Raw genomic sequence first — 72,089 nt, 5'->3', positions numbered from 1 at the left:
CCGTATGTATTACGTTATATCCAATCATATTTCTTTCTTTTTCTAGCGTTGATCTCTCATTCAGTACAAGGCTAACCAGTGTGCAAACTAAATTCATATCCATGTATTGATCACTGATTGCCTTATATGCCACCAAACAAATAAACCGAAGAGACATTAACCCCATAAATCAATAAACAAAAATATATCAATTATTTTCTGTTGAAAGTATGCTTAAAACAATCCTCCCAAATTCGTTGACTTCGTACCAGCATAGAAGCAATTAAAAAGCGGTAAACCAGTAGGTTACGCCTATATCTCACAAAAAAAAATGCTTCAACAATAAAAAAATTTTATCGAATGAACCTTTCCTTCTTTCGTGAAGTAAAGGCGTTGTCTTTTGATAGCCGAAACCGATTTTGGGCAGCTAGGCGCTGACACAATTGAAAGTTTTTCTTACTCGCCTTTTTCCTTTCTACTTTTTTAATCATAATAGCTTTCTCTTTCTCATGATCATGACGGGCTTTTCTTCGGAAACTTCCGCCACCATGAACTACAAGTGGGAGCTACTTTCTTTTTCACTAGTTTAACAACTTTTGACGTAACAGACGACTCATAATAACTCCCATTAACTCAACTGACGCAACGTGTGTCTGTAGCGAACTCATTTTCGGCCAAGTGCCGCCAAGCAGGCTGAGATCACGCGCGTTTAACTGTAGGATAGTTTTTTTATCCCTTTCTAGTATCCTAAGATGCGAAATAATAAGTATATGTTAATTGTAGAGTTCTAATCATCTGAAAAATTCTGTAAAAGACGCATTGTTTCAATGTTACAACATTTAATTTAAATATTGAGTTACAATGCTTATTGGTAAATTCAAATCTAGCATATTTCACTCCGTAATTAATTAAGCCTTTCACACAAACATCCTTTCGATGATGAAATGATAACTTTTTATGAAATCTATAAATTCCAATTACAAATTATTTAAATTTGGTATTTGTATAACAAGAATGAGATTCCCTAATTCCTCAAAAGAATATGTTTAAACATTCTGAAACAAATATAATTGTTAAATCTATTAATGAGAGAAGCATAAGAACATTTCGTTAAAGTAGATTTTTAGTCTGTTCTAACGAAATGCTTTTATACTTCTCCGATTGGTGCAGAATAGTTGGTGCAGTGGTTGATGGTGCAGAAACGATTATCAGTTCAGAAATTGGTTTTGCATAAAATTTATATAAATTTGTTTTTGTGACGTAAATCGATTTATATGAAGTTTATTTCTTCCTCTATAAGTATAGAAAGATAATTCTAATATTTTAAGATATCAATGGTTAATGTTCTTTTAGTAAAAGGCTGCTTTTCTAGACAACTTTCCAAAATATGCAACTCTTTTGCAAGCAACAAAATTAAATTTTAAAAAATAAGCAGGATTTTTTTCATATTGTTACTTCGGACAAAATTCCATTCGTGAATTTAATTCTTTTTTCAATTTATATTCTTTCAATAAGTGTTAAAAAAATTCCGTGAATTTGGCCATTGTACTGTGTTATTTTGCTTCACTTTTCAAGTTAAACTACAAATGCAATAGCTTTTTTTTTTTGAAATCACAAAATATTTGAATAAGTGATTCATTACAAATTATTCCTTTATTTTTAAGATATTATACACAATTTAAAATTGAAGCTTTTTTAAAAAAATCCAGTTGCTAATTGAGATTTCTAATAATCAATAGGAAGTTCCATTTTTTTTCCCTTAAAACTGCAGACTTTTAAGTTTTACCATCGTAATAGAGATCATAAACTAGCATTTTTAACTAAAACTTTTATCCAAGGAACGTCATGCAGTTCTGTATACAGAAATTCCAGTGAAGGAACTATAAAAATAAGAATTTGTTCTTTTTAAATGCGTACAAATATTAATGGGCAGAAGTTGGATATTAACAGTTCGATTGAAGAAACTTGACATTCGATTTCATCATTAAAATTCTGCTGCATATTCCAGCCTCGTCCACTTTAAATATTTGAGACAAACGCTTCTATTCTAGTGCGAAGAGTTTTTAAGTGAGATGCCCATTGTCATAAAAATTAAAATTCCAAAGCCGTGGATCACTTGCCTTCGTATACGCCAGACATCTATCGAATCCAAAGCAATCAATATATCACTTAAACCAAGATTCGTTTTTCTCGCATTAGCTTAACTATATCATTTTAATGTTAGACTAATCTACTTTAAAATACCGAAATTTGTATGCAAATTTGAACCTTCTAGTTTCGTAGAAACATTTTATGTTAATGATCAGGCTGTTAGGAATTATTTAGTAATTGGAAGGATTATTTAAGATTATTAAGATTTAGTAATTAGAAGATGTGTCCGTCCAGATGGACTGTTGTCCTGTTGACAATATCTTAGATCTGATGGTTGCAGATTAACAAACCAAAATTACAGTAGAAAATTTGCTGTAAATGGGCAGAGTGCTTGAGATATAGAAAAGAAATTATTAATTGCACTACACTTTAAATGTAAGTATATAAAATAAAAATTTTAAGTTTTGCTTCCAAGCAATGGGATCTTCTTTATCCATATTATTCACGAACTCTCAAATCAAAACTAATCACTAAAATTAGATAGAAAAAATGATCCACTAACAGAAAAGAATGATAAATATAAAATAACAATAAATATAAAATAATGAAAGTTCCTCAGCTCATGGAGTTTTGCTATTTATTCATGCTTAGGTTTATTTGTACACCAATAAATCAGCCAAATTAAGCATTAAAAAAACCTGTCTCACTTGCTAGAAGTCAAAACAGAATTTACTATTTCGTATCTGATAATGACGCGTAGCAGAAGAGTGGAATATTTTTAAATCCATCTAGCGTTACAGACGCTGGTGAATAATTATATATATTGATAAATGCAGAATCAAACAGCGACTAAATTGCATTAAAATAAAAATAAAATAAAAAATCAATTAAATTCCAATATATCTGGTAATGTGCTTTCACTTGAACTTAAAGTTAAGATATTTAGAATCTTATATGTTAGTCAGGAAACCATTTATTTTTATTATTAATGTAAAATATACTTATCATTTGAAACTAAATTCCTCAGGAAATATACTTCAAAAACTACTTCAGATCTATGAAAATCATCATTACATTACGTATAGTTTACAATTTTTAAATATATTTTTCAGGTTTATAATTTTCGAAGGGCGACGGTTTACAATTAAAATTTATTTAGCAAGAAGCAGAAAGAATGCCGATATTGTCAAAGATATTTATCACTGAAATATGAATTAAGTCATATTTATATCTTTCAAATTTTATGCTTTACTTTTTCAACTTCAATTTTCTTGGTGCAATGATAGTAAGTAAAAATCATTATTTTGTTTATCATAGTCAAAAAGTAAAAATCATTATTTTGTTTATCATAGAGTCTCAGTTTTCCTCTGTTTTCGTTGTAGACCTTCGAAGTTTTCATATGCTTTTTAATTGGTTTTGCTATGCAACTACAAAGAGTTGTATTACTTTCTACATAGAAATCCATGGATCCTTTCAAAATAACTTAAAATAGCCTTTGAAAAAGTTTCATTCTATTTTAAAATGCATATTCCATTATTATACACAATCCAAGAGTATGAAAGTTCTTGCCCAAGTATAAAATTTATCACCTTCATGCATAATTCAGTATTTCGACAGAATTCCATCTAAAGAAAATGATTTTGAAAATCCCTTGTAATACTTTAAAAGACAAATCTTCAATGAGTCTGATAATGTCATTCGGACTGAAATCTCTTTGGAAGCTTTATAGATAGTCCGACATAAATAATTCATTCCTTATGAGTCTCTCATGACACTGATACAGATTAAGAAGATCTTGAAGTATTCTAAGAAGAAAATGACGCGCAAAGGTCGCTCTTATTTTCCTCTTAGAAGAAATAAATCTTTTCGCCTTCCTTTAAAAATTTAAGAGCTGAAAGTAGGAAATACTCGAGAGGTTCGTTGTAATTAATCTAGGGTTTCATTTTCTTCAGTTTTTGAAAAAGCTAAAAGCGGTTGTTGAAATAGCAAGTTTTCAGAAAACAAAGAGAGGTTACCAGCTATTAGAATTATTTTTGTTAAAACATTTACTTGTTTTATAAGGTCTTGTGAACCGATGTATTATGATATCATATTTTTTTCGCTTTGAAGCTCCTTTCATAATGTTGTCATTTAATCTGCACTATTTAACCTATTAAGTATAAAAGAGCAGAAACGGAAACTATTAACTTTTAATGATTTTTATTTGAACATTTCTGGGTCTTTTTTTAAATTTGTAAATTAACCTTATTTTTCTCAAAAAATATCTGCTTAATAATGCATGAAATAAATTCCGCTTATAAGTAATTCTATTTTTTTTTTTAATTTATTACTTCTCGGTCAATATTGAATCATTTGATACAGTCTGAATAGTCAAAGGAAAATTTATTTAATGCTTTTGAATTTTGATTTCTATGCTATGAAATTTTATTTGCAAATCCCTTCCAAAGCCGTAGCAATTGTTTATTGCAGTTAGCCTCATCAATTAAATTCGAAAATAATTTATGCTTCTTAAGGATTTTGTAGTTACACTGCCTTCAATTCAAAATTACAAACTAATATTTTTTTAATTGAAAATTACTTTCTAAAGATGTAAGAAGGTGGAAAACAGCATAAATATGCGTCGTAATTAATTTTCAATCTCATAATAAGCTTATGTTTTTAAGTTATTACAATAAATAACAAACCAAAATAGTTAGAATATTCAGCATTTTAAGTCTTTTCAAATATTATGCATTTCAAATGAAACTTACTTAATTAAAAACAAGCATCAAAGAATTATTTATTGCTTTTAAAAATATAGTGCATAAAATAATTATTTCATTGTTTGTGTGCGACAAATTGCATTTATGGTTACCATTTTTCTATAAATCTATATCAAGAGCAAACTTTCCTAGTAAAACAATAATTATAAATTGAATTTTATAAGTTTAATTTTTTTAATCTTCATTTCAGCTTGCGAAGTAAAGATGTTGCGAGCTATTGTGTTAGTCTCTGTTGTTGTGCTTCACTTGGCAGCAGGATGGCCCACGGGAGCCCCAAGCAAAGCATGCGAAGCTATGCTTCCCAAACATGGCAGTAACCGACCCCAGCCAGCTCATTCATCTCCTTATTCATTTGTACAATCTACAGACTCTTACAGGCCTGGAGACCAAGTTATTGGTAAGCTTGTTTGCATGTGCAAAAAATGTATTATATCTGAGGGTAATATAGAAAGTTTTATTTCAGACTAAAACTGTGATATCTGCAAAAATGTATGCAATGAGAACACATGATTGTAAACGCCATATATCCTCTTTCAGTTTTAAAAAGGAATTTTGTTTTCACTTTTGATTTTCTCTTTCAAATTTAAAACTTCGCAGTGCATTTTTTTTCAAGTGACATGACCAATGAAGCTAATTCGATCATTTTCCTACTTTTCTCAATCAACATATTTCTACCTAATTTTATTATAATCAAACAAGAAAGACGATAATAAAATGACACAACTTCCCTATTATAAAGAAATTACTTATCTGAAAGGATTCGAATGCAATTAAATATGCATAATAAAAAGCTTTCCAAAATGTTCTCAAATTAAAAAAATTAAAACCATCCCCAAAAACACATGACAGAGTAGAATAAAGATTTTTAAAAAAAGTTATTGAACTCAGAAAGAATAATGGATGCAGGCACTACAGCCTTTTAGTTGCTTTATTTCTTCACAGTTAGGTTAATAAAATTTCTAATGATTCCTATTTTGAGAAAATTCATCGCATATTTTTGAGCAATATTGAAAGTCCTAACAAGTGCAATAATATATTTCCTCAATTTAATAAGTACGCAAAAAAGAAAAGTCAGTTTATGAAATGAAAATAAGCACCACCTCTATGAAAGGCAAGCAAGCGAAGATTTCAACATCCACGGGCAAGCTGGTGGTGACCACATAATAGTGTGAGCTGTTTTTACATGAAGTAAATCGGGCCCGCTGGTCCAAATGAACCGATTATTGACTGGAAATGGTTATATTGAATTACTTGGAGACCATTTACAGCCATTCTAGTACCGAAACAGCGATGGAATTTTTATGGATGGCAATGCGACGTGTCACCAGGCCACAATAATTCCTGACTGGTTTGATGAACATTCTAGACAGTTCCAGCGAATGATTTGGTCACCTAAATCTTCCGTCATAAATCCCATCAAATATTTATAGAACATAATAGAGAGGTCAATTCGTGCACAAAATCCTACACCGGCAACATTTTCGAAATTATGGACGTCAATAGAGGCTGCATGGCTATATATTCCTGCAGAGACAACAATTTGTTGAGTCCATGCCACGTCGAGTTGCTGCATTTCGCTGGGCAAAAGGGGTCCTATATGTTATTAAATGTCCTGCGATTTTTGTCATCTCAGTGTATTCATCTGTATATGCCAGGGGTGGCGAACCTTTATGGATCAGCGTGCCATTTTTTATAAAGAAATGTTTAATGAGGTGTAGACGTGCCGTCAAATAATTTTGACTTATGATTATTGGGAAAATAATAAAACTAAATGATAACAACCTAAAACTTTATTTACTACGAAAAAATACATTTTGTACTGTATAGTAGTAAAGGTTTTAGTTATACGTTTAATTTTAATTAAAGTAAAATTAGTGTGACTTCTTTTGTTGCAGATTAGATGACAAATAACATATATTAAGATTGCAAGATGTTACTTTTGGCAGAATGCATGCTGAATAGGAGTCATCTGTCAAACGATTTCTAAGAGAGTCTTTAATGTTATTCATCTCTGAAAATTATGACTCACAGGCATAGATAGATGAAGCCAACTTCTCCAAACAGTTAAATGTGTCTGGAATTGAATTCGTTACTAGCATTTTTACTTATATTGTTTGTTAATATTTCTGTTTCAATTAATTCCAACTTTTTCCTTGTTTCGTCAAATTTTTGAATCCATATAGAACTAGACTGGAAATCAACCCTTTGCATTTCAAATTCTTCAATTTGCAGCTAATCGAATTGGGACAAGTTCAGTTTATCAAATGAAATCGCATCAGGGTACATAATGAGCGTTTCCGATAATTCTTTTAACTGAGAAAATCTGGCTGAAATTCCTTGAATTACGAATCAATAACTGAAATAAATTCTTCAATAACTTTTTCTTCATCTAGTTTCACATGCACATCTAAGTCTTTGATATATATCTCAAATTTAGGAAGTATTTGCAGTTTTTTTAATAATATCGTTCCTAAAACATGCAATCCAATGTCAAAAGCGTGAATGAGATCAATCATGACGATAATTGTTTCATTTTTGCCTTGAAACTTTACATTCAAGTCATTGAAGTGTTAGCATATTAATAAAACATCAATTTTAAGAGCCACATAACATCCAACAACTGTGGATATTGTTCAATTTCTTCCACATTTTGCAGAAACAGACTGATTTCTTCCAAGCAGTCAACAAATCTTTGAAATACGTTACCGCGGCTCAACTAGCGAATATTATTATTATACATGAGTAAGCCATTATACACCGAGATGACTTCATGCAACAAAACTTCAAACTTTCGCTTATATGAGGGATATGAGACGATATGAGGTTGACTATTTTTATGACTAACGCCATTACATTATCAAGAGATGTTAAACCACTCTTAGCACACAAGGCTTGTTGGTGAATAATGCAGTGGAGTTCAAGAACCGAATGTTGTCTGTCGAACGTCTGTTTGAAATAAACAAATTAAACCTTTTTTTCCCCCACCATATTTGGAGCACCATCAGTTAATGAAACAAATCTTTTCAAATCAATTTCTTTCTCATCAACCGAATTTTTAACAGCTGTACAAATATCTGTGCCCTTTTTGAAATGGAATGGGAACACTCCCGTTTGTTTGTAATACTTCATAGTGAGCTTTGTTATTTTGAACTAAAATGCAAACCGTTTTGATCGGCGATGTGCCCAAAATATTGTGCCCCGTGCCATCAATGGCACACGTGTCAATGTCTCGCCATCCCTGGTATATGCTTACTCTAATATTTAATGGGGGAATTTTTTCAATTCGGATTTTGAAACTTGAGAACTATACTTTTTTGAAAATATCATTAATTATTTTATTATTGATTTCACAGTTTGAAAAACTGACCCCTACTGTATATCAATTATAATAATATGATTGACTACAGTGGGAAAAAAGTGCTTTAAGCCGTTGCGTATTATGCTGTAGAAATTTTATGAAAATCGCAATAACTAAATTGGCTATAGTCAGCAGTTTTGTCGATAATGAACCAGCTGATTTAATTATTCAATTTATTACTATAGCTTTCAAAATAAATGTTCTTTTTTTTTCTTTTACAGTCTATGTCCAAGCCCCAACAGGTACACCATTTAAAGGAATGATGGTACAAGCTTACGATCCCCGAACAAACAATACTATTGGAGAATTTTTGGAAGGAGTAGGCTTGAAAAAAATTCCTGAATGCGCTAGCATGTCTCACAGCGACAACAGAGACAAGAAATCAGCTACTTTAGTGTGGGTAGCTCCTCAAGATTCAGGAAACGTTAGATTCAGGTATGAAATGTCTGAATTTTGTGATATTTCATATGTTGCTTAGTTCTAAATTTTTTGTAAATACATCGTCGCTGTTATATTAAAAAGTTGTATATAAAAAACTACACTTAACAAAATATGCAAAATTTCCATGCAACTATAGGAGCCCATAATTTCAGATTGCATTTCATGACAACATGTCTCATACACTACATACAGTAATTTGAAAGTAAATGTGGTACCTCAATGAAGATGTTTTGCATCAATAAATGTTTTGAAACCATACACCATTTTGATATAACAGTAATGTTGTGAAACAATGAAACAAGACTTATGCAATTCGAAGTGGAAAAAAGTTTTTTCACATGTCTCAGTGTTGCTTTTTCTTAAACTTATTGTAATGGCTTGCATTAAAACCAATCTTCAATTCTTTGATCTTGGATTATATTATATGAATTTATGCTATATATGGAAATTTAAAACCGTTTGGGCTTAACAGATTGGTACGCAATTGGTATTGTCCTCTGAAGCACAAACAGGACAAATAAGGAACACAGTTCGTTAATTTCACTTACTAAAATGTTCTATCGAATCTACTTATAAATCTTTACATTAATTTTAATGCGTTTTTTGAAGTATTAAAATTTTGAATAGTAAAGAAAAGAAATCTAAATTTATGGTAAAAAGGTGTTTTTTTTAAAAAATTTCGAAAAAAAGCATATTATATAAAGTTGATTACGATTCTAGAAATCCAGAAAGAAAATTTACACTTCTTATCTTAAATAGTCAACCTAAGCAAATTTTTTTGAAATTAGTTAACTAAACCATCTTAACTGAACTACAAAATAAGGAATTTTCAATTGTGTATATTTCGCTGACAAATCTATTGGAGTTCGTTTCGTTTTGAAATGATTTATCAGCACATTTTTTTGTTCTGATAATTTTTAAATAAAAATCATTGATTATTTTTTACAAAAAATAATTATGTGACTAAACAGATAACAGCATTAGAGGTTTTCCACCTTAAACCTAAAATAACTAAACCTTGCATGAAACCTAAATTATGCTTAATTAATCTCCTCATTTTATTTCGTGCGAAAGTTTCTATAAATGAAATATCGAAGTTAGAAAGTGACGTTAAGATTCATTGCATCAACATCACTTCAAAAATAAGAATTTAATCATCTTTTAGTTTGTATTAAATTATATGTATGTAATCTATTTTTTGTGTATACTAAATTTTGTATCAAATATATCTTATTTCTTTTTCAGAGGTACAATTGTTCAGCAGTTTAACACTTTCTACCATGGACTTTCAGCTACTGTACAGAAAGTCTGAAAAGGAACGGGATTCGTACTTGTTTTATTGAAGTATAAAACTTAACCAGTATCCACATGAATCCATTGAAAGAATCTAACTATTCGTATTAAAAATACATTCTAAGATAAATGAATTTACTACTTTAATCATTCCAAATGCTCAGCAAAATAGTTGTTAAATTTATCATTGTCTGCTAAATGCCTAAAAAGTAGGTAAAATTAATGGAATGACTCCTTAAATTTTTATAAAAATTTATTGAAAATATTAAGTAACATTAAGCTATAATGTTTTTCAATTAAAAAAGATTCTTTAACATTTTAATATACATCTTTTTGAAAGGAAAATTCCTTCTAATATATTGAATGAATGAAAATTTACTTTTGAAATTGTATAAGAATCTTCATTTGAAATCTGTACTTGTGTATACGATTCGGTTATAAAATTGTTTTTCCCACTTCTGATACGCACTGAAATACGACACAAATCAGATTTCTCAAATAAAATTTTATTGAATCCATTCCAACGGAGTTCCAAACTACATTTTATAAAGTCTGGAAAGAGAAATTCTGGTTTGAACAAAATTGTACAAGAATAATTATTATTGTATCAGTATTTGTAATGTATAGTAGATTGTACAAATTATGTAGCAATATTCTTCAGTTCACTTTATCACCCACCATATAAATACATTGAAGTTTATACTTGTTTACTCTTTTTTTATTGTTGATTTTAGTTACTGTAAAATTGCTTACACATTTGGTTAACTTTTAATAAAAGTTTTTTTTTTTAATTAACTTGTTTCCTCATTCTTTTTTGTTTGATTTATTGAATAATTTATTTGTTCAATAATATATTTGTGAGAGATTCTGGTACTCCTAATTTCATTAGAATTCCTTTTTTTTCGAATTAATTTGTCTTTACTATGATTATACATGAAAGATGATTTTTTATTCCATTTTGTAAGGAAGTACAAAATTAAAGAGAATTTATTCAACAAACTTATGGAAATCAAAATTATTAAACTGCATTGAGCATTGTATCAAACAGACAGTATATAATTCGTTTGAATTGTATATTTTTTCTTTCTCGATAAAAGTATGAAAATATAACTATTGATCAATGTATTTGCCGTAATAAATAATTTTAACTCAAATATTCCTTTTATTAATAAATTAGATTTTATAGTTTTTTCTTGCGTTTCTTTTATTTTTATCATTTATTTAATAGCGTATTAAATATTGAAATCTGAGAGGGAGAGTAATAGCAACTCTACTTTATATCGCTATCGGCATATTCTATGATTTAAAAGAAAGCTCTCTAATGTACGTTTTTCGAGCATCAAACTTTCAACCTCAAACAGATGAGTGCATTTGCTGAGAGAAAGAAAAGTATCAAAAGGAGAGTATATCGCGAAGAAAAAATAAATTTGCAACAAATTCGATTGAGTTGAGATCGGTGCATTTTTTTTAAGTTCTGATTATTGATATGCGCTCAATAGCGTAAATGAAGCAGCGAAAGCGAGTAGATCTAATAAACGTAATAAAAGAATACATATAATATACGTTCTGTCTTCTAACTTATTGAAAGAAATGTCTCGAAATCGGCATCTGTCTTCTAATTTAACAATATAGACTCGCCTTACATTTCGAAATTCTTACGTTATACTCGCGAACTTTATCTTTTTTGTTAAGATCTTTCAATGTACCTCAAATAAGCAAGAATAATTTTTTTAATTATCTTAAATGAAAAAATGTCATTAAAATTTGTTGCATTAAGAAAAGTTTATTGAAGTCCTTTTTATTTGTGATTAATTAATAGTTCTCTGTTTATTTAACTATTTTGGAGTAAAGAAAGAGAGCGAGAGGATGAAAATTCCTAGAACAGAATATTCCAAAATGCAAGTTAAATTAATGATAATTAGACAGAATGAAGAAAACTCTGCGAGGGCTTTTATTACAGCTAATTAGTTCTGAAAATAAGTCTAATATATAAAAATAATAGATATATCTGATATAACTGAAGCCATTTTAATTACCATTGTTATTTAATTTCCATTGATTGAATTCATTTTAAATATCGATAATTTATTATTGCTTTTAAAAAATAATATTAAGAATAATTCATTTTAATTACTTATAACATTAATTATTAAACTGTTTAATTAATAGAAGTTTTTACTATATCTTTTAGTTGCACCTTAAAATGTATTAGGCTTTTAACTTTAATTCACTGGTTATATATTTAATATTTCTCATCTAATATTTCAATACGGCCATAAATAAAAAAAGAATCTGTTTGCTTTAAAAAATGTGAGACTGATCAGACATGAAATTCAAAAAAAAAAAAAAAAAAGTCGAATCTCAAGGACGAAAACTTTATTATCAAAATCCAAAAATCTTACATGCAAACTAGTAGAGACGAAAAATTAACGATATAAGAAAAGAACATTATTATTAACAATTAATTATTTAAGTGAACAATAAACAGAATTTTACAAAGATCTTCAAGTAAATTTCACTTTCAAATGTTTCATTCACGTTATACAATGATTTTTCCTTTTAAATATTCAGCCGGGAATAAGATTTGGGGATATATAACAAAGTATATTCAGTATAAAAACAAAAAGTAGTCATATTACTTGATAATATCAATTCTTTCAGTACAAATGATGTATATTCAAACCATTCTTCATTTACTCCATTTGCTGGGTGGTGTATTTTTATACCACTTGTGAGATTTGTACCTTTGCCACTGAACCCCTTATTCCGAAAAATTAAATCTTGTTTATAAAAAGGTTACTGTATTTAAGAGTTAACCTTTATTACTTATGATGAACTATATTAGTAGCTAATATATCGATATTTTTTACTTAATAAAGAAACATTGTTGAATGCAGAAACTATTAAATATGAATTAAACATGTTTCAGTTCAGTTCATGATACTTTAATAATGAATATAGGCTGCAACGAAGACGGAACATTATAGATATTTTAATCAATCGTCGAGCATAAATTTTTTTGCATTTTATATAGTAGAGACTTTTGCAGTATACAAGTTTTAGCTATAATTAAATTTTGATTGTCCGTATAGATATTTCCAAAGAAAATTAGTCTTAAAATTAAATTAGGAAATTTAGTATATTACTGATGATTTTTTCCAATTCAATCTCAAAAGAATATGATTACTTTTTTACTTTATTTATTATGAGTTCAGTATAATATTTATTTTACGTTAATATTTAAAATGAATGAATTCCTAGCCCTATATGATTCTGAAATAATAGAATATGCCTTTAAAAACATTGGAAGGTTATATGTAAGTTTTTAACTATATGTTTATTAATAAATGGCTCTGAATTTATTCAAGATGTTGTAAAAATTAACTTTTAACAATTTTTTAAACAATTGCTAAATTCAGTCAATATGTAACAAAAATAAGCACAAAATATTGATATTTACCATCAGACTTCTACGTTGAGATAAGTTAAGACTGTCTCTATCTTCTAAACACATATTTATACTAAGTGTTTCCATTAACGTATCGAAATACTTGACAAAATACACCAAGTAAAATTAAATATTTCGAAAACCGAAATGAGACTTTAAATCTGAGACATATATATCATTACAAAAAAATTTCCAAGAATTTCTTGGATATCTATACAAAGTTAATACATGACACACTTATTTTATTAAGAGGAATTTCACACTTAAATTTCTATTTGAACATCAAAAAATCTCACTAGAGTACACTTAAAGAAACTTCTCATGCAAGATCTTGTATTTGTATTATATTAGTTACAATGAACAACACTCAGCACATGAATTAAAATAGTTCACACGCATGAAAGCAAATATATATTTTCAGGGTTTATATCCTTCAAAACGAAAGGATGCGCATTAATTGAAAATATATATAAAATATACAATTGGCAGTCAGTTTTATAAGACACTTCGCCTTCTTCCCCCATTAAAACATCTTTAAATACTTCCTTTAAAATTTCCTTCTTTGTCCCAAAAAAATTAACGTTTAATCGGAAGTATTACAGATTATTGCAGTAAAATTAAAGTAAGAAAATTATTACTTCCAGATTTTAAGTTAAAATCTGGCGAAGTTAATATCTCCTGTTAAGCGTTATAATTTACCTCAGATTTTATTCATTATGTTCATTTTATTTAAAATATTTAATATTTTGCTGAATTCACGGTTAAAATTTATTACAGATATAAAGCATTTATTTCATTAGAATGAATTAAATATTTAAACTTTCTGTAATAAAAAGAATCAAAATAAAACCAAACATTATTCTAATTGTATTATAAAAATGGAAGAAATTGTTATTATTTTTATATTTATTTGAATAGGAATATTGGAAACAAAAATATTTTGAATCGTATTAAAGTAATGATTTCCCTAGTTTAATAAAATAAAATTTTCATTTTATAAATTAGTCAAATAAAGTATTTCTCTAATAAATAAAATTAAATCTTTGTATTATCACTTTTGGATTTTAACTTTATACTAGAGTAATATTCAAGATTCTCTTAAGTTATTTAGCTAATGGGAACTGGGAATATATGTACCTTCAAAAAATTGATTATTCAATTTTAGTCAATTAAAGGAAGGTGCATTTCACTGATTACGGTAATGTATAATTTGTATAGTTTCGAGAAGTCGAAAGCACAAATTGTCTTTTAATAATAAATCTAACAACAGTTTCTTGTCTTTTCTTCGAAACACTTTTTTTTTCAAATTTCGTTAGGCACAGAACACATTTCATATATTACAATTCTGCGAAACCTTATACAATAATATTTAAAAATATTATGCACCTGTCAAACCTATTTTTATTTTTTTCTGCTCAATAGTATTAATCTCTAGATATTATTTATCATGAAAAATATCATATAACTTTTAGATATTCAAGAACGCAGAATTCATTATTCTTTAGAAATTTTTATTATAAGCCTATTTAAATTAAAATATATTAATTGTAATTATTAAAACTATGCTCCTACATTATGCTAATTTTGGAATTATTTTATTTGGAATTGTTTTTTCTGGTCGCACCGATTTATGGCTAAGAACTTGAAAATTATCGTATCACGCCACATATTCGATCTGCCATTAAAAAAAAGTATTTTAAGAAACAAATATTTTCTGCTGTTTTATAATTAAAATAAATCATTCGTTCTGTATGTCCTAAATTTTCTACCAGATATAAAATTACATTATCAATTATATAACCTTAGTAAAGAAAAAAAGTATGGATAAAATCTGAGTTCTCATAAAGCAGCAATTTTTGCGAGAAACATATATTATTTTCATCGATTCACCAAAAATTTACTACAAATCTGCATCCTTCAGTCAATACCTTTTCGCGATAGAAAATAGCCTTCTGGTTCACTTCAAATTTAAAAATATTCATATCTCGTTAACATAGTTCAGAATGATTTACAACATGTTAATATCTTTTTCTCCGTTTCTGTGTGATTTTCTCCGTGTTTATATGTTTACTTAAGAAGTGGGCTCATTTATAAAGACTCCTTTGAAAATGAGAATGGTTTTTTTCCCATATACAGTGGATAGTATTTAATTTGAAAGACATGCCTTACACTACAAAAAATTTTTAATTAAAGGAAGAAATTTTGCAAGCAGAGCATTTAGTAGCTTCAACTAAGAAATCTCGCCTAATAAAAAATAAATATTGAGTTTCAGGAATACTTTAATTAATTTTAAGTAATTTAAAAGTTATTATAAGTGATATTTTATTTGTTGACACTCTTAAGCTTCATTTGTTTATTATGAATGTAGACTTTCAGGGTATAATTTAAAAACACTTAATATAAAATGAATATTGCATCAAGTGGTCATATATTTTCAGTTGGAATAAATTCGACACAAAGCTTGAAGCTTTCTATTGCCGAACAGCTTTTGTCTTAGCTTACATTACGTAGAAAAAAATCTGCTTATGTGTATTCAAATTATTTAGAAAGAAAATTATTTAAATTGTTGTCAAATTATCATGCCTATAGAAGTAATATACTGCTTTTTTAGCAGCTAGTACTCAACAACCTTGCAGACAAGAATAATTTTTGCTCGACAGACCGCACATATAATGGCAAAATACTGAAATATGTTTATATCCATTCTCGTTATTATAAGGATAGCTTTGATATACGTTACCATTTAATATTCATCTCACAGATATCAAACACTATCTGCAAAGTTTCATTTGACAGTTTTAGTTCTACAAGAGATATATCGTAACGTAAAATGCTTTGATGTGAATACATACTTCTTCAGATGATAATTTCGTTCATGAAATAATTTAAATAAAAAGAAACTTTCACTCACTAATGTATACTTTTCAACGATGGTAAACTTTTTACAGAAAAAAAATATGCCTTCAGACAAGTAAGAAAGATATTTATTTATTTATTATCACCTTGTTACTTATTCAAACGAGTGAATTTATAATTAATTAATGCCTACACTTTAAACGTGCTATAAGATAAAACTCGACATTGATCTCTTGATTTAAAAGTTTGAATAGGAACTTTTAATTATAACCCAAAGTTATTTTTTTAATAATTTTTTTATAGTATTTTGACTTGAAGACCATTCTTTGAAGCATTTTTTTTCTACACTGTATATAACTTTTGTATATTTTCATGATTAAACATTGCATGCAAACCACTAAATAAAATGAATTGTAACTATATTTTTATAAGAATTCATCAATCCTTTGCCCACTATTTTTATCTCCAACCCTTGTAATTTTACATTTGCGTTTTTCCCCCGTTATATTTGGGAATAATTTTGTAGATATATATATATATATATATATATATATATATATATATATATATATATATATATATATATATATATATATATATATATATATATATATATGTTCACATTTCTTATAACTCAGTGAAAATAAAATGATTTCTCTATACATTTTACTATTGATCATTTGCTGAAATGGTGATCGATTTTAAACACCAAGTTATCTACTCCTAACAGCAATTCGTTCGTTCAATACACTCAGAGGCAAACAACTGCGGTTTCCCTTTTATACTTCTTCATATGTCTGAAAACATTCCAAAGGATTTATTCGACTTAGAGGGCAACTGATGGTTCAGTATCGCGCCAATAAATAATGACTCTTGCGCCTTGGAAGACTAGAATATTTCATTGTAGCCATTGGCCCCTTTTATGGATCTTCGACATGGTCTTCGAACGACAGAGGCCGAATTTTCATTTCTGAGGATTTCAGAGAATAATCTCCCCTCCATCTTTCCCATATAATTCCCAGAAAATAACCATTTTCAGTCGGATCTGTATGGTAAGGTCCATTCAAGTTAGCTTCGAAGCATCTGCAAAGGAAAATTAAAAAGAAAACAATGAACATAAAATTCATTCAAGTATACTTATAATACAATATTCATTTGTGTCATTAGACATTTTAAAAGAACTGGTAATACATGATTATCTTTGTTAGTTTTATTTAAAAATTTCCCATATTATGAGAAACAAATGTAATATTTACTTTAAGCTCTTAGATGATAATTTGGGTTATAAAATTCATAACCGATCTTAATGAAACCCAGAGTGCATGTTCGACGGCGGAAAGAAATCCTGGTAAGAAACATTTTGCATCGCAGTCTAGCCTTTTATTAGTTGAGAAGGCAGTTTTCATTTGGAAAGTGAAACTAAAGAATTGCTTGATCAGCATTTTAAATAAAGCTCTTAAAATTGGAGAGTTCCAAAAATCAATTAAAGAAAGTTAAAGTTACAGCTCCTAGACTTTGAAAGATGCGAAGAAAAAAATCTCAAAAGGGCGGATAAATCGAATTCATTACATGCAAACATTTATTAATTTTTAAATTTCTCTTTGATTTTATTGAAAGTGTTAGCTATAATATTTTCACTTCATAAAGATCTCCAGAAGTCGAAGCGCATGCAGTTTTTTAAGATAAATAAAAATCTGAAAATTGGAAATATTTAAATAATTCTTAAAATACATAAACAAAATCTTAAAGGTCGATCTATTTCTGAATAAAAACGAATAAAAATATTTAAAAATATTTATTTTTTAAAATAAAATATTACATTATGTGAGAACAATAGTCTTTTGTTGTGAGCAGTCAACATAATAATATGACTGTGACCGGCTAAAAGTGCTTTTTTTTTTAATTCTTATAATTTATTGATCAGACTTTTTCCCCCTATTTCACGATTTTCTTTATTATAATTTCACTTCTCTGACATTAAAGGTTTTTAAATTCTTTTTTAATAGAAAATAAAAGTAAATCTTTAAAATAATACTTGTCATACATTTGGATGAATTTACAACAGAAAATTTCAAAAAAAATTTATGACATTAATCGCCGTAATGTTCATGTAGATTATCATGGACGTTTTTCTCAATTTATGGCATATATGAATTTTCCTTTTGCGAAATAAAATATTTATGAACAGATATGTTAAGTGTAAAGACATCCGTGCGGTTAATAATATTGTTCAGAATGATCATTTTAACAAGGAAAACTATTTTACATTTGAAATTTTTAATTTATGTATCTCATTTCAAATCATCTTCTCTTTCTCAATGAAATTACGCATGCCTATTATATACAATTAAGATTAAAAACACAGCACGGTTCAAAAGCCATTAAACATCAAAAGTAGTTGAGTTGTAAAAACCAAGTCATTTTACAACAGAATATGTTGTGACAAACAAAAAGGCTAGTCGCTTCAGGGGTTCTTTATTAAACCATTAACCAGATAAAAAAATAGATTTAGTATAATTTAAATTCTCAATAGCACAGCCAAAAATATTAAAATGCGAAACGTATATAGCTTTGCATGGTAAGTTCGACGCTTACTCAATCTTAATTAAGCAATCATGCAACTGCTGTTTTGAATAAATTTGCATTCCATTCAACTTGCGCTGTACATTTCATTTAAAATATCATTTGGATTTACTTAGCTTACTGACAAAGAACTCCCTGCAGCTATCGTCCTTTTGTGTTTGTAATCTATTGTAAAAATAACTAATAACCTAAGGACTTTTGAATCACTATGTATATTCGCTGTAAAATAGAATGTTCAAAACTGTAAAAACGGAGATTGTCTTACGAAACAAAGTTTTCCATACTTTGGAGAATCATGGTATGTGAGCATAAAAGTTTTATTTATCATCCAAAACGTGCTAGATAGTTTATCTATATTGCCTTTCAATTTTTAACACAGAATGAATCGTGGACCTAATGTGATAGTTACTTACATATTTTAATTTATTTTTCTTCAACATTGTATAATTTTTATTATGTTTTGTTTTATTTATAACTATTTCAGTTTTACTATAAAACTGAAACAGTTCTTCACTCGCATATAAAACTGTGCGCAACCATTTCAAGTCCAAGTCAAGTGCGAACCATTTCGCAACCATTTCACATAGCGCTATCTTCTCCTGTCGAAGACAAATTCCTCCTCTGATTGTCAGTAAACAAGTGTTCTGACACTCATATTACAGGATAGAAGTTTTACCTTTCATATTAACTACTCAAAGAAAAAGGCACCCTTACACTTTTGTTTATTATTAAAATTTCTTTTTCTTGAGTAGTTATTTTTGATATCAATCTCCAAACGGAACTTCGGCAGACTGAAAAACATTAGCTACAAATGAGCGCTGTGTCTTTACAATGAATAAGAATAAAGCAGTAATTGATGTGTAAATTCTTCATATCAAGATTGCATATATTTATAGGTGCAATATTACAGCTTCAGACCAGAGGATACTTCTTTGTTGCTGCTAATGTATTCGTCTCAACAATGGAATTACTAGTAAGCTCGACCTTGAATAAACGATCGCATAGCGCTATTCTGCCAACGCAGAACCACGAAAAAACAAATGCAAAGATGAAGCGTTGTCTGAAACTTTGTGTTTTCAAATTATTCGTTTAGATATTCAGAAAAGTTGAAATTGTTTTTCTTTTATAATTTCCATGATTGTGTTCGTAATTTTAAAGTTTTACCAGAATTTTACATGAGAATTCCAATAGATAGTCTTTATATGACCTCATCGTGCTATTAGTAAATTGCGTCAAGGCACTTGATTCAAAATAAAAGTTTCTAATATATTCAAAGAAAACAAAATTACTAAAATGATGTGTAAAACGTTTGAACGCCATATTTTGTTCAAAACATTTATTTCTTTTAAATTCTAAATAAAACTCTGATTAATACTATAACCTTTATAAAACTTATGAAGGTTATATTAAGGATATTGAAATTATTGGTTTAACTTTAGAAACCTAGATTTCATTAAATTTTAACTCACTTAAAAGAAAATGATATTTCAGAAATAATCAAAATTGCTCATCATGATCATGTTTAAAATTCCACATATTATATAATGCATGATAATGAACATTAATATATTTTATAATCTTAGGTTTCATTTTTTTACTAGTTTTACAATTTTACGAATCACTATCTTTATTATCTATTTTAGCTTGTTTTATATTCTTCATCGACATTAAAAACTGACACCAGAAATATCATAAATAAGTTGGTATTACTTTTTGAAATATAAAAGTGCAAACAGTTTTGTATTATAAGATGAGTAAAGTTTCAATGCAATTAAAAATCTTTTAATAATTCCCTGTAAATATAACCACAAACACAAACTGGCTACTCCGACCCGCCGGAAGGCACACGGAAAAAGCGGAATGACCGGACCGCTGCAACAGCTACACTGGCAGGAGTTGTGGTTGAGTCCTAAGGGCCATCACCGGCCAAGGTACAACCTTTCCTAAGGAAGCACATCTCGTCATCGATGGGAGGAGCCAGATCCTCACATTTTCTTGTACCCACAAGAGTGGTGAGAACCAATCACTATGCCGGAAGCTTCCCATCCTCAATTACGAAGTGTACCCCATGGCACTTTCCATTAACATAAAAGAAATTAAAAGTAATTCAATATAATTTTAAAGCATTATGTCAACTTACCTACCATCCACCTTTGAACGTGTCTGCACAATTTCAACATGAAGCAACTTCATCATTATCACGATCATGAGTGGAAAACATTTTCCCATCATGAAGACTCAGAGAAACACGGAAGAATCTGAATGACCGGACCGCTGCAACAGCAACACTGGCGGGAGTTGTGGTTGAGTCCTAAGGGCCATCACCGGCCACGGTACAACCTTCCCTAAGGAAGCACATCTCGTCATCGATGGGAGGAGCCAGACCCTCACCTTTTCGTGTACCCACAAGGGTGGTGAGAACCAATCACTATGCCGGAAGCTTCCCATCCTCAATTACGAGGTGTCCCCCATGGGACTTCCCATAAACATAAAAGAAATTAAAAGTAATTCAATGTAATTTTGAAGTATTATGTCAACTTACCTATAATACCACCATCCACCTTTGAACGTGTCTGCACAATTGCAACATGAAGCAACCTCATCATTATCACGATCATGAGTGGAAAACATTTTCCCATCATGAAGGCTCAGAGAATCCGTAGCATTTCCGTGGTAACCTCCCACAGAAAGTCTGTATTGTTTGCTTTCATCTTCCACTTTAAACCTGCAATATTGAATATATTCTTTAAATAAATAATAGCTCTTAATAAAACTTTTTCTTAAACTTTTTCGATTCGCGATCATATTTGAATAAATTCTGGGATCCCAATTTTTTTTAACTTTGTTTCCTGAAAAATAACAAATCAGAAAATCAAATACTGATGATGATAATGAAAAAAAAAAAAATCATAAAATGATTTCGCTAATTTTTTATTTTTAATTGAAAAAGGAAAAATCTATGAAAATGTCATGACCCGAATGGAATTGCCCTCCGCAATTTAAGAAACTAAGATTTATAAAATTTTGAAAACTATACTTATATATCTTATTTTTTACATATGTGAAAGAACAAAAATTTAAAAGTAATAAAAATGGCAATGAAAAATAACTAAAAGTAGTTAGCATGATATACATCCTGTTTCGCCCTCTACTCCAAAAATCAATCATTCTTCATATGAATTTGCAGACCAGTGAATTCAAAGCAATTTATTGACCCACCATCTATTAGTTTTTCTAACACTCCATTCAATGTCTTATTTAAGAACCTAATATTCATTTTTTTTAATATAACCACATGTTCATGCACACGTTTAACAATAATTGCATAAGTAGTAATTCTTCACTTTTATCATCGGTGTCTTTTCTAGTGTTCTCTTCTATATTTAACTTTGGTTAATCACACAGATTTACGATAGAATAAGATTGCTAGTATACTACTCAAGATATATCTAGCATACTTTTAGAAAGCATACACAACATAGTCAACGAGCATGGTAGCACGATAGAGTAGTACCTGTAGGATAATATTCACTAGGTGACCTCTGCATATATGATTTTTTTCACCGTTTTACCTGATTTGCATTATATAATAGCAAAAAAGTTAATTTTTTTAAACTTAAATTTAACTAAACTATTTTACTCTGAAAGTAAGTCACAATCTTAATAAAATACCCAATTTATTGCCTTAATAAATCACTTACATGTAAATACTAGCAATAAAAACACTTTATGAAGAAAAGTAATACAGGCAAATTGATGCCAATTTAAATATTAATTTATGAAAAAGGGTCAAATACAATAGAAATGATCAGAATAAATCATATGGGCAAGTAGAAACAATCAAATCCGTATTGTTAATAGACCATATGGCTTCCTCTATACCCCATTTTGGTTGTCTTACATTTAGTGTTGGTAAATAGAATGCCAAACCGATATATCATTTTGGCCTTAATCTGAGTAAAAAATAATGTATAACATTTATTTACGTTTATGGCAAGTTTAATCTATGAAAATGTATCACAAGGACTAATTATAATAAAATAAAAAATTACAAAGCTACATTAACTTAATGCCTCAAAAAAGCTTATTCTAGATCAGCTAGCTTATCAACTCTTTTTAGAAATACTATCTTATAATTAGAACATAAATAAAAAAAAGTCATCTAAGCTACTAAAAAAAATATCAATGCAAATTTATAATTAGGAAATTAAAAACAAGTTTCTAACAGTTCTTTCGTGCTTCTTGTGCTTTGCAGATACGTGAATTTGTTTTCAGATTTCCCAAACTAATTCAGATTCAAGCCGCAGTATAAACAGATGAAAAAATTTCGAATTTCATTCAGTACAATATTTAAAAGGAACTTGCCGATTTGAACATTTATAAACATTCTAAATTTTGTGTGTGTGTGTATGTGTGTGTGATTTTTTCGGCAAACTTGATTATTCTCAATATTTTACGGTTATGTTTATCCGTTAACTATGAGTCGAAATATATATATATATATATATAGAGAGAGAGAGAGAGAGATTTAAGATTTGTGAAACAGTATAATTATACACAGTATGAGTATAATTATAAAGTCCGCTTTTATTTTGATCTGGTAATTTTACTCCTTTTACATGTAGTAACTGAATTAAAGAAAGTTAATGTACAGTTGAATCTAATAAGATATGTATGTATTGCTGTTCAGTAATATGCGAGAGTTGTTTTCAAAACATTTATAATTCTCGTATGAATCACAAAAGATATTTTAAACTTAATTGAAAAGAAATAAGATACCTAATATCTGTAGTAAATGCATGCAGTTCTACAGGTTTACCTTCAAAGTTCAAAAATGTTTAAATCTTCATTCTCACCTCTCTATTGTGTTTTTGAGGATGATTTCAAACTTTTTGACTAAATACTTGACAGTCTTTTGGAAAAGGTTTCGTTTTTGTAATTCATTTGTTTTACATTAAAATTATTTTAAATACAAATAATTAAGCTCTCTTCATAAAAATAATGAAGTTGCCTATTTTTTTTATTTTTTTTTCAGTTCTAAAAAATTAATAAAAATGTATTGACAAAAATAGGAAAATGACCGAATTATCTTCACTGATCATAATAACTTCAACCAGAGGGGATGATCACCCCGGAACTTTCTGGCTTATTTTCTAATAAATCTGCGTAACCACATTCATTAGTGAACAGTAATTGCGCCGGCGTCCTGGCCTAGGGGCCTATTTTCTTACTTATTTATCTCACATATTTTTCACCTTGAGAAAAGAATGTGAGGTAAGAATAGGAAGGAATATACTAACAAATAACATTTTAAAGTAGCAAATTCTGCGCTAAGAAGGCTGTTGTTACCTTCTGAATTCTGCTAAATTAACCTCACTTTTCTAACTACTACTGACTAACCTCATTAAATGCAAGCATCCACACAACTCATGCATGAATTAGTCTCGTCCTGGTGACAAAGAGTAGCATGATTCACTTCCAAACTGTTTAATCTAAAACGGTTTATTTTCGGGCGAGAAGAGCAGAAATGTTCCGTATCTAAATGGAGTTTCCTAATCGCTGGCATCTAAATAGGAGCTGGATTCAACTGAAATTAGCCATTCCGAATCTCTTTCGATAGCCGAATCAATATGCAAAGGGTATTCATTTGACAATATAGAAAGTATATTAGCTTTTACATAGCTAAAATATGGTAAATTTTATTATTTAAATCCAAATTGGCTTACTCTTTGTTCATTACGTATTAAACTCTCATTGCTTGAATTTATGTCACGCAGGATCCTATGTGACGTATTGAAAGCCACGTGCATATGTAAAGTTTCTCTTTCAATTGATTTTCTTCGACTATTTAAAATTTATTTTATATGTATCAATAATTTCTAATTTATAATAAAAACGATCATTTATCAGTTCTTAAGCTGTATAATTTTCTATTGTATCTAACTAGATGATATTCTTTGTTTTGAAAAGGTGTCGTATTGATTTAGCTTTCAGTTCAATTCATGGAACGCTTGAAATGTATATGGATTTCACCTGATCTGTGCTCGAATTTTAACATATGTAAATGATTTACTTTTAGCTAATTAATTTATGCCTAGTATTCGATGCCAAAAATCACCCTCGTGCCCTATAGTTTTATAGAGTATCTAAGACCCAATATTGCAAAAGAGAAGCGTTCCTCTTATGCTCCATCGCTCGCCACCGGAAGATGAGTCGAGCTATTTTCCTCCTACTTTTCCCCCAGATGAGGAGTTGCGTTTCGATTCTCTTTTGTTATTACTTCATCTCTCAGTTGAAAAGTTTTTGTGCTTTCTTCGAGTTGTATTATTGTATTATTTTAACCTTCCTTTTGAGCTGTAATATGAAGTGAAGTGAATGAAGGAGACAGTGACGTCATATCCGTATTCCAATCTAAATATTTTCATCATTTGTCTAGTAAATTTCAATTTATCTTGATCAAGAGTAAGAAAAGAGGGTAAATAATTATATGTTTTTACAGTAACAAATACAGCCTACAAGTCAATACAATATGCATTTTCTAAATTATACACCATTTCGAACAATTAAGAATTGAAAGAATGATCAAGCTAATTCAAAAGTAAATTTTTGTTTCTCAGAAAAATCCTCAAAAATATTTTAATAATCAGAGTAAAATGTTTTACGGTGAAAATTTAATTACGTAATTTTAACGGATTACATTCTTGTACAAAAGAAAATATAATACTGGAAAATATTTTTTCTTCAGATGAAATTTATCAAAGTAGGTAACCATGACAGACTATTTAGCTGGAAATTAGAAAATGTCTGCCAAAATAGTTGCTTGAATCTGTAAATAATGAAGTGGCAAGAGATATATTATCGAAGAACAATACTTGTATTTTAAAAAAGCTTGAATTTCTACTAGCAATAGAATTTTTGACGAAAATATTAAAGTAAGAAATATCAATTTTTGCTTCGCATTTTATCCACCTAATTATTTTGAATAGATATGAGATAAATCTTGCTCATCGTAAGAATGTATACTCAATGTAAACATTTCTTACAATCAACTATATACTCACGATTTACGAAGTGTGATACAAAAAGTATGATTGCTGCCGTCTATCCTCAGGTCCAGAACACGCTTAGAAAAAAAAATATTCGGTACATATTGGCCTTGAACCCACCGGCACGTGTTGAAACTTTCAAGATTGTAGCTCCCACCATTCCCCACATTTAACAAATGTACGTTTTGTGTTTTAATCACACTTTATATGGGAAACATTTTTAAGCAAAAAACAAGAATTTTGCCAAAGGTTTGGTGATACTTATGGTGGGTCTTATAGAGAAGAGAATATATGGAGAAGATTATATGATCTTTATATGGCATAAGAGTTTGCAAATTGTCCAGACATATCCAAAGTCGCTTTGAAAGTGTCGGAAATTATGACATCTGAAGTATTGCAAATGTCAAAGCATCCAAAATGTGCTGTCATCTGTACATGGAAATCGTTGGACAAATTGAAAGATACCTAAAGAATGTCACATTAATTGTGGTTTAATTCAGTACATTATTCTGGCTGAAGATTTTGGTTTGAAATACACATCTACCAAATTTGTACTTAAATAGGTCTCCGCAGACTAAGGAGACGTGCTTTTAGCTGTATTCAATCTCCTCGAATGCACTAAAAATTATCGTAATATGAGAAAAATATTTGATATATGAAGATGATTCAAGCTCATCGAGAACTCCAAGAATTTCAGCATTCGACTTTATTTTCGCAGTCGTAACAAATGCGACAACATAGTATATAAATTTATTCAATGTTCCGCTAAGCAGAAGTGGTAGGATCATGTAATTTTAGAATCATGTATTGGTTGGTTCAAGGTCAATATATAGCAGGTGTCTTTAATTGACGTGTGTTTTTCTTCAGGGTAGACTACCAGTCTCGATTCTTTTTGCTTCTACCTCCTCTGATGATTGAAAGGCAATTTATTTTTTGCTGATCTCACAGCCTTTAACGAAGAAACAATTAAATAAAAAAAATGAGAATACCTCTACTATAGTTAACCATTGAAGGTGTTTACGCCTTGACTTGCTCATTTACTTCCACAATATAGCGCATTTTGAATTTAGCTTCTGTACATTTTAAAGAAACTAATATGCATTTTGCAAAGTGTCTCTTCCTCTTAACTCGCCTGGTTTAAATTTAGCACTGATTTACAATTCTGTTGTGAAAATAATGCGTTAAAATTCTTGTATCTGGCTTTGCCATTTTTATTTTATCACGTTCATCTACACACAAACAGATATACAATAAAAAACAATAAAACAAAACATACTCGATGGTGGACCGAGACGAAATTTGATTCATATCAACAGTTTTGGTGATAATACCATGTGCCTAATTTCATTGATCTAACTTGCAGTGTTTCGGAGTTATGGAGTTTATATGCTCTCAGATAAAATGATAGACCCGCGTGTTAAATAAAATCTGATAAAGATAGATATTTTCTACAAAATTTCATTTATCTAGCTTGTTCCAATTTTAGTTACCAATCCCACAGACAAACAGACCAGCAAATGTAACTTCAACCCGAAATTTTCTCGTATATTCTATAATAAACATATTTGTGTATTAGTAACTCCATGCATGTCATTAACGAACAATAGTTAGGAAGGAGCCTAACAACATGCGATCTTTGGCAATTAATAGCTAGGATGGATTAAATACACACAAATACCAGAAAACCAAATACGTATTTCAGACTTTTTTTTACCGATTTAAAATTTTTCACGGAACTACAAGCGAAATCACAAGATCGGACGGCAAATTTCATATATATAAAGCATTGAGCTTTTGAGTTATTGAATTTACAGGCTTGTGAAGATCGGACGGCAAATTTCATATATATAAAGCATTGAGCTTTTGAGTTATTGAATTTACAGGCTTGTGCAACTACAAACCAACAGACGATAAACCCATTAGCAATTAACAGATATAGTTCCAAATTTGATATATCTCCATCTTAGATGTTAAATTTGCTTAGCAAATTTCATCCATCTAGCTCTTTTTGTTTTGTAGTTATCGTGTTCACTTGAACAAGAACAATAATACCGACAACTTCCTCGGAATGGATTTTGTTCCAAATTTGATAAAAATCTTCAAATGTGAAGGCCATGTAACAAATTTTTTCTGTCTATCTCAAAGCATTTATGAGTTATTATGTTCACATACTTAGTTATTAAAGACAAACCGGCGGATGTGCAGAGAGGCATAATTCTAAAGATGTGTTTTTCGAGTTCTGTGAGGACCAAAATGTGGAGATTCATTAAAATTTCAAGTCGAATTTTTTAATGATTACAATACTTTATCCATAATTCGTGTATGAAAAGGTGAAACGTCTTTATAGTGATAATGAAATAAATCTTTGTGATCTTAATACCGTTTTTCATATTTAGATCTCTTGATTCAAGTTATTAAAGCTTTTGAAATTTTGAAATGAAAACTGTGCGCCAAAGTTCTTACCTTGAATATTCGGCATAAGCAGTATTGTCATCGAAATCCTGCAATTCTACTCTCAATTTTACATCGTCTTGAGAAGACAATATATGAATTTTTTCGTTTCCAATCCAAAATTCCCGCTGGGGATCGCCAAATCCTCGTTTGTACATTTCCCAGTTTTGAGTGAAATTTTGGCGGAATTCGTCACCGAAATCTCCTCTTCTTTGGAGTACCTGTAAGTATAAAAAAATATTCAAACAATCACATGTTTTGCAGATAAGATTAATCATAATTTACAAGTTAGAGGCTCTTTTTATTTTTTAAGTCTCCTTACGTTTACCAATTGTATAATGATATTATTTTCAGTTCTGGAGTAGATTTTATTATTTCCTTTTCTTCCATAAATTATGTTTATAAATTACAGAAAATCCTCAAAATGTACATACTTCGACCAACTATCACATAAGCAATTAATAACATATACTAAAGTGCCAAAACTCAAAGAAATTTAGAATTTTGTCAGATACCCAAAATACTTGAATTGATGACTGTTATTCTCCGGACGCTACTAATAAAACCCGATCAATGAAATTGGAAGCGGTACTAAGAGTTTCAAATAACATTTAGCTTTTCTTTCAATTGGTGCTCTAAATTCATTGATTGTAGTTGATATTATGCAATAAATATTGTTTCATGCATCGTCACATAAAGAAATCCACCAAACTGGGATCTTATATTCTCGGCGAGTCCAATACTTTTTTCGTCTTAACTATCTGTTTACCAGAAATCCACCAAGAAAAATTTTCACATTGTTGTAGTCTTTTAAGTGCTCCATCTTGCTGGAAGTGTCATGCTTTATTTTGAAGCATTTCTTAATTGGAGGCATAGGACATTCCTTTTGCCAGTTTAGAATTTTCATTCCTGTCGCCATTCGTGGATCTTCAAGAAAGAAAATATCAACTTATCCACATATTAATAAAGCATACAACACAATGCTTGATTAGTTCACATCTTGTTCTATTGTCAAAAGAGAATTGCCATTTATTCCCACAGTGAGACTCAATCAACCGTCGTCATTTAGATGGCAGGTGATTGAATCTTCATGAGTGAAAAAGTAATATCTTGATTGCAATATTTTAACTGTGTAAAATGAAGAAAAACAATGTACTAATTAGTTAGAATCATTATATTTCCTTTTGCAACCAAAATTCCTTTGCATTTATTGATTTCAATTGCGAAATTTTATTATACGATTTGATGAAATTTTAGTTATTAAAGAAAATGTGTATTTATCTTTTATGGTACATTGATGTATGTATTACTAATTTCCTTGCAAAAGCATGTTTTTTTGTGAATGAAAGTAAGTTTATTTGCATTTTGTTTGAAATTCAATCGAATGTATGATTACAGAAATTAGATGGGATAAGCGTCAAAAAAATTTGTTGGGAAGGGGGAAAAAAGCTAAAGGTGTGGGTCTTTGGATAGGAAAGGGTGGTCTGGCGTCATCATCCTTACTATTAGAAATTACTATTATTAAAAACTATCTATTTTCGGACAACTGTTGCTTTAAACAATTATTGAATATAATAAACAAAAGAACTCTATTTTATATAAATATTGCTTTAAAATATGTCATTTAATTAATATTGCTTTATTAATATGTGAACTTTTATCAAAGGATCTTCATTTAGAAAGAAAATATTTTTTTAAAGGTTTATTCTGATGCAATAAAATGTACATTCAAATAATTTGTAGTGATATATTGCGTATAAAAATAAAATTTCAAGGCTATTTCTTAGAGTCAGTTACAGAAAAAATAAATTATCTCAAATTCTAGTCTAATGGCAAAACAGATTTTATATATAACGCTACATCAAGAAATCAAAAAATATTGAACCAAGTGAAATTGATTTATATTTTGACTAGTTTATTTTATAAATGAGACTAAAATGCAAAACTAACATTTAAAATTTCATATTGAAAACGGCGCAAAGAAATGTTAACGTCATTTTTTTCTATTTTGCAAAATAATTTTTCCCCTGAGTATGCATCAAAATCAAATTTCCTTATTTTGAATCACTAGACACAAAATATAATGCATTACGTTACTTGAAAAAAATTAAACGTTCATTAAATTCTCATTTATTTAGTCAGCAAAATTTTAACAAATTTTACGAGGGAAATAGATTAATGGATTCTAAGAACGTAGGCTCAACATATTCTATTTTGAAAATGTTGAAGATGGCATGGTACTTATTTCAACCGGATGAAGTGATCTCCCAGAAACTTTCTCGCACACGCTCTAGTAAAGGTTTTATCTCTCTCCCCGAGCATAAAGTCATGGACTTTGGGTAAGGCATTGCCTTGGATGGCAATAGTGAACAACAATTAAAAAATGTAGACCTTTGGCATGAATCTAATATTTTTACTAAATCTATTGTCGAATATATATATTAACGTGTTTTTACCTATCGAATGAAATCAAAATTTGACAAGGAACTACTGCTGTAGTCACGAGATAACATATCGAATTTAATTGATTTAAGTTATTGCGTTTACATGCAAGTTATAAAAATATATACTGAAAGACGGTCAACTGTTTGACAGATTTAGTGCAAAATTTGATAAGCATTTATATTTTAGATGCTAAACCTGTGTACCAAATATTTTAACTCGCGAGCTCTTTGTGTTTTGTAATTATCGAGCTCAGTTGTACTTGAAGAGTCAAATATACAGAATTCCGATTAATGGAATTCATTCGAAATTTGATAGAAATCTATAAATTTGGCCATATATCAAATTTCATATGTCTAGTTCAAAACGTTCTTGGGTTACCATGCTCACATGCAGACATAATGTCAAAATTGTGTTTATCAAACTCAGGGAGCATGGAAATTCTTCGAAATCTCGTGTTCGAATTTTTTCATGATTAAAGTACATCCTTTTTACTTCATATATGATAAAATAAAAATACTTACAGTTTAACCTCTTAACTGAATCCAGCCTGAATAATGACAGACTATCCTATCATATTTTTTTCGCTTTAATATTAATTTGCTTTGATTTGAGAAATGTAAAACATTGTCATTAATATATCTTAAGAATACGGCATTTTTATATGTATCTTTGTCAGGGCATTTAGATTTGGACAAATAAAAACTTCACTTTTAATACAAAGAATTTATTTGTTATTTCGCACTTATAAAATTCCATTTATTTTATTTTATTTATTTATTTACTTAGGATCTGAATGTCATTTCGCAATTTAATTTGTTGCAAAGATGCGTTTTGACTGGAATAGGGCAAAAAGTTTTTTGCCCTATTCCAAATGAGTAGAATAACTATAAATCCCACAAAAATGACTATGAGACATTATTTGTGGGGTCGGGCGGATTAATTCTGGGGTAGCAAAAATTTTCGCAGGACCAGTTTCTTTTGAGATCGTTAATACTTGCAACAAAAAAAAAAAAAAAAAAAAAAAAAAAATTCTGAAAAATACCCTTACTCAAGTATATTCATAATGTTTTCGTAAATAATCATTTTAAAAACCGAGCTTTCTGTTGAACCTTTTGATAATTAATGTAATATTTTATTATTTGCTTTCGATTTTAAGGTCATGTTACAGCATTATCACTGAAGATTTTATGGATAAATAAATAAGTTGTAGAATATATGCAGAAAATCGTTGAAATTCTCTTTAAAGTGATCTGCTTTTTTAATAAAAAAGAATAAAATTATATTTACTTTATCTTGTTGGCACCGTGAAAATTAAATTATGTTAATAAATTTTTCTGTAGTTTCAATTTACTACTCTGAAAGTTATATTCATTAAATAAATATAAGTTTCATATATAAGTTCATGCTTGGATTCAGGGTGTAAATTGTCCTAAATTAAATATTTTAAAGTCTAAGACTCAGTTTTAGGTTTAATTAGATTACTTAAATGCCTTGTTTTAACACCTAGAATGTTCTGAATAAAACGCTTTGAGGTAAAAAACTGCAATACAAACGGAGGCTTATAAAAAGTTAAGGATCATTTCGGTGAAAGCAGTTCAGAATTTGATTAGGATTAGTTTCCTTTCTCGAAGTGAGCCGGTACGGTCTACGGTTAGTGCTAAATGTGGTCTTATTCTGAGAAGAAATAACTAATTAAGAACGTTGTAAAGGAATAATCTCTGAAAATTATATTTATTGGAATTCCATCAATGGCCTATAGGTTCGTCCATTATCTTTTAAATTTTATTATTTTGAAAAACAGTATTTTCATAAGAAAAAATTATTTCATGAAATTTAAACAGCAAAATAAAAACAGAAAATATTTATAGAGTCCCTTCTTTATGCAATTAAAGTCGATTTTCAATTGAGTCTATATAGGATTTCGAAAAAGCCAGTGCACATAACTGACATCGACAAATATATAGCTGCCTCCATCGGAAACATTATCCATTTTTTGCCATCGTTTTATTAATAAGCCAAAAAAACTCAAAGTGAACAAGCGCTTATTTGGCGGTAAGATAATTAAAATAGTAATTGAAAGTATATTTACAATGAAGTGTGCACTTTAATTTTTAAATTCTTAACAAACAAAAAAAAATGTAACTGCCGTACAAGCTGAAATGAAGTTTTTTTTTTTTTCTTTTTGTACAAACTTACAGGGGGAAATTTTAATAATAAATTAACGGAATGGTTCCAAGATGCAGATGCATTTATGAAGAAATACAAAATGAGTTAAAATTTAATAAAAGAAAGCTTACAAATATTATTTTTGTAGTATTAAGCTTTTCAAAGTCATACTTTTATTTTATTTTAACTTTCGTAGAGTATTTTAGTACTCTACCAATATTTGAAAAGAAGCGAACAACTTTAATAATTGAAGAAGAAAAATATTAACTGATTAACATGTTAAATAATTTCTCTTAAGATAAAAAAAATAATGTCTTTTTGGAATTTTCAATAAGTACTTGAGCGATGAGGAAAATAAATAATTGTTTTTGTGAAATACGGTTTCTTAACTGCCATTTTCAATCAGATTTTATAATCTGGAAAAAAAATATTTTCCATCCAGAGTATTCTAATGGATCTAACATCCCCTTCCGAAACCTTCTATGTACTATAAACATTTATGGCATTTTTTTAAAAGTTAAGTATAATTGTATTGCTCGCCTCCTCATCATTAAACCGTTTAGTTTCAAACTCTTTCTTCATTCTTGACTCCTATAAAAATGCTTTTATGTATCAAAAGTAAAATTCATAATATTGAACTTTCATTTACTCTGCCAGGTGATTTTTAGTCAGAGTACCGAAACAATATCTCTTCTGTAAACCAAGGATATTCAGGACTGTCAGATTATTACAACAGAATGACCAGATTTTTCGTGATATTTAATGTATTTAAAGCAATAAATTCAGAAATTAGCAATTTTTTCAGCGTTTATTGTTATTACCATATTCCTAAATCATATGCAAGAGATTAATTCTAAGAGAATGCTGTAAAAATTCTGCGTTAGTATTAAATATTTTACAAGTCTTTCAGATTTAGCCATCTTCTAGTGCTTATTTCGCATTTAAAAGATAATAAAATTGTGTTTAAAAAGTAAGACTTCACATCATTTTTATTATTGTTTACTTTATCAATGTTGATCCATTCAAAACTTGATATAAATTGCAACACAACTGAATTACTGAAAAATGCTGCAAAATTGCCTTGCAAGAATTCATTACTTTATGCACCCTTCAGAGTGCCCACCCAAGTGTTTACTTCATTTTTATAAGTATAGGATACTATAAAAATTTATAATTCCATAAAATATCTTGAGTAAAACTGAATATCTAAGTTAAATCTTGCTGTGCGATTACAATGAAAACAACAAGAGTTAAATTTTTTATCTTTGTTTATTTTCCTCGGTATTGCAATCCATCAGATGTTTTATATCACATGAATTACACTCTGTCCTAATGGCGTTAAGTATTTTATGTTTCATATTAAAACCTGTTCTAATATTTATTAGTATGTATATACATGACATTTCACTGGTTATATTCACCATGCATCGCGATTCTTATCGAAAACAAAACTCGGAAAAATTCTCTGTTTTGTGATTCTGAGTTGAATAATTCCTTTGACATTTGGGACGACTCTAAATACTATTCAATTTTTCAGGTCAAATACATCAAATAACAGTCTTTTCAATTTTCTCTTTCTAAGAATAAACACATCATCTTTAAATTTGATATAAACCTTGTTTTTATAACATTTAGTAATGCTTTAAGTATTTTATCTGGAAGTGACTCGAAATTTGATAATCAAATATAAATTTTTAAAGGGAAGGACAATACATTTTCGATTGATTTTGGTCAATAACCTGCATACATGTGTTCACTTCTGAATTCTTAAACATGTGAGATTTAAGAATTATTCAAAGAAGCAGGGTGCTTTATCTCTAAATACTTCAAGCTTGACTGAGAAGAGTACATTTTTTAGGTGTGTATAGCTATAAAAAAATCTTACAAAAAGAAACTTATTAAATTTTTTTAAACCTGAAGAATCTCGGCTTTTAATTAGGATTTTGCTTATTAATGTGTATCAAACAGAAACATAAAAGGTAAATTCCATCTTTATTTGTCTGAGATTCTTTATCTGAAATGAAATGATGATTTTTTATCTTAAATGATTCTTTATCTTAAAATATCTTGAATGAAAAGCTTACAAGAATTTAATAATAAATAGTGTTTTATTTTGCATCAAAAAAATTTGATAAAAAATGTTTTTATTTATGACAAACTGAAGCAACTCAAACTAATTGCGTAAATTATATTCTTCGACTGAAAGTTTAGTTAGACAAATTTTAATCTATTAAGCAAACTTTTTCAACTTATTCCATTAATTTTTCAAGAATTTTTACTGAAATTTTAAATGAATTCTGTTGATATCCATAAGACAAATGATTATTTTAAACACTCCTGAACTTCATTAAAAGCATATTTTCAAAATCCAGAAATATCTAAAAATCGTTTCAAAAAAACATTCACTAATACCTATCCACTAAATTTTGCTTACAGTTTATTTTACAAATTCGTTTTCTCCTTTTTTTTTAGCACTTTAGGATGATATCCTAATAATTTACCTATATATAGGGCAGAGCACATTGACTGTTACAAATTTGGCAGTCCCTGTCTCACATAATAATTCTTACACAATATAGCCAGTACAATAATTTTATTCGACACAATAATTTTAGTGAAAAGAGATTTAGAGTTTAGCAATTACTTTAAATTCCCCTGTTCCACAGATTAAAGTTTTCAAAGACGAACAAACGCTCCCAATCTATTTTACTTTTTAAGATCAACTGGTTTATTTATGCCATATTTGATTGCTTTGTTTATTTTAGCTATATAAATTTATCAGATTATATTTTTATTTTGACATAAATTTTGCACATTTTTAATTTGTTTGTCTTAAAACTATTGTTCAATCGCACCAATAAACTGCTTTTAATTTTTGGTTTGTGAAATTTTTTTCTTCAGATACTGTATCTTTTAGGATCAATGAAGATTTTAAGTTTTAATTCAAATTTGACTCTTCATGGCTGATCAATCTACGACTCTTACGACAGTAGCCTCCACGCATCAACCAAACAATTTCTATTAGGGTTATAGTGAAGAATTAAAAATTGAATTCGTAATGGAAGCCCAAAATTAGTTTCCTACGAAAAGATTTGAAAGCGTTGCATATAAAAAAGATTTTTTTAATCGAAATAATTAAAAAAATACATCCAGCCGTATCGTTTAATAAATCTTTCTATATATCTTTAAAATCTGAAATTATATTTGAGATATATATACTTGTTACAGATGAGTGATATTCCATTTTTTTTCCACTGAAAAATTTGTAATCATCACATTACAGAAATATACCTTTAGTGTTTATCAATTATAAATAATAGCTATATTTCTTTTTCAAAAGCATGTGCCCATATTTCCTGAGCTTACATCATTGAAATGAAAGAAGCCATAATCTTTTGAATGATAACATTTATTTTATAATTTCATCGTAATCAATATCATTAGTTTTCTTTAGCTTTAAAATGAAGATCGTTGTTAAGAATCACCCATTTTCACACATCTTTTTAGAATCATATAATATTTTACGTTATCTTTCTATTTATTAGAATTTAGTTCATGACTAAAAAAAATTAGAATCTTTTTTCCTGTCAAATGTAGGCATTTGCTGTATTTTATTATATATATTTTTTAATTTTCTAAAGTCGAGAATTCCAAGAAAAAAAATACTGCCGAGAACAGATATCCTCATAAAAATGATTAAAAGGAGTATAAACTGTTATTAGATGCCTCCCTGATTAGAATAGAGAAGTTACAGTTGTCTCCCTTAGATGACATCATTAATTTGTTAACAGATATACAAACGATGAATTCTGAAAATTGTGGTTGAATATTCTATATCCAAAATGAAAATTATAGCAAAGTTTTCTCAATTTGATAAAGACCAAGAGGGTGTCTAGATGTTACTGACAATATATAGAACACCGGCATTCTTCAGAATGCCTAGGCGTTTTTTGGCAAAATATAAATTACAGAAATATTTGGTTATTATATATATATATTAGACACTGTATATTATAGGCATCCTAAAGAATGGCAAAGTGGGAAAAAATGCCATGATAAAGCTTTTATTTAAAATATGAGTATTCTACGAAAATATATATGTTATTTAAAAAACATATGCATTTAGAATATATGCATTATACATATGTTATTTAGAAATGCGTAAGTTTTAATAAAAGAGTGGCATTAAAAATCTTTTATTCAAAATATATAAAGGAAATTAAAAGTTATATCAAACAAAATTTATCCTATAATGGGAAACAATTTTATTTTAAATTCTATTTAATTTTATTTCTCATAGAAAGTAAGCCAGTGTTATGAACGTACTCTGAAATTTGTCATTTTGCAATGAATAGAATGCCTAGAAAATGCGTGAAATGTTAATCATTTCAAACCATTCTATAGAATCCTTACTCATTCTATAGAATGCCGGATTTCAAACTTTTCCGGTAACCTAGATACAAAGAAACTTTGATCAAAAGGACTGTCTACAACATATATCGATTTCGTTGTAGATAATTACGTAGAAATTTAACAGTTTAAATTCAGTAGGTACTATTTCTTCTAAATGATCATAATAGTTTTATAATGCTTTCATAAGCAATAATAATTATTATATAGTAATTTATTTTGATTGTATATTTAATTCACATATTTACGTATGTCACTTATATATTGAATTATCGACTTTTTAATATTATAAACTGAAAACAAATCGTTTGTAGACCTTACAGTTTAAAACTGAGTGGAATCCGTCAATATCCCACATGTTTCATAGATTCTTAGTTGAATCAAAATGTCTACACATTCTCAAAACAGAAAATACCATCGGATTATGTATTTCTGAAACTAAAATATCAAATTTAGTGGGGAACCTAGTAAAACTCAAACTCAGAATTTAGAGATCTATTTCTGTGCTAAGGTCGGTTGAGTGAGAATTTCATTCTTAAACAGGAAGTTAGCACAATTTTAATTTTCCTAAACGCTAAAAGGAAAAAAAAAACGTTTAAAAGTGCTAATGGTGATGCAGAAGAAATAATTTAACAATATTCAAATTATACTAAAGGGTATATCAATAAAGGCTGCTAAAAGTCGAATGAAATATTTCATAAATATTTTTAAAAGAATATTTTTTAAAAGAAAAATATCAAATAAGTACTTCCTTAATATCAAAATATTTAATCATGATTTCTTGAATTTTCCAGTGACTCATAAATAAGTTTAAAGACTTCGAATAATTAACTTCATTCAACGTTTACATAATTTTTCATTGAAAAATTATTCGTCATATTGTAAATGATATTTTAGACATGAAGACTGAAATTATGACTTTAAAGACTTAACATTTTTTTATCTGCAGGCGAAGAATTTTATGTCTTTGTCAACTTATTTTCATTACCGATTTTCAACAATCGTTGGGGTCACAGTACTTATTTTTAATTGTTGCCGTTTAGCTGCCGTTCCATTAACTGTTACATTTATTATTTCTCTTTAAGAAGAAATCTTTAGACTTTTTCAAAAGCTTAAAATTAGATTTGTTAACTGACTTTTGTCAAAAGCATTCAGTTAAAAAAAAACTGAAAAGGTAACTACTCTCAAATCACCATTATACTTCATTATTGAAAGAACGGTAATCAAAATTCAACCAAAGTATAAAATTCGTTGACACGTGAAATTTAAAAATGGAAAAAGTGGGTTAATTTTTTTCAGTATTAACACATTTTTAATACCTTTATTAATAAATGTATCATTGCATTATGTATTGATTAAGAAATTTGTTTTAAAAATCATGCAAAATTTTACTGATTTCTGTATTACTACTTTTTCCTTTTTAACTAAAAGACATTTTAAAAGTATTAATAATCAAATCAATGCCAAATTCAACAAGTTTTATGTTAATCAATTTGTTTGATATATTAATAATCTAAAAGTTATGTATTGTATATGTTGTCATCATATTCGACTTCACCAAGAAGCGCCTTTTGTAGCAAAAATTTCATGTAACTCATTTTCATACTTCTTTATAAATCTCTTTCTTATTCATTTTTTATGTTATTGAGAGATGGACACTCCGGATATGAAGCTCAGAAACTTCCGGAAAGGTGATTGATTCTGAGTGGCAGCATTATGGCGGAAATTAACGCTGTGAAGTTTCCTTCATTCAGTTTTGCGGATTCTGCTCTGTGGCTTGTTGTGTGCGATATAAGCTTTCCAACTTGGCTTACCGAACGCAAATACCCAAAGTAAAATTAAATTCATTTATATCGTATCGTACCTACCACTGGAAGCAGCATCGATCGTCCGAGAAGTAATCACAAATCCTGATTCAATGGATTCCTATAAACGCTTAAAATCAGAACTAATTAAAAGTTGAGAAGAATCATCATGGCCATAAATAAGGGAACATATTGGCGGAGAACAGCTAGGCTAGTGACACAAATATTAATTAATTATAATTCTTTTTTAAAACATTTCTTCTAGCCAAAGCAGGGAAATAATGATGAAAAGCTACCTAACCTTGCTGACACTGAAAGAACTTGAAAAGAAATTCCAATTAAGTGATATCTTCGTATTAATTGCATCTTAGAAATATCACAATTATATTTATAAGTAACTATTAATATGAAGGATAATTTATATGCTTACCGTCCATCCTCCACCCTCGGTTTCGAGATCACAATAAGCCAGAAACGGTTCTGTAGCATCTTTGGGCTTAATTGTGTATATTCCCGTCTTAGTTGTTCCTTGAGCTTGGAGATCAGCACAACTTGTTGCCAAATATCCTTCACCCGGTCCTTCATGATAGGCCTCTGTTACTCCAGGTACAAAAGCGGAATTCCCTACTCTCAATGTTGTTCTCACGCGTTCTACTTCATTCAAAATCTTAGTACAAACATTCTGAACTGCCAGTTGTCGAGATTCCATATGACCTAGCCTTTGAGCAGTTTCTTTAGTTGAATTATGAATTGCTTGGATCTGAGCAGTACATGATTCGGCTCCTTTGCCTTTGCCTGTCCATTCTCGAAGCTTCTTTAAAGTTTCATTGTGATACTTCTGATGCGTTACCTCTAGAGAATGAGTCAATGCTTCCATTTTTTCTCCCACTTTATTTATAGGTTCTGTCATTCTCCTCCACAATTTTCGAAAAATTCGCCCAGGTGTTTCACGTTGAGGACTGCCATCCTCCCCTTTACCAGCTGCCTTAAGTTCCTGTGCGGTATCATGAGAATAAGCAATATCGTGAGCATTTAATTTAGTGGTTTTTTCATAGGCGCAGTTGGTGCTTTGGATTGAATCCTCAAGTTTGCTGCTAAATCCTTCCAGTTTGAAATGAAGAACGGACTGGAGTGAATCCATCATGTCCTTCCATTTAGATTCCAATATTCGTCCTATAGTCCTTTCAAGATCACTAGAACTACATTTCTTGGCAACATTGTCCAAGGGGTGTCGAACGAAAGAGTGCAAAACGTCTTTCAATGACTCCCTGTCGCACTCAAGACACTCCGAAAGCAACGCTGTCGATGCAGTCAATGAATCAATTTTCTTTGTTATGAAAAATTTCAAATCACTAGTAGGGCATGCATTTGGCATCCGTTCTATTCTGGTTTGTAAATCATCCAATTTTCGATTCATTCCACCAAATATTTGGAACAAAGCTTGCACGTTTTCTGATAATTTGTCTAATCGTTCTATTTCGACTTCGTTTTTCTTTTCTATTGATGTCATTTGCTTGCGACCAATCTCTTCTAAGCTTCGAGATATCCTTTGTAAAATTTCCTTTCGGGCATCATTGTCTTGATGAATTTCGCTTAGTAATTGACTTTTTCGGTTAATTTCTACGACTTTACTTAGTAAAGAATTTAATGTAGCTTCGATTCTATGCGATTTTCTTCCTGAATCTGAATCGAGAATTGCATCCAGTTTCCCTGAAAAAAAATTAACAAATTGTTAATGCAGTTGCATTTATTATGATGCAAACATTTAACTTTCTTTGTAAATTTGATAATATTTTTTGTTCATCGATCTTTATTCGATTGGGGTAAAATATATATACTAAAGCTCGTTGGCCTGTTGTGCAATACCAATATTCTTTTAACAATAAAAACAGAAAACTTTAAGTTTCTTGAAAATTTTTATATATTTCTGTGAAATGGGGTGTCCAAATAGTTTTCTTCTGCATCAATTTCTAACAAAAATTCTCTAAATGCCTTCGTGGCCAAGTCTTCACTGTAAAATAAGAGCTCAAGTTTGTTCTTTAGGTGTTAGAAATTCAAGAATAGTTCATCTAGCCTTTCTGGGGAAATTAGAAAAAAATGATGAATTCTAACATATCTGAATACTTCTGATCATATTGTGTCTGTTTAAATTGGGTATTTTTATTTACAAAAATTGAATTAGTACACATTTTAAGAGGAAATTGAAACCTTTCATGAGCTGAAATTACTTACACTTTCAGATATTAATTTTCTAAAACTGCATAAAGCTTTAATTTCGACACTAAAACTAGTTCATGAGTAACGAGCAGGATTTAATACAAAATAAAACATTTAGCCTAAAAAATAGATAAATTTTTAAAGAGGAAAGCTATAAAAAGATAGTTATTCATTATTTTTATTTATATTTGAATTATGATAACTTTATCACAATAAATACCTTTCTTTGTATATTATGATTCATTAAGACGTTTTTATTCTTTCAACCAACATAAAAAGACAGAAGTTCTTTAAAAGTATCTTTACAAGAAAAATTATTTCACTCATTCGAAAAATATGATTTATGTCATTTACGACATCTACATTGGCATGTAAATAAACACGCTTTAAAACTTTTCTTTGTGATGTTTGAATTTAATGTGATTTAATCTACGGCATACAAATCTTTTTTGAACAGGGAACTCGAACTAATAGTTTTCCAATGAAAGCTCAATTTGAAAATTATCGAAACTTACATTTTATTTTACAAATATTTTCAAAGCATTGGCGATCAAAACACTATAACTCATTCAACAATAAGATTTAGCGGTTTTTTTTAACTCTCTCTTAAATTTTATAAAATAATATTAATGGTCCTCGTAGTTTGATACAATTTCAGTGGATAGTAACTATTCATTCGTGCTAAACTCATTTGATTTTGGTCCTTAAGATCCCCTATGAATGTGACGGGGAAGTCTGATGAATCAAGTGGTGGCTCAGGTGCCATTCTAGTCACCTAATCATGGATGAAAGTTAAGAGCTGACTAAAAATTTACTACATTTAGCAATGAACTCTTTGTTTTCTATAATTGCAGCAATGAAAATGTTTTCTCAATGTAAAAGGTAAAATTAAAAAAAAACTCATTTTTCTTTATTTACAAACTTTAAGCATTGTTTGAGAAATTCCACTATATTCCAGTTTGTGCCGAGTAATTTGGTAAGTAAACCTATATACCGTTTGAAAATTCGAACATAACCTGTATGGATCACGACGTGTTCGAACTGTAAACTGCCCTTTTTGTATCATGGATCACAAACACAACCTGAACCATAAATCACTAATCTGAGATATAAAATATCGATTATAGTGATCTTTTGTATGTTATAATATCATGCTACTAAGCCATTTTGGGAAAAAAATGAAAAAATATTCATCGTGGAGCAATAAAATAAACTAATGAATCTGTATATGAAAAAGAAAATTTCAAGCAAAATGTCGTGTTAAATGTTAAACATTAAATATGCAACATTAACTCAATATTTGGCAGCTTTTGAAAAATCTGGGAAAAGGAAATTCGATACGACGAATAAAGAAGTTCACAGTCTGGATTATAAATTTACAGTAATCAAAAATAAAATTCTATCAGTTAAGTGGAAAGAAGGAAAAAAAAACAACTGATGACGAATAATAAAAACGATTTATGACAAGGCACACTGCAAAATTATCCAATAGAAAGCAAAAGACAAGTTTGTCAAGGACAACAGCTGTCAACCTTCCTAATTTTAAAAACCTTCTTTAAGAACTTCTCAAACGTATAGTAGAGATTAATTTTTTTCCACGTCGCATCTGGAATCAGGATGAAACATGACTGACAATAATTCAGATAACAGTAGATTTAACCCTCCTGGCGGCGGCTTTCAGATTGCTATCCTTACCGAAAGCGGCACGCCGGAATAACAGGTTCAACCTTAAAAATGTCGCGGTTTGGTCAAAAGGATTGCTTTCCCCTTTTGCGGTCAGTTCAGCGCTGCAGGAGGGAAGTGATTAGCAAATTTCATGCTGTGAGTAGCAGGTGTTTCTTATCGTAGTCTTTCGATTTCTAAGAGCATTTTTCTTTCAGTGCTTAGGAAGAGATTGACAATAACATCGATTGAAAATGCGAAAATGTGATTGTTTTTTTAGAGGTTTTTCGATTATTTTATAAAACAATACATAAAATTTATGTTAGGAATAAGTCATTATCATGTTTATTTTGATACTAGTCTGGTTTTTATAAAATGAAAGTCCTCGTTAATATTTTTTTCATTGCAATATGTTTCGCAAATTATTTTATTCCGTAGTACTGTGAAATTATTTCTCGACATTACCTGCAAGTGATTTCATTTTAAAAAAAAAAACCCCTTTCAGCGCATTGCCAATTTATTTTAATATTTTAAAATGCGTGTTTAAAACATTAATTGTGATAAGTAACACTACGTTATAACTTTGTTTCTTCAGTATTCAAAAAAATAATTGTGTAATTAGGGAATTTCTTGCAATGTTTCACTTTCAAATATATCGATTTTCAGTATTTATCTGCATGATTAAAATTTTATAATTAAATATACTGTACAATATTTAATTGGCCAGTTATTCAGTAATGCTGAAATAACTGGTCGATGCGCCTTATGACTGTAACAAATAAAAATAATTGTCAAAATATTTCTTTGTAATATTCATGATACAAATTTGGCCTGGAAAAATGACTCAAATAATACAGATTATTTAGACTCATAATTAACCATTTGCAACTGGAATTTTTTGAATACATGCAAATCAAGTTCCTACAGAATATTAAGTACTGTTTTAAAATAAATTACAATTTTTGAAAAATCTCAGTTTTAAGTTTTTCGGGTTAGAATCAAAGCTCTTACTATTTTGCAATCGTATAACGACAAACCGTGGGGTAAACGAATCATTAAAAAGAAAAATCTGAATTTAAAAGCTTTGCAAATACAGCATTGATCTTTTTTACTTATTACTTTTACATTATTTATTGCTTTTGGTGATCAGCACATGTGTTACGTCGAGGTTATTAGCCAATATAAAATTTTTAATTAAATGTTTTCTTCAGCAAAACATCTTGAAATTTCAAATTTTGATAGTCATATAATTCATACTATTGCAGACTCATTGTACCATTCTGTATTGCAGATTTTTTTTAATTTTCTGTCAGCTCCTTGACAGTAATTCCTTAATTTAAAACGGGAGTGAATAAACTTCAATTAATGCAAAACCTTTTTTGTTGAAACCAATCAGGCTTATTAAATTTCTAAATACAGGGAATAGAAACATTCAGCAATAAAGTTTTATGTATATACTGAATATTTCTTTTTAATTTTTGAAATGACTTTGAATGATCTCTTATTCAATAAAAATTTCCAAAAATTCCTTCTTATTCTGTAATAATTTTGAAAGTTATGATGGAATACACTTCAAAATCTCATTTTATTTTTAATTCATAATTTTTAAAAATTTTCAGAAAAAACAAAACCAAAAAAAAAAAAAACATTTTGCACGTTTTCATTTTCTAAGATGCATATTCCACTAAGATATATATAGAAGATCTAATAGACGCCACGCACAAACATTCGTCTAAGTTAATAATAAAGATGGGCAAGTGTGTGTGTCATTACTTGTCTGGTTGTATTGGTACTTTTCAGACCAGACAATTTGAAATAGAATTACCAAAATCTGCATCTACATACATTGGACAGTGGGAATCATTTCTTTAAAATTTTAATTAACCCTTTCAAGGGACAAGGGAAGTATGCTCATCACCAAATTCAACAATTTTTGAATAAAGTTATGTAAGTTGGCATAAATTCTTACGAATTTTTCAGTAAGGTTTCAATTGTAGGTTAGAGGTTTCAATTGTTTATCTCGAATAAAATGAAGTGCCTTGATTTATTTCTTAGTTATTAATTGGAAAAATTAATTAATAAATCAGATTAAACTGATCTAATAAGTTGAATGAATTACTTTTCCTAGGCCAATCTTAATTTTAAAAACTTTTTACTCCAACATGACTAGGAAAAAAAGGCCCTTTAAAGGGTTAATAAAAATTATTAAAATTTTTATTAACCCTTTTTATTAACCCCCACAGTAGAAAAATAATTTGTACATTAATTGTGAATTCAAATTTTCCCCCCACTTTTAATTAAATTAAAAATATTTTAAAAATATATTTTATTTTTGAATTGAAACTAAACGTTTTCATTGTTATCCTTATATTTCATTCCGGCTTTTTACCCATTGATGATGATTTAGTTAAAAGGTTAAAAAGATCTAAGCTAAAAGCAAAGGGGTAAAAATTTCTTTACTGAAATACATATAAACCATGTGGCTGAAGAGAATGCTCCATAGCATTAGCATCTCAATAAATAAGACACTAAAAGTTCAAGATCTTAATTTTACAACAAAGAATGATTTTTCTTGGTGATACATTCAAATGTATAAATGACACATTGTATAAATTATATTAGAATAATTTCGTATTTTATCGCTGATAAATGGTAAAATTTTAAATAATTTTTAATTAACAGAAGTTTTAATTAAAATTTTGAAAATTTCCTCTCGAGGTGAACGTTAACAGTTTTCTAATTATTTAATGGCGAAGTGCGTTCGCTCTAAGTCAAACAGTTTGATCTGGAGATCGCCAATACGAACATTCATATTCATTATAATTAGAGATATTCGCTACTTTAATAAAAATATTCGCAAGCGACCTTCATGTCTGGCACCGTTGTTCAAACTAGTTCTGTTTTTAAAAAATGAAAATGTGAGGCTAAAGGTTATAAAGAATAAAGAATTTCAAACTACATGGAAGTGGGAGTTACCGAATTTTTTTTACCCTCGTGATCAAAAATAAAATAAAACAAAGATCATAAATAGTCTAAATGCCAGTTGTACGCATTAAATTTTTTTTAAATGCTAACATATGAGATAAAATTAGATCAAGGAGTTAAAATAATGGCAACAATTTTAAAATTATTTATTCTCACATTTAACTCACACATTCACTCACTTTCAAATGGATTAAAATTCATGGATTAAATTACTCAGCATTAAGAGTAAAAATGTCAATATAAACCACTTTCATATAAACAGAATCGTGCGATGTATATATAAGATTGTACAGTGAAATAAGATTAATATTTCGATACAAAAAATAGAACCTTTAAAAACTGCGCTTATATTAACTTTGAAAATATTATTAAAAACCAGAGGAAAAATATAAAAACAATGAAACTTATATCTCTACAATGCTTACATTTTTGTTCGAATTCTTCAAACAGTGTGAAATTCTATAATGTTTAAAGAATGAAACAAATATTCAATTTTCATATATAGTTTATTACGTAATAAAAATTAGGATTTAATGTAACGAATACTAATCTTTCCGAAAAATCGCACTTTAATATATTGGTTCTATATATCTCCCCGTTTTGAAATACACTTATTAATGAATACTAAAAAAAAAAAAAATAATTAAAAGTTAAAAAGTTTCGTCCGTTAAGTAAATTCTGTAAATAAGTTTAGTGTCTTATTTTCAAAAATAAGTTGCATAAGCAATGTCAATTCTAAAATCCTTAAATAAAAGCACGCTATGAAAAAAAAACTTGTCAAATTTTAATTTTATATTTTTTATTTATTTTTTACATTAACTATTTTCTTATGCTAGAAAGCTTTAAAATCTAATGTTTCAATTTATTAATAATAATACGTTTATGTATGTATTCATTCCAGGTATATATTTTCATACGTTCAATTTCATTCTCGTTATTTAAATTTCATTTTGGATACGTAATTATTATCAAAATCTCAAAAGTAACGCCTCAGAACGTAAGCGAGATTTTAAAATGCTTAAAAGGGCGCGAGCAGGAAGACATCAATCATATCGTCCACTGATAACGATTCACTTTTCCTTATCTCACATTCCCTTCTCATTATCTCACAGCTTGAGATTGGGGGTAGGAAAAAACTGGAACCCGTAAAAATACGGGCAGTGACAGTTTTAAGGGAGTTTTTGTTTCCGTCTATAGACGGGTCCGCCGTTTTGAAGGGAGAAAAGATTCCGTCTTTTTCCGGGGTTGCCGCTTGGAGAAGGAGGTGCGGTACAAGGTACAAGTTCATTTTGCGCAGTAGATCATTTTGCATACAGTTACAAATTTTTAATTAACCTTCCTTAAGAACTGAAAGTTAAATTGAATAGATTTTGCATAAAATAAGAAATCTGTATCTAAAACAAAAAGGATAATTATTAGCTTTTAGATGCATCTAGAGGGAAGAGAATCTAAGGTATACCAGTCTCCCTAGTTTGCTCTTCTAACAATACTTTATTTTTCTTTAAATGCTTGACGAAAGTATTTACTTTTTCTCACAAATTAATTCTGTTATAAATAAATAATAAAAAAAAAATAGTTGAGGATTCAAAACTCATCCGGGGACAATTCTGTAAAAAAAAAAAAAAAAAAAAAAAAAAATGGCTAATGATTTCTAAGGTCAAATATGAGGTGAACCTTTGTATGCGAGCCTGTTACCTTTAAAACCTCAGATAATGAGACGCCTAATAAGACTTTTCGTGGAACCTATTACATCTAAAGTAGATTTCGAATGTGGAACACTACTGTCCTTTCTCTCACGAGAAATATCGCTATCCTTACTCATAATAACCAACTTGGTCAAGAATGAGACGGAATTAGTGTAATTTTACGTTGTTTAATACCCTTTCGTATTCTTAACGTTTCTTTGAACTGTAGTTTATGAATTTTTTGTCCGAGTTTCTTTTATCTGAATGCTGTAATTTAAATGACAACAACAAAATTCTGTGGATTTTTTCAAAATAAAAGTTTCGATGTAAATATCATAATTCACATTCAATATATTAAAAATCCTTTAAAGATAGTAATTCTCTTTAGCAAATATGTTGTATAATAAAATAACATTGCACAATAAGATAATTAAGTTTTAAATACACGACATAAACATTATGCTTAAGCCTAATAAACATTTTTCAAAACTCGTAGATGTAAATTTTGGATGAACGACTGGTGTTTCGGCAATGAAGGAGGAAATATTTACTAAATAAATCTTTATGAGATTTACTGTTTCCATAAAAATTTATTTAGATATATCGCTCTCTTCAATTTTTTTAAGATAACTTTATGGTTTTAATAACTTTCAGTATTTCATTACACTAAATAATTCAAATTATAAAACAAAAAATTAAATCATATACAAATGAATACTGATTATTTCATATAAATCAGAATAATCACATAAATTAAAATAAATTTATATTTGGCACGTGAATACTTTTATTAGTTACAGCAGATCTTTATTGAAGCAAAAGATAATTTACATTCGGTTAAAACAAATTCTTTCATTTTTGCATTATGACGGTATATGTTTGGATATAAAGTATATAGCAATTATCACGGGTAAAATATTTTTTTTTAAGTTTGTCAAACGGATCGCTATGTTGTGATTTCATAATCTTTTAGACATTGTCAAAATCGCAAAGATATATATGAGTGAATAATATTTTTATTTCATCAAGTAAAAACTTAACTCAGTTTAAATAAATTATCTTTTATAAAATTCTTATTAATCATACGTTGCAAACTTGAACGGATTAGCATAAAAGAATTTTTTTAAACTTAAATAGCATCCTTTCCATTTAGTTAAGAAAATTTTTGTATCGCCAAAATATTATTTCTGAAGAATCTTAATCACTTAAAGTCCACAATAAAAAAGACAATTAAAATCTTTATTACTGTATTTTCCTCGATTTTGTTTATTCTATTATTGTTATTGCTTAATATAATATAAATAATCCAGCATTCCCAAAGTTTTTTTTAAATGCGCATTTTCAGTGGTATATATATTAGTACAATTAAAAATGGAATAATACGTATGAGTTTTCAATAGGTACATAAAAGGTCTGATTAAGTAGTGGTAATGACTAAATATATAACTAAGAGTTTTAAAGCAATTAATTATTACAGGTTATTCAAATAATATAACATAACATTTTTTAATTCTTATAGAGCAGCAAAAACTCAACGAAAAATAAAAGTTACATTATAAATCTTATCCAATTTTAAGAGACCTTTTTCACTGATGAAATTGTTTGATTTCATTTTATAAAAATTGAAATATTTAACTGAATTTTGAAATCCATTTATCAAATGCTCAAAAAGTAGCATATGGGAACTCCTTCTTATGTATGTATACGGAAAACATACATCAGAATGCGTAAAGGCATTTCTTTTTTTTAACGTAATAACTTTAAGCTAATACATTACCTAAAAATTAAGATGATTGTTTTAAAAATAATTAAAATCAAATTTCAAGATAAAAAGTTTTTCTATTAATTACATTTCAAAAATTACATATGTTTATCAATAAATTGAAAATGAATCAAAAAGTCTAAGAATCATTCATTTTTACATAGAAGCAAGAAAAGAGCAATATTTTTTGAAATTTCATTTATTGAATATTTATTATAATACTCAAAGATTGGTTGAATTGATTCTTTGCCTCTAAAGAATTTTCATACTCGATTTCACGCTCTTCCTAATAATAAGCGTCTAATTTTAACACAAAACTTTCATCGGATTCAAAGAGTAAGATATCGAAAAATCATTCTTTTGTATATTACAGGAAAGAAAAGCTAAGATTCATTCACAAAACTAGTCACATACTGATAAATAATACTAAATAAATTCTACGTCACTAGAAAATTTTAAAGTTCAATTTCGTGTTTTTGCATCTCCAAAATGCAAATTGTTAAATAAATGTTTCCTCAGATTCAAATAGGAAAAGTTTAGGAATTGTTCCAGAGTTTATTCAAACTTTTTTTGTCATTTACAGACTACATCGGATTGAATTTTCAAAACAAGAAAATTTCATTCTTATAATAAAAATGAAAATTCCAAACAAAACTTCCATCCAATTCAGGAAAGAAAAAAACTGAGAATCATTCATTCGTGCGTTACTGAAAAATAAAAGAAAAAAATATTTATTAGAAACTTTTATATATTGACAAGTAGTATCGGATAAATTCTTCACCGTTAGAAAATTTTAAAGCCCAATTTTGGCGAGCTCTAGAGGATTGCTAAGCTCGGTTCGAGACGTCTGTTCCATTTGGCACTGACAGAATACTAGGAAGGACACTCCTGGGATTATATAGCAATCCGCCCAATTCCCACAACATAAAGCTTGTTCCGCGTGGTATAACAGGATACTCCCATCTTCTAGATATCATTGCTAAGTGCAGGAACAAAATAATAAAAAAGGACATCGGGAAAGTGAAAGCTTTCTTCCGTACTCCATTTAGTAGAGGGCCGGCTTGACCTGATAAATCTGACATCATTTGTCAGTTATTCTGGATGTTCCCTGTCTTCAACATTCCAGCCCGATCGACCAATCCGATTTCGGGACTTGATTTTTCTCTCTCTTCCCTTTCTTCTTATTTCTCTTCTTTTTTATCTTACTTTGCCGAGATGGTACAATTGTTTTGTCGAAATTATGTCTTTTTTATTTGCTTTCTTCTACGTTTATTTATTTATTTTACTTTCATTTTCTAGATTCGTTCGTTTCTTCCATCCAAGAGCCTATTTAGCTGCAAAGATTAAAGAATTATCTCTTTAGGCTTTTAACTTTTGTTACTTTCAGCAGTTTTATCCGGTATTAGAGATAACGATATTTTTGATAGGTTCCCACTTTAGCTAAAAGGCACTAAGCACAGAAAATCGATCATTTTTTTTGTACAATTTTATATCAAAATAGTTGTTAATTGGTATTGTTTTCTGAAACTATAACAAATGCTTTGCTACAAATTTCTAAGAATATCATCCAACCGCCATAAAGTTCGGTTTCATATGTTACATTTTTTTCTGCATCAAAGAAGATATTCCAAATATATAAAAAATGCTTTCTAATTAAAAAAAATTGCTAGTAAAATTTAAAAAATTCTAAAATGAGTTTTATCATAATGTTTAATAATAAAATTGAGGGATATGGCTTAAAATTTATTAAAGTTTATTTTAAAAATATAATAAAATTAATCATAAGCAGCATTTATAAAAAAGATTCTGCATACCTTATTTAATTATTTGAAGGTCACTCATCCGCTATTTTTGGGATATCATTGCATCAAATTTTGTCGTTATTTTATATAATTTAAAAATACCTTTATAAAAAGAGAATGGGGTATGATAGTTAAATATTTTAGGGGTATTTATCATTAAGTTGCCAGTAAAACATCAAAAAGTGATATCCTTTATTTTCTTTGTAAAAATATAAGGAATTTTTTGAAAAGAATACTTTTTTCAACTATGCTGTAAACCACAAGTACATTACAGTGTTATGTAATCGATAAGTGTTATCTAAAATTTTCTTTTATATCCATATATTGAAAATATTTGAAACGCACTACAATCTCAACTTAGTTGAAATATTCCCGAAGAATTCAAAATGTACACAATATATTTTTTTAATTGTTTATCTCTATAAAGAATCATAAAATTATTATGAAAAATATTTAACAATACCTTTAAAATGAAAAGAAGCATGAATTTTTTAATTACTATGATTTCTTTAAGAATTTACAACAGCTTATACATAAATAATTTATTTACAAATATGTTTCTATTCACAGTATATGAAAATTCCGATAAAGAAGCAGATAATTTATGGCTTTATTTCAGGAATTCAAATTCATCAAGTATTCGGAATAGGAGTATTAAAGAAAAGAAATCGAATATTTAAATATATTGACGAGCGTTAAATGAAGATTTATATTTTTCAAATCTTAAACACTGTTTTCAATTTGAATTTTCAGATCATTAAAATGTCTTTATTTAAGCAGTAACATACGATGCACCTAAGAAACAAAATCATGAATAATAAAACATATTTATACTGCGCAAGTTTTAAAATAAAATAAAAAAAAGACATTTCTGTAAGAAAACCAGGTAAAAATGATTCAAATCTCTTCAGTTTCAGGACAAAGTTCTATCAAACGGTTCATCACGGGAAAATCAGCTTTGAAATACATTTAAAAGGCTTTCAGTCTTTTGATTTTTTAAGATCAATGTATGAAAATAACTAATATTTTTGAAATACCTAATATACATACATACAAAGGTTTCCGTTTGAGAGAGATATATATGTATAATCTCTTATATCACTTCGTTGTTCCTTTGACTACACATATGTAAATAGTGGTATTCTGGTAAAATTTTAATGATTCAATTATTTAAAAATATCCATGAAAAACTAAAATATTTCAGAAAATAAATTATTAGTTCTAGCTGATATTAATTATAGTAGGAAGTTATGAATAATTGTATGTAATAAAAGTTTGCATTTTTGCAAAACTTTATTTAGGCACAAAGTACCATCTTAACAGCATTTATTAAAGCATTCCAGAATTGGTAAGTTATGCAGTTATGCAGACTCAGTGCTATAGAATTCAAGCAGTTAACTAAAAAGAATTTCTTGCATGAATATAAGCATAGATGGAATCTCAAACGATGCAAACGTAGATCTACTATAAAATCAAACTTTATGAGAATCACTTCTTTTGTCTTCTCCCCCAATCTGAAACAAATCCTGGCAAATGATATAGAAGTAATACAAAAAAAACACTCTGATTATTTGAATGAATAAAGAATGACCATGCATAAAGTTTTGAAGCAAGTGAAAAGAAACTGAATTGACAGCAATTTAATTATATGAATTGTTCCATCTCTTTGAAATAGATTATTGAACTATCATTCTACTTTGAGCACGACAGTTTTTGAAAATGGATCTCAAAAATTTCAAGTATTCATGAAGTTCAGGACGGCATTTGCGGCAGCACCATCACTCTCTAGCCAGTGTATTGCATGAGTGTAAGATCTAAGGTGCACGACAGACATTTTGTGAAATCGAAGCTCAAAAGTAAGTTCTTCTAAACCTACACTCTACGATATACTTTCAGGCTAAGGAAATTTACCTTCAGGTCACCTAAGTCTTAGTGGCTTTTTCTAATTTACGCAGGAGAAAACAAATATTGGAAATTATGCTTAATACTGCAACAAATCATATTGCTTACTTGTTTCATTATTATAAATTACAGTTTAGTTCTTGCTGGCAAAAATATCACAGTAATCATTTTTAAGTCAAAAATCCATCAAAATAGACCCTAGAATCACGATGGTGATTTATATTTAAAATTTCTGAGGCGTATTACTGAATTTCTGCATTTTAATTTTATAATTTTTTAATATATATGCAATAATGTATTGAGGGACACCTACAGTATAAAATAAAACTTCTCAAATTATGATACATGTGCCACTATTGGCATATTGCATTATTTTTGGTGATACGATTTTTATTATAAGATAAAATTTTAAATGGACATTCAAAATTAATGTAAATGTGCGTCTCTTTGGTATATATGTAAAAACTACATATATTAATATTTATTAATGTATTACAAAATTTTTGAAATTTTAGATGCAGCGGCTTAAAGCACTAAATCAAGAAAAAAATTCTTACTTTCAACTCCAGCTACCATCTCTTTGACTGAGGCCAATTCTCTACGAAGCTCATGATGTCCAGTTCTTGCACTAGGAACAATGCTGAACATCAAGACGCTGGTGAAACATAGGAGATAAAAGTCCATCATTGTTTTCCTAATCGATATATCCAGAAGATCACAATCTATTTATCTAAATCCGTCCGTAGATTTCTTCACCATGATTTGAATCACCTATCACAATCTTAAAAAAAAAAACTGAAAATTAAAGAAAGATTTCAGTTATTAAATATAATGTATGCCAAAATGTTATATATTCTTAAAATTAATACATACTTTTTATTGCAAATGTCACATAATTTTATGTACAATCAAAGTTTTTTGTGTCACTGCAACGAAGAAGATTCTACTTTTAACAGAAAACTTCAACGGAAGGTTGGAGTTTTATTTTGATTCCAAAAAGAATACTGGTAAATATTATTCTATTACCTATTGTTGAGTCAGGAAACATTTATTAAAACCAATTCTTACATGTGAGAAAAAAGTCATTTTTCGAAGGAATGAAGTAAATTTATGCTCACGTGATACTCATCAAATATGTTGGGCTACCTTAAATTTTAAATCTATTGTGCATACAGGAAATAAAAGAGCAATACCTCACATCACAGCGAAATACGAAGCGTACTTAGACGACATTTGCAATTCACATTTGTGATAGGGTCATAATGAAAACACGAATTCACATCATTTCTTGGCAGAATTAGATTGTTTTCGAAAATCTTTTTAATTAAAAATATGCCTTGTTCTAACAAATTATAACAAAAAGAAGATGCTGCTTTATTTTCATGAATTTTTTTTATTCTTATTACTGATTTGATAATATTTTATTTCTTTTATTGAATTTTTGATTTTTTATAGCTAAAATAAAGAGCTAAATTTTATTATTGTTACAACTTCATCTTCAATATTTTCAGATAAGTGAAATAAAGACCTTCGGACAGTTAACGAATGTTCATTCAGAGAAAACATTAAACTAGTTTTAAGAAAATATAGATTTATTTGGAAAGAAATCATCCTTTTTTTTAAAATCAAGAATCAATATTTTCTATTTCTGAACATAATTGAAATCTCAACTCTTTTCATTTTTACTTATTTAATTACAACCGCTTAAAAGAGTCATGTACCAATATATAATAAAACATATAGTTAAAAGATTCAATTAATTAACATTATTACGCATTTCATTGCGCAATTTTGCTAAATTATCCAAAATTCTATGATATTTGAACATTTTTATATGAGTAATATGTTGTATATTACGGGTAAACAATGTCAGTTACCAACGAAATTATTTCTCACAAATTGTATGCCAAATAATGTATTCTCAATTAAATAGCTAACATTAACTAGCTTGTTACACAAGCCCACTTATTATCCATAACCTAAATGTATTTTTTATGATCTTCTTTAAAATATAAGAAATATATATTTTGAATAGCATATGATATTGCCAAATTTTGATTTTCAGACTTTGTAGAACAGAAGATTGTTTGAAAATTGAAGAATTGAGATGAGACAGATGTAATTCAACAACTAATTTCCACAGTATTTCTCATAAACTTTCATTTTTTTAGGACTTGAGCCAGTGGTTTATGGCCCTTAGCAATGATTGTCTCCATAACCACAAATGCTTTCGGGGAGTTTTCTTTTTCCAGGAAGCAGTTTTCCGAAAGTCACATGTTCTCGTTTTTCTCAGTACGACATGAATGTCTTGATTTTTCATTGTTGCTGTTTTTGTTTTGTTTTAGACTGTTTTATTTTTCCTCCTCCCTGGGTAGTTGCCTAGCAGAAACGAGGACAGGTCAGGGTGTTTAATTCTAGTCAATCCCGGTCATAGAACGGATCACTAAAGCAGACCTACAGTGGGTTGAAATGATAGACCGTTCTCCAGTAAAGGAAGGCTTACTGCCTCTAATGGAAGTAATGGACTCATTTAACAATAAATTGGTAATCAGTGGATCTGCATTCAATTAATTCTTGTAATTTATCCCTCCTAGTTTAGAAAGAGACTACAATAATTTTTCTGATATGTTTCTCATTTTGACAATTGTATATTCAAAATAATAGATTCCTGAACAATCCCAGTTATATTCACCCATTTTACAAGAAACAAAAAACTAGAACAAAAAAAGTTGAGTTTCAAGATTTTTTTTTAAATGCATGCAATTATGATTTTGTAATAAAGAGGAATATTTCTGATTAGAATATTTTCAATATATCCATTGAATATTAACATTGATTGCGTAATGTTTTTTTAACATTGATTACGTAATGCTGTCACTACTAAGTACTATAAACAGAAGGCATTTTATTTTTGATAAGTAATCTTCATTCTGAGAGCTTTCTTCAGAACTATGTTGTCTGTCATTGTGTATTTCGGACGAAATACACAATTTTTGCCACATAATTTTTGTCAACCCTAATCCCGGTTCAATAGCTAATTTCTCAACCGTTAGAAATAGACATAAACTTCCTGCTGGAAAAATGTTCGAAATGATACAAAGAATTATTTTTTTATGTTGCATGAATCAGTAATTTATTTCTGAAAAAAATTCCAGTCTAAAATTGGCTTTATTAATAATATTTATTTAAAATATTCTTGGAATAATAACATTTTAAATGGAAAAAAAGTTACACACTTCCGCAACTAAAACTAAATGAGTTATTAAGCTTTGAATATAACTACATTGGACGATTTTAGACCCTTTCAATGGCCACAACTGGGAGGATTCGCCAATTACGGCACTGCATATCCTCCGGGCGGCAGTTATTTCGTCAAAAATAATGAAGTTTTAAAGCTTCATGTGTCAGACAATTTTAATAGCAGATTTATTTATTTATTTATTTTCTTGCTTAAATTGTTAGGTAGCTTAGAAAATTTTACTTAACAAAATTAATAGGATTCGTGACTGTATAAAAATATAGGTACCATTATTTTTTAATATATTTATTGACTGTAAAAACGCGAAAAAATTCCTTTCGCCATTTAAAGCATTTTTCCATATGGAATTATATATCTATTTCTAATGGTTTAGAAATAAGCTACTGGGCTACGATTACAATGTACTACACCCAGTATATAAGTAAAAACTTATGAAATTCTTTTTAAAGCTAAAAGTTTTTTCTAATAAATGCGGAAATGCTAATAATTCTTTATTGCGGAAATATTTTGCCAATTATTTGGTTTAGTCTAGGTCTTTCTTTTGCAGTCATTTCTTCTGCAGTCTAAAAAATTTAGCAATCCCATCTGATACAATATATGCACTCGAATGAAAATTTTCGGATGAAAAGCCTTCTGCTCTTAAAAGCTCTTGCTCCCGTATTTTTTAGCTGTCTCAGAAATGTTCATCGTTCGAAAATTCTTGAATCTTAAATCGTGTTACCTTATCATCACATCGTCAAAAAAAATCTAATTCTGAAATTGTGTTCTAAAGAATTATGTTTTTCAGGAGATGTTCCTTGTTGTCAACATATATTTTTTAAAAATCATGTTATAAAAGTAGTACTATACTGTGCAGAGAACATCTATATTCGATTATTGAATTCAAAGCCTGATTAAATGTGCTGGATTATTTCTTCGGCAGAATTGGTTTAGTAGCTAAAATAAAAATGCTAAACGACACGTTCTATAATTTTCTAACTGCAATAGTAATCATTATTTTATTTCCTACTGAAAGAATCTATAATATTTTAGATCACTCTTAGTTGAAAATTCGAAGAAATTGAAACTCCTTTCCCAACAGATTACAAAAAATTGAATCATTTATAGATGACTTTGCTTGTTTTCTTTCAAAAAAGAGAGAAAACTACAACTTTTTGCTTCATAATTTAAAATTTCTTCCTCCTTACAACAAGTAATAATCAACAAATGCTTTTAATTTAACATTTATCATTCTTCACTAAAATTTTTTTTGTTTGTTTAAATTTTTATCGATTAATCGTTCAAATATATTTTGTTTGTGTTTTGAAAATTCTTTTATGGCTAAATGAAAAAAAGATTAGTAACAACAAGAAAATGCAACAGCAATGCATTACAGCATTCAGGAACGAAAAAAAAAAAATTGAAAACAGGAAAAAGGTGCAATCATCTGCTTATCAATGTTTCTTCATCTGAGCGACTGGCCGTTTGACCGATTAATATACACAAACACCTTCCTGTAACATTCTTCATCATTGAAATAAACGTCAATATCGCTCGTTTTGGGCTTTAATCTCCCGCGTTGCTATTTTGCGGCTACTTTTATCTCATTTTCAATCAGTTTGTTAAGCGTTTTCGGCACCTAATAGTTCGATCGATGAAGAGGTGACTTTCTCGTCACATTTGTTAACTCTCATTTCTACATTTTAACACTGACCTAGATTTTTTTTATTAGGAAGTAAGTTTGAAAAACAACACCCATACCCGGTTTTGATATATTATAACAGTTATTATCCATTAATCATATTCAGCTTTCAGATTTCCGAAAAATGTTTTTTATACATTTGTATAATCATTTGTAAATATTTTGCACTTCTATTAATAATGCAAGGACATAGAAAAAAAAATCTCCTCTTGCTTCATAATTTTTTTTTCATCCTCATCAATCTTCTTTTTTTTAATGCATGCCATTCTTTTCAATTCCTGCTAATAAAGAAACTAGGTTTTTTTTTGGTGAAAGTTCTTACAAATAATTTATAATTTAATGATTAAGAATCTGTTTAGCGGTGAAAATTTGTGAAACAATTATAATTATTTAATATCAAATTCCTTAAAATTCTTTTCTTCAAATTTTAGAAAGAGCTAATTTAGTTGATAAATAAAAGATGAATTCGAAAGTATAGGAGAATCAGGTGAAAACTAAGACAGTTTTAGTTGACAGCGTAACTTTCTTAACTGCTTTAATAACTTTTTATATATTATAAAAAGTAATTATATACATTTGAACTATCATTCGTAAATATTTTTAGCCCTTTCGCAAACATAGACATGAAAAAGAAAAATGACCCTCCTTATTTTCCTAAAATTATTTTTTTTATATCACATCAATTTTCTTTTTTTTTTAGTGCATACCATTCCTTTCTATCCTCATTTGGAAAAAATGCCATTTTTTTTCTTGAAGTTTATAAAGAATCCTTGATTTAATGATTAAAAATATACCATTAAAAATATAAATTAACATTGTAAAGACATTGAAGCAAGGGAAAGGTCATTTGATAGCTGTTTTTTCGCATTTGTGTTTCTTCAAACTTTAGCTAAAACTGCTATTCATTAGTAATGAAAGGATGAACTTGGAAATTGTAGATGGTTTGATGAAAAAAGACATTAAGTGACGGAATAACTCTTATAGATTAAGTGTGATAACAATTCTCGCGCCGTAATATAAAAGAAATTTATAAAACAACTAAGAAAAACATTCAAAACGTCAATTTTAAGTCATATTTTAAATATATCTTTATTCAAAAATTATTTTGAAGAAATTTTTATTGCATATACGGAAACATTTGTTAATTTAGATTGACATTAATTAAGAGAATTCTTAAATCTTTAAGAAAAAATATTATCATTTCAGAGCTAATTCCCGCATTAAAAGTAGCTTAACCGTTGATTTTTTCAATCTATTTACAATTCTATTTCAACGATGCTTCATAAATTAGTTTATAAAGAGCTTCAAGATTTTACTGGCATTTCCATAGCATTAACTTTTTAGTGTTATTCTAAATTTTAAACTCCAGGTACCTTTTGAATAGCACTTTTGTTATGTTTCTAAAAAATACTGGACCATACGAATGTCAATCATATGGAACATCGAACTAACACAAAAAAATGTTTTTAGGCTCCAAAAAATAAAAAATAGCATAGTTATAAAATTGCAATAAAAAAAAATATCTTCATTCAAAGTATTTCAAAGAGATATATAACTGGTGTTATTTTAGAAGCCTTACACCATTCTGATCATTAAGTTATTCATTTCTCTAATTTTCTGTCTATATTTTTATACATTCAATTATGTCACCCGAAAGAGCAGTACTGCTTTAAAATTGAGCACACTTTCAAAATTATTCACCATTTTTTGATTCTGAAGTTAAATCTTAATAATACGTACAACGAATTTTCAAAAATTTTATTAGAATCATACCTTTCACAGCAATCTACTCAACATGGAAAAATAAAACAAATCTTCGTCCTCAAGGAAGGGAAAAAAATCAGGATGAAATATTAGTATCAACAATGATAACAATTCGGGTTTCACTTTAACAGTTAAATGTATTGTTGTAAAATAAGCTTAATTTTTTAATTAATCAAAAATAGAAAAAGTATATACACGGCAAAAAAAATTTTATCGCTGAAAAACTAATTTTTTGAATCTTGAAACGACGTAAAACTCATTTCTGTGCTGCAATATTTTTATAAGTTACGACAAAATTTGACTTAATTTCTAATTAATAAAAATTTCAAAAAAATCATTTTGAATTTTACATTTATACCCTCCAAAGAATAGATGTGCTAAGTTTGGTAATTCTAGGTGAAACGGTCTGGATTGTAGAACGCCAATATATACACATTCATCCTTATTAGTAATAGAGATAAATATATTTTAAATAATGTTTTCCTCATTATCATTACTAAACCTCATTAGCAAACCACGATGGGTTTTTTTCACAAGTTATCATCATGTTCTTAACTCCTTTCAGCATTCGATTCAGCACTTTTCCGTAAAATTTCACAAATTCCTTGCTCTAAATTTAGAGATGTCTAGAAATTTTATTTCATGATTATAACATGGTATCTGGGATTTTTCTAATTCTTGAATTTTGTTAGAGTAATGTTACATTTTAGGACGCTGTGTTCTGTGAGAGTTTTTCTAAATTAGTAGATAGTGTTTCGGGAAGGAATGGGAAATGAGATTTACATGCTTCATTATTATATTACACATCCATTTGTAAATTTAAAAAAAAAATTATTTTGTTATGCTTAGAAATATGGTATAAGATTTGATAAATTTTAATCATAAGACATGAAATATTTCTAAGGGTAAGAATGGTCATTTTTTATTGAACCTAAACACCGAGTTCTAACATTAACATCATCAGTCACATTCAGTATGTTTGGGGCAAAAAAAAAATATCTGTTAACTACGGAATTATAGAATTTGTTGCCAATTGAAGGCGATAAAACTACGAGATATATATCGCCTGTAAATACATGCCATGAAATCTAATAAATAAGTTTCAAATTTAAAAAAATATTACAATATTTAGTTTCTATTAAGTAAAATCCGATTTCGATTGACATTAAAAGGAAAATTTTATTAGCATCAAAACACTCAAAAATGTCGAATAATGATTTGACTCTGCTTAAAATAACAAATAAATGGTTTTTAACATGTTTTTTTTTTTTTTTTCTTTAGTCCACAGCTAGCCATTTTTCTTCTTCCTTGGAATAAAATCAAATTGTAGAAGCATAAAAACTCAAAGAATCGAAGACTGTCATTATTTTTACACATCAACAACTTCGCTTTCAAAAAGACTTATGATTTTCGGAAGTATGCTGCAATGATAGATCTTAATCCATAATGCATGTTCTCAAAAAATATCTCGTACAGGAAAAATTGCTTTTCTGGTGTTCATTCTTCTTTTTGATGCCGTTAAAATCTTTTGTGTTTCCGAATAGCAAAGGAAATTGAAGTTTATCAAATACAAAAAAAAAATGTTAATTCGAATGCAAAGCAAATGAATGCAAAAAATTCTTGGTAAAATATTAGAATATAATCAATAAAAAATAGAATAATCAATAAAAAAATTTTGTCTTTATTATATTTATTTTCTCTTGACGCTGATTTTGCATAAAACTTTTCATATATTAATTCGATTTCACATTTTAAATTTTTATTATTTACTACCTGAATGCTGTTTTTATAAAAAAAAGAATCAATTGAATAACAAATATATAAGTTCATTAAATTCCGTCCCAAACTTCAGATTAGGATTTTTTTTTAATTTCTTCTTTTTGATACTATAAATAGTTCTCATTTAACAATTTCTGTACAATATTTTCGACTTTCAGTTTCTGGCTATATATAAAATATATCATATAAAAACTTTCAAAAATAAAACTATTCTGTATTTACATCGTCATTTTCGTAAGCCATAAATGTATTTTTGGTGAATGAATTTATTAATTTTTAAAAAATATGAAAGCATCGGAAAAAACAAGAATAGATTCAAAATGACAACTTAACATGTAATTTTTTTAATATTGAGGGATTCTTCCTTGTTTCAATAGCCAAATAAAGGCATTTAGAAAAATAAGCTGAGTCCATGTTACTATCTCCAGTATTTTTAAGACTTAAGGCAATTCCAAAATCAGATCACTTCTATGCAGTAATTTCTCAATCAATATTTCATGCTTTTATCTAAGTTCTTGCCACTCCAATCTGGATTTATTCTCCATTCTAAGCATATAAGCTGTAAACATCTAGAAAGAAAGTTAAAATCGTGGAGGCGTATTTTCGTCAACACTAATAGAAGAACACCTTCAGACAAATGTGGGTTTTTCACAATCTCTTGCACCTACACATAGTGATCTCTGAAGTTCAATATTCTATGCAACTAGTTTCCTCGTCAATGGGTCAGTTAAAATGAATTGTTTCTTCGCCTAAGGAAACGCAACTGGATATAATTTCAAAACAAAAACACGTCTAACAAAGCATATTTTTTTAACTGAGAGCTAAAGAAAACTGCTCCTGAAATGACTGAAATAACTTTGAAATATGTTTTTGTTTGCTTAGTGACATTCAATTTGCGTAAAACTATTTATGATTGCATATGCTACTCGGATCACTAAAATTGTTTCGAGAATACCAAAAAAAGTCCTCTCTTACTCATAATTTAATGTCAAACATCGAGAAAAATGGATAAAATTTTATAGCAGTATTTATTTCTTGTGTGGATGGAAATTATAACTGCAAGAAACAAAATTTTTCAAAAAAATATTTGGAGATATTTTTTATCCGAATACAAGTGATTCCCTTACATCGTTTGTATTTGAAGGCAATTCGAATTTTTCTAAAATGAAACTAAGCAGCTACCATAATATTAAGTTAATATAAAAAATAGCATGATATGAATGCAAGGCATCATCACCATGAAAATGAAATTATTGTTCCCATTAATTTCAGAAAATTCCATAAATTATAATCCCATAATTTAATCTACAATTTATCTCTTTTAATTTAGTGGTACGTAGTATTTGCTGGTCTATACAGGTTGCTGGTAAAATTTATGTACTATCATTACCATCAAAGGAATTTCGATCTTTTATATTGGCCTGAGGATTAAGACTCGTAATTTACCTATTATAAATGTCAAGCTACCTTTTTCTTACAGCAACAATTTTTTTCTTGTAGGAATGCTGAGTATAATTATATCTATTCATTGTTCATCAGTTTGCTTATTTATATTTAAAATATAGTGTGACAAATAGTAGCTGAATCTTAAAATACCCAATATCTTTGTTTTAAACTAAGCTCAGAAAAAATATATGATACAGCACAAAACAAGTATTACTATATAGCAAAGAGAAACATTTTTTTGTTTTAACAGAAAAATAAAGATAAATTTACATTCATTTGGAAAAATTTATAGGAGAAAATGTAATTTGACTGCTTTTAAACATAGAGTGAATACTTTATTTCTTAATTTGAAAGGAAATAAAAGATAATAATTATTTTGAAATTCTCGTGTGCTCAAATTTCTAATTTCGAAATTGTTATTAAAGCTAAATTTTTAATTTACCATGTTAAATATCAAATAAAGATATACGGATGTTTCCTGTTATAAAGGTTTTTCTATAGGTGATTTATTGAATGAAACTTGTTATTAAAAAAACAAATAATGAGATTTTTTTTTAATTCTGAAGAGATAGAATATCTCAATTTCCTAGTTGAGAACGATTGTAAATGCACTAGATGATTGAAATAAAAAGACAGACATTCCCATCGGAGCTCGAAATAAATTACTTTTTTAAAACATTTGATCAGAAGCAATTAAAAGTTTCAAGCTAGGAAAAATTAAAATTTTCCCAAAGATTTTGTGTCATCAGTTTTTTTGTACGAGCTCCATGATTGAATCTTTGAAATTCCTCTGAAGTCATCTTCTCATAACTGTACAAAAAAAGAATACAAATAGTCTTGCTATTATTTTTGAATCAAATTTAACAATTGTTCGAAACGGAAATTTTAGATCGAGGTATTTGGATGATTATTATTTGATTAAGATTTTTAAAATGTAATTAGGATAATGCATATAAAAAAACCAATAAATATATTAAAGATAAAACCAACTTCAACTATCCATGCATTTAATATTAACTATTTAATAACTATATTAACTATTTAATTTTAACATAACAAAAAGGATTGTGAACAAGAAATCTGAAATCATATTATATTTTCACTGTTCCTTCTAATTAAAAAAGAACGAAAATGAACTTTTATAAAAATTAAAACAACTAAAAAATCCTTTTATTTGCTTTTTTGCATAAATTCGTGTGAATTAAATGGATTGAAAGGATCCAAGTAAAATTCACGAGATAAATTTGTATTGGTTTTTAGTTTTTTATAATCTAAAATCTGCTTAAGGAATTTTAAGAATGATTAACATATAAAATCTTACTCTTATTTTAGAATCTTAGATATTTGTGTGGCATTAAATCTTCGTACTGGAAACAACAAATTAATTCATTTAAATTTAAAATATTTAGTATAATGTTTAGTTGTTACATAAAATATTTTAAAAATTGAACTGATGCAAATGCAAGTAAATACTAAAAAGTGCTTGCGTAAATACTAAAAATATTCAAATGAAAACTCAAATTCCAATTTAAAAAATGTTGTTATATTTTTATTTTAAAATATCACTTGAGTATTATTAGATCACTATCACATGCGCTTTATTATCAGGATATAAGTGCATTTAAAATATACAATAAATATCTCAAATGCAACTTTTATCAATCTAACTGGAATTATTTATAATGGTAACTTAAAACGGCAAAAATTACAATCCTGCATAAAAATGCATATATGATAAATGAATATTTAAACTTTTTAGTTAAAAAACATAACATGGAAAGAAATATCAAATATTTTTTTTAAAAATTAGTGTTAAAATATATTATTTTAAAATATATTAAATTATTTCATTAAAAGATATTCCTCCTTTATATAAAATACATTATCTAAAGTATTCCTACAACTTCACATTATTCGGAGCTCTCAATAAATTTAGCAAACAGTTATAAACTTTAGAGCAATAATATGATTACAGATCCCAAAATAAAATTACCGAATTTCTTCTAATCGAAGAAAAGACATAACTGAAGCAAACTCAACCGTCCAAATGATCTTTGTCAGATTTCTCCAGCTATCATCTTACCTAATAAATCAAGTGGAAATCTACTCTTCCACAAAAAAGGATGTAAAAAATTCAATCAATAACTTACTTCTATTCTCCGTTCATTTGACAAGCTTTGGTTTCGGATCGCAGCAACTTGTGAGAGCGCATGCAACGAAATAGTTGAAAATTTGAAATGAAATGCGCTGCTCCATGGACGCAGCGCATGCTCTGTGGAAGACGTTTCTCCTTTCTTTTTTTTAGTGGTTATGATGGATGAAGAGTTTTCCTTTTCCTCCCACTGCTCCTCGCGAACTTATTTCACCCCTCACTCTCACACCCCACATATAAACTTTTATGAGTCTCTCCTTTTGAAATGCAATCTATGATTTCCATCGTCAACCGCAATTTAACAACCACAATTTTGAGTAATTATTTCCACTCAATGGAAATTAACCACGGCTCAAAAACAATGGAGTGGGTTCTTTTATCGGGGGGGGGGGAGAGAATGAATGGAATTTGAAACGGAAAATAGCTTTAGATCCGGAATAGAAAGGGAAAACAGAAAACAAAGAGATATATATCTAGACAACGGAGAATTAAAAAAAAGGTACTAAGACTTTGCAAGCTTAGATCAACGATTTTAAATCGTTTAACATTTGGGAGAAGACTCTTCATATCTGTTTTACTCTAACGCCCCTTGCAGTGATGTCTGTGAATTTTGAAACCACCCATCTCTTCTGATGAATTCTGAAATTTTAAATTATTAATATTAAACTTTTTTTTATTCATCTATTTATATTTTTTTTAAATAAATTTTGTTATTTTTGTATTTAAAACGCATTTTCTTTTATTTTAAGCTCAGCTTTTTTTTATGGGGGGGGGGGGGTAATTTCTTGTTTTTTACCATATATCCGCGACCTTTTTGAGCTATTTGTCCCCTCTAAGGGGTAATATCCCCAATTAGAAAATTAGAAATAAGTTCACAATTCTATAAACAATGGTTAATCATATATTTAAGCTCTGTTTCTATTATACAGTTCGTCAGATGAAACTATTGTTCAAAGAAAAGTCCATTTGCCGATTACCAATAATTCTACTTTTATTATCGTATAGAGATTTTAATCCGCTTTTATTTAACTTGCCTTATTTCTTGTTTGTAAACTTGGCATTTCGTAATCAATTTCTCACCCACTGCCTGATCCGCTAGAATTCTGAAATCCTATGTAAGTGTTTATTCCATATGACAATACATATTTTTTAGTTTTTAGAATTACCAAATAATTGTTTGATTTTATTTAGTTTAGAATCCGTGTAAAAAGAGCTCTCTTACAGCATATATAGGTAAAATAACTCATAAGATTTCATATTAATTATAATAACGAAATATGATTCTTTTATTAAACACTAGTTACCTTTGGTGACTAGCTGTTTCGTCAGGGATATTGCTTATATTTAATTTCACTTAAATCTTTTAGATATAACATGTATATGCTTCCGTCAAATCATCAGACTAAAGCCATGTTATTTTATCTTATACATGTTCTGTCCATTGTGTACATGAACCTTTCTAACGGAGACCACTCCCAAGTCATCATATCACTATTAAAAACGTAAATATCTAATTCATCAGTCTTCTAACTTTTGAGATATTGTAACTTCACTTTTTTTTATTCGTCTCATAAACTGCATAGATATTAAACAGAACCTTTCTTCTTTCGTTTTCAATAATATAAAAAAAAAATCACGAGATTAAATATTAGATGAAATAATGAAAACTGCTTGAATATCAAGAAAATAATAAAATCTATTTTGGAAAATTACACAAAAACTTGCAAAAATTTAGAAAAAACTGCAGAAATATTAAATTAATATTATATGAAATATATATTATTATATGTTTTTAATTTTAAGATGACACAAAAATCATTTTTGTGCAGTAATATTTTTGACGGTTATGGTTGGAAAATGACAAAATTTCACTGAATTTTTAATTAATTAAAATTCTAATTAAATTTTCAAAAAAATCGCACCGACATGCACATTTCTACATTTCAAAGCATATAAATACCATGTTTGCTAGCTCTAGGTGAAACGACCCGGCTGCAGGGAACCCACGCACACTCACACACATTCATTTTTATTATTAGAGAGATTAAAAAGATTAAGATAATATAGATAGAAAGAAATTTTAAAACGGACCTTTGTAACAGTATAATAAATTGTAGAAAATAATGTTTTTCATTAATTTGGTAGTCAAAGTAACAATCGTAAAAGCGTGAGACTAAAAGTAATATGAAAAGGAAATTATGCAACACTGAATAAAAAAGGAAGAAAATTTCTAAGCATTCAATAATATGAATGCTAACATATTATAAATGCTATTAAAATTCCGATTTATTTAGAATTTTTTTCATCAGTGACTCACACGTTTCTAAATATGGCTTTGACCTTCAGATTTTTAATTGAAAAATATATTTTTTTCATCTTAGCATGCTAATAAAAAGTTTTAAATATTTTTATTTTTATTACAAATTGATCGAAATAAACTGATGATTTTTGCTTCAAAAAGTACAAATTGAGTTAGTGACTAAAGTCTTTATTATTTTTAATTAAGAATAAATAAGGAAATCAAATTTCACGATAAATATTCCGCACAAAATGTTTCAAAATTTAACTAACGATAACTTGAACACGTATACCAGCCTCAAATACTCATCTTTCAAAATGGAAACTGTCAATACACAGATCTGATTTAGAATCTCTACAAATTCTTCTTTTTTTCTCTAAAGTTCTGTAATCTTTGGGAAAAAGCAATATTTGCACATATAGAGAACAAAAAATAAGTAAATACGTTATCATCCAAGTTTTTCAACTTCCTAACTATTTTTCTAGTATAAAATTCTGCTCAAAAGTCCTTGATTTCCAGGCTGCTAACTTAACATATTAATAAACTCTTATAAACAAAACTTTTAGAAAGATTTTTTTAAGTGTTTTCGTCACTTTATATACAATGTGAGTTTTGTTTCATTTCCATTTTTGATTAATTACATCTAAAAGCTATATAATGTACCCCTACGATTATTTGAAGTAATTGCCCAATTTATTCGCATTAGAATCATAATAGTTTTTTTTAAGTACCGGGAATTTCCAAAACGGCAATTAAAGGGATTCAGAATTTTGAAACGAAATCTAGATATGTTTACTACAATTGTTTCAGTTCATATCTATATTAATTTTCATGAATCTATATTAATTTTCATTTAAATGAAACGTTTTTCTACTTAAGAAGTTCTTCGAATGTTAAAAAAATTTTACGTCCGTTTGTTTATCATCAGTTTTTAAAAAATTTATAAAATATTAGATGAAAAAATAGAAAAAATATAGTTTCAATTAATTTTTAGAAATGCAAATTTTATTTTATTTTTATCACAATATATTGCTTCTCAACATATTGCTCATCGATATAAAGGTTGTAATTGAAATTTCATTTCGTTTAATTGGTTATGCAGGTTTCTGTATGTCAGTCAATTAAATCCATCAAATTTTTAATTCCTTAAAATAAAAGCAGAAATTTTTAATTTAAAATCACTAAAGACATTAACAAAATATTAGTTTTGAAAGTTTAACTCGCCATATTTCTTAAATATTAGCTTCTATTTTAAAAATTGTAGAATGTAAATAACTTTTTTAATGTAAAAATAAATAATATGATTTGTTGAACAAATAAGATGCTGCATTATTTATAATTGAAATTAAAGCATTTTTTAATCAGAACATATTTAATTTTAGTTTCTATTATCAAAAAATATTTTACAATTCTTTTCTCTTTTAATTGTAGAAATTATGCATTTTACTCTATTATATAAAAATTTGTTTAAAAAAATTTAGCTTTAATCGGTATCACTGAAATAAAACTATTTTGTATTGATTGAAAGAAAAGAAGGTCCTAAAATATCCAAGAACTCTCTTTCGAGCATCGTCAGCAGAAGTGGAAGAGAGATGTAACACGACATCTACACTGAAGAAATTGCTATTTTCTCGTCAGATAACTTTAAAAAAAAATCTCTGCTAAAAATGGAAATCTGGAAAAATGCACGACAAGAAGTAATGATCACTTTGTTAACTCTTCACAGGCAATTTGTTGTGAGTGGCTCAATTTCTCGAAATTGTTGCTTACTCTGAATCAAAATATTTTTGAACAACATACAAAATTAGAAATAACTCAAAACTGACTATCTATATTTGGCCTGTTGTAAAACATATTTTATATCTGAGTCTCTAGATTTTTTTTTTCATTTAACCCCATAACATAAGTTAATTTATTAAATCTTATATTGCCGATTTTTAAAATCAATAATACCTTGGGGGGGGGGGGGCACCTCAAAAATAGGGATGAGAAGCTTCTGGCATGGTGGTAAAAATGAATAAACCGCATTAGATAGTTCATATCAGCTTGAAATCTACTTTTTCAGAAATATATGCAAAATATCAAAAATCAATATTCAGATCATCGTTCAGAGTTTCAGTGGTAAATATGTGTTCACTTAATCATTTCACAAATCTTGGAAATTTAGTGAAATCATGTGTCTAATAAGCTTTTCTAGCTCAATTTAGTGGAATCCATCTGGACTGAATTCTGAAGATAAATTAGACGCAAAATTCAGATCTTCATTGTGAAATTCCTCATACTGCACCATAGTGATTGATACATGCCTTGTAAGTCTACGAATTATTTAATTTAAAAAAATCCCCTGGGAATGGGAATCTTTCACTGAAATCCACTAGCACCAAACCCATACTTTCCATAGCTTTCATACGTGATTCTGTGGGTATCAGCCATCATACGAAAGAAGGATGTAAAAATGTAAGGAAGATGTAAAAGATATAACTAATTATTACAAATTAGGCTACTTAAGAAATAGTAATTTGTCTGTAACCCCTATTCAGTATTTTAATAATTTTTTCCTTGAATAATTCCAGCTACCTTTCTTGCAATCGTTTTCTAATGTAAAAGAAATTTTACAGGAATTGCACATATTGACTATTTTATATTGCATGTATATGTCTTGTTTAATTGTTGAAGTTGTAGTTGTTGAAAAATCAAGGAAAATTACCGTTTTCCCATATTCTTCTTACAATCTCTCTATTATGTTTAAAATGTGTAAAATCGGGTCTCAATCACATTCTTCCTGATTTACATGCGATTAAATAATTCATTATTCGCTTATTAAACCTGTCGGACTGCAGAACTGCCGAAATGATGAATGTGCTGGATAAAAAGAGAGTTATTTATTTTTTTTAAAAGCGTTTTAATAGCAAAATCTATATTAATTGCACAAAATAGAGAAAAATACTTTAAGTACAATACTTTTTTTAAAAAATATTACAAAATCTTACCACTGCTCTGTTGTTTAGGTCACTGCAAAATCACTGGCACTGACATGTAGTTACTTGATTTCTCTTTCATGCTCCTATTCACTCTTCGAAAAACTCCTAGTTACTGATGAGGGTCGATTTGTGTAATGCCAGATAATACAGTGAGGAATATTTCATAATCATCTTATAATTTAATCACGAGGCATGAAACATCACAAAAGAAACTACCTATAAATATTTGAAAAAAATCTTGAAACTTTGCAATATTTTCTATAATTTAATAATTGAAAATGCAATGTGTCAGAGATCTAACGCAAAAATCAAAAATATATCCTTTGTTTTAAATTTACAGGAAGAATTAGAATAGCCATATTTGACAAAAAAAAATTTAATTTATTTCATTTTTCTTATAAGATGGTAATAGCTTTTTTCAATTTCCGTGATTTTTTTTAAACTTAGACTGAATTTATGATTATAGGTACTATTTAAAAAATTCAATAATTTTACATCTTTAACATCAAAAAAGTACAAAGAACATTTCAGTTATGTACGTTTTAATGATTCAGAAAGAGAACAAAATTGTACTTTCTTTCATATTTCAGTTATATTTAATGTCAAATATATATTTTGAATTTATGTTTATCATATTTGAATTTAAAATATATTGCATATTTTTAGATAAGATCATTTTTGCAAAATTTTTCAGTGCATTTTTATCTCATATCATCAAAAGTGTGAAATTTAAAAGTTCATACAAATATAAATAATAATACATAAATTTGAAAATTTATACAAATATAAATAATAATGAATAAAATTAAAAATTTATGCAAATATAAATATACAGTCACTTAACTTGTTAATAAATATGAAATCATATAATATGAAAATGTATTTTTAAAATACATAAAAGTATGTTTGTTATATGAATTCATTACAATTTCAAAATATACAGAAAAAATAAATCCTTCGAACTTTTAAGTTATATTAGAAGTTTAAAATTGAAGGACGTTTGTTTTATTTATGTTTTTTGTTTATATTATTAAAAAATCGTATATATGACTGCCATTGAGAGGAGATATTTCTAGAAATTTTGAGATATTCATTTTCTTTCACCTGGTCTTGAAGAGTGATAAATAAGCTCAAAAGCATTTCTTAAAAAGGCAAAACGAATTTTCGATAAATCTTTTCAGCACATAAGACGTTTTACGACTGGAGGGTTAAAAAGAATCCTTATCACTCGTGTCCATAACCTCAAGCATAAAAGTTTTGAATAGATATTTGTTCAGAAACATTTCAACTGTCTTCATAATCTGAGAAATTTTATTGAAAAGAAATTCCAAGCTTTTTCTTATGCAAAAGTTTTGTCGCACATAAAAACAATTCTGAAAATTATCCCAAACTTTGACAGGGGTGTTTTCAATAAGCACTGAATTTGCCTCCGGCTAGACAAAAGTGTGGGAGGATTCAAACTTGAAGTTCCCATATAAAAAAATGCATTAAAAAGTTCGCACAAAAAAAAGGACTTATCTAAAAGTAGATGGTGGAGTTTAAATTTAAGCACCGAGTTTATTAAAATCTGTCCATCAGA

At 28.3% G+C, this 72,089-nt stretch overlaps 2 protein-coding genes across 4 annotated transcripts in view; one reads left to right on the top strand and one right to left on the bottom strand.

Annotated features, from left to right (window-relative positions):
* LOC129958647 (putative ferric-chelate reductase 1) overlaps positions 1-10,711 on the top strand; it is a 22,478-nt gene extending 11,767 nt beyond the window's left edge. For all 3 annotated transcript variants that reach the window (XM_056071252.1, XM_056071250.1, XM_056071251.1), the window contains exons 2-4: positions 5,023-5,229; positions 8,412-8,625; positions 9,877-10,711. In XM_056071252.1, coding sequence (XP_055927227.1) covers positions 5,037-5,229; positions 8,412-8,625; positions 9,877-9,943 — 474 coding nt within the window. In that variant the 5' untranslated portion in view covers positions 5,023-5,036 and the 3' untranslated portion in view covers positions 9,944-10,711. The remainder of the gene's footprint in view (positions 1-5,022; positions 5,230-8,411; positions 8,626-9,876) is intronic.
* Positions 10,712-16,807: 6,096 nt separating this feature from the next.
* Positions 16,808-65,351, bottom strand: LOC129958057 (uncharacterized). Its single transcript, XM_056070221.1, has 6 exons — positions 65,229-65,351; positions 53,707-53,930; positions 39,565-40,844; positions 28,321-28,529; positions 21,354-21,536; positions 16,808-17,311 (listed from the first exon to the last, which is right to left on the bottom strand). Exons 2-6 carry the CDS (start codon positions 53,834-53,836, stop codon positions 17,149-17,151), a joined length of 1,965 nt encoding a protein of 654 aa, XP_055926196.1. The 5' UTR covers positions 53,837-53,930; positions 65,229-65,351; the 3' UTR covers positions 16,808-17,148.
* Between the last annotated feature and the right edge of the window lie 6,738 nt (positions 65,352-72,089).

The sequence above is a fragment of the Argiope bruennichi genome, chromosome X1 (assembly GCF_947563725.1).
Source record: "Argiope bruennichi chromosome X1, qqArgBrue1.1, whole genome shotgun sequence".
Lineage (NCBI taxonomy): Eukaryota > Metazoa > Arthropoda > Arachnida > Araneae > Araneidae > Argiope > Argiope bruennichi.
This window is presented reverse-complemented; position numbering and strand designations above follow the sequence as displayed.

Bases quoted from the DNA above. Each gene is read 5' to 3' on its own strand.
- LOC129958057 (XM_056070221.1), bottom strand. From the start codon at position 53,836: ATGATGGACTTTTATCTCCTATGTTTCACCAGCGTCTTGATGTTCAGC. The intron at 40,845-53,706 runs GTAAGAATTTTT...ATTTTTTTTCAG, and splicing joins GATGGTAGCTGGAGTTGAAA to GGAAACTGGATGCAATTCTC. The intron at 21,537-28,320 runs GTAAGAACTTTG...TCAATATTGCAG, and splicing joins GCTTATGCCGAATATTCAAG to GTTTAAAGTGGAAGATGAAA.